Source organism: Cryptomeria japonica, chromosome 11, assembly GCF_030272615.1.
Source record: "Cryptomeria japonica chromosome 11, Sugi_1.0, whole genome shotgun sequence".
Taxonomy (NCBI): Eukaryota; Viridiplantae; Streptophyta; class Pinopsida; order Cupressales; family Cupressaceae; genus Cryptomeria; species Cryptomeria japonica.
In genome coordinates this window covers 585,950,070-586,022,158 of record NC_081415.1, presented here as the reverse complement: position 1 = coordinate 586,022,158, position 72,089 = coordinate 585,950,070, and positions in this window count along the sequence as shown.

Below are 72,089 nucleotides of genomic sequence, written 5' to 3'. Positions count from 1 at the left end.
AATAAGGGGCCTACACGTACAGGAAGGCCAATAGCCTAGAGCACACTGGTCATCACAAATTGAGTCGCATTGAATACATAAAACATCAAACAACAATCCAGAATGAAAATTATACTGCAAGGATAGCATCTCCAATGCCTGAGTACAGTTCCGATTAATCTCAATACCAGAGGCCTAAAACCTCTTCCACAAACCCAATTCAATCACCAATGATCGACCAAATCCTCTACCTGAATTATTATTACATTTTTTGCTTGCATACAATACCCATATCCCTTTCCTATATAATCTACAATCAGATCTCACATTATATTTATACCAACCCAGGACCTAAACAATTAGGTCAGCCACCTAAAAGATAATACAATAAATTTATAACTTAAACACATAATCAAATGATCAACCAAGTCATCTTAGACCGAAACAATGTAAACCAATCCTTAATCCCATCGATAATGCATCAGGAACATCCTCCAACATGTTACATAAATTGGTCCATAACCTAGATAATACCAGGACCCAATTTAGGTCCACACATGCTAAAGCAATGATCCCAATCAACCAAGTCTCAAACATGATCACCATCAGCATCCTAAATCTCTACCAGAAGTCACACCAACACAACTTATGCATATCATCAAGAATTTTCAACAAAGCTCTTTTGGTTAAACCCTCACCAGAACAAAAAACCAAGCTTACTAGCATACAAGATAGCATTCGATCACCAAATCAAAACCAACTAACTGAACATGAACCAAAGTAGCATGAATAAGCCAATTCCATAACCCAAACATACTAAAGCATACCTGATCATCATGATCTAATCCAAATAGAAACAAAAACACCTACTGGGATCAACCAGATACTAGTAAAATGCCAAAGTAGCTAGCACATTCGGTGTTGCTAGTGTTGCCATCAATGACAAACATCAATGCAACACATAATGAATTCCTCCAAATTGCCAACAATCTCCCCCTTTGGCATTGATGGCAACACTAGATGTGAAAAACATCCAAGTGCCAAGAAATGCTAAACAAATCTCCCCCAATGGAAGATAGCCAACAATCTCCCACAAAATGATATGAAATTAAGATCCAGAAATGTCTCTATACTAAATAACCATCCATAGACCTGAACCAAACTCTCCCAATGGGATACAACCAATCTGAAATATTGTTCCTCCAATAATCTCCCCCTTAGACTGATACCTCTGTTAAGCTCTGTATTAAACATAAGTATCTCTCCCTTAATGTATATAACTCCTTATGTTTTTCACATGAATATCTCTCCCCCTTTGACATCAATGCCGAAAATATGACAAAAATATCAAAGCAAAAACAAAAACCACTGAATAACAAGGCTAACTACTCCCCCTGAGCAGAAGCATCCCCACATCAATCTAGAAAGAATGATATCTCTAATAATACATATCAAACTGATACCAAATAACATCACTCAGAGCTCTATCGGAAGGGCAAAACACCTCAAACTATCTCTCAAATGCTTAAATGATTCCTTAAATCAATCTAACTTCATTTGCTTCCACCAACTCCTTCAAAAAATTATACTTGATAGAAATATCAGATGACAATAGCAGCAAAGTTATTACAGTGAATAACTACTAGTACATTACAATCCAGCTTTACATCTTTCAACATATGCTTCAACCATATAACCTGTGTACAATTAGTAGTAGCAACAACATACTCAGCTTCAACTGTAGATAAAGAAGTACATGACTACTTCTATTGACCCATAAAATAAGATTCTTTCAAAGAAAGAAAGCTCCAATGGATGAGCCTATCCAGTTACCTGTATCTCTAGCCCCATCCGCATCTGAACATGCTCAAAGTGTAAAGTCATCATAACACAAAAACCAAACCAGATAATCCTTGAAAACATTTGAAAATCCTGGCTACCGGAGAAAGGATTCAACATAATCAATTCCTTCCTTCTGAGAATATCCATTGCAAACCAATCAAGTGAAGCTCCAATTACATCCAAGTCCATGTGTTGTCCATTTCTAACTGATCTAATTCCTCTTCCATAGATTTTATCCAACATTCATCTATACATGCTTCAATAACTGATGTCGGTACAATTAAAGGAATTAAGCATACCTCATCAACTGCCAACCTTCTTCTTGTCCAATTATCTGATCTTCTAAATGATTCATCCTTTCATACATAGGAGTCTTCTGACTCTCTATTCCTCTTTCATGTCCTTTAGTTACTAGTGAATTTTTTGATACTACCGGAGTAACTGGTTCAACATTCTGTTCCGGTAAAGGTGTTACTGGTTCAGTTAAAACCATTTCCATTGTCGATTCTTGCTCATAAATTCTGATTAGACTTCTATTCCGCTCATCCACCTTGACATTAGCACTCTCCACAATTTTATGCAATCTTTTGTTATAACTTCTATATACTTTTCTTTCATTAGAATAACCAAGAAATATTCCTCCATCATTTAGGATCAAATTTGCCAATGAAATCATCTCTCTTGATATAGCATTTACTACCAAAGATTATGAAATAATTAACTGTAGATGTATGACCTATTGGGATTCATTAAATTTGAGTCAAGTTTAGAGGCCCATTTCAAAAAATTCTCTGCATTTCCAAATGATCATAAAATGAGTCAGTTTGAATGGCCTAGTTAGAGAGAGGGTAAAATGGAGCTAGTTGATTTTCAAGGGGTAAGGCTTTGGAAACTTGTTGCACACATTTCATTTGTCCTATGTAGTGTGTTGCAACTTTCAGAATTCAGTTTGGAACAATTTATCAGGTACCCATTTCGAGGGGTGAGCTGAAAGTGCATTTTAGGCACAAATGCAGATTTTATTGAGTAGCCTACTTTGAGTGCTTATATCTTTTTCCTTGTTGATTTTCATGAATAATTTCAAAATGGATTGAATTGTATGCATAAATGTGAGTCAAAATGCAAAATTTCAAGTCCTTATGAATCCATTTGCTCGGTTTTCAAAGCTCAATCCGTTTGTAGTTGGCGTTGTTTGACAAGTCCCTGTTTCAGCTCCTAGTCGGAGCCCTATTTTGCATTAGTGTAAAAGTTTCCTTAGTAAGTGTCATGACAAAATGTTTGTTCTGGGATATTTTTGGTATAAATGATGAGCTATGTTTAAAATTTCAAGCCTCTGCCAATCCATTTGATCGATTTTCAAAAGGGTTTCTTGAGCCATCTTTTTCAGGGATCCGTAATTTCATTGTCGTATCAGTTCAAGGTACCTATGCCTCAGATTTGAGGGTCTACGGAGGTCGTTTGATATTTTAAAGAAAGGCATCATGAGTTGCCTAAGCATTGACTTCATCAAATCTGTGGTGCCGACAAAGCCAGTTGGTCATTTTTGACCATTAATATCTATTCGCTCAAGATTCATCTCAAAAAACTGTTTGGTAGAGTTCATGCTTGTATATCAGAGTACACACCTGTCAAATGGCGAGGTCTAGAAAGGTGTTTTGACCAGTTTGAAAATTACGTCTTCGCGATTAAATGCGAAAAATGTGGCGCAAGTGCCTGAAAATTGTAAAACTTAGTTTGGTGATCCAAAAATAGTGTCGATCGATTCCATAGGTATGTTTAAGGTTCCTGAAGCATTTCTAAGGTTAGTTGAATGAAAACAATTTTTTTTTTAGTCAGACCCACTTTGGGGCCTGACCTGGCTCATGCCCATACATTGATTTTATTGGCGACTTTGTTGACTGGGAGAATTTCAGAACATTTAAATGAGTGATATTTAATTGATGAAATCTATAGTTCTTTTGCATGGTATTGGCATGCATATCAATCATAAAGGCTATCAAAGGCATTCGTATTATCTTATCAAGAATAATGCACATCTTCATGGCTACAACACTGTGGAGATGGAGCATACACAATTGTTGTCACACCCTCATTAATGGATCCATTTGTTGGAGTTCAATGAGAATCCTCCCTCCATGTGTGAGCAGATCCAAGCAAAGCAAATGGAATTGAAAATCAAGAAATTACAAGAACAAGAAAAAGAGCTAATTGATTCAGCAAATGCAAATGGGCATTTGAAATGCCAATTTTAAATTGTCCCCTGGCAGATGGCATGGAGTTTGAGAGGAGACAAAGGAGGGAATTAATAAATTTCAGAAAATGAAACTCAAGCAAAGGCCATTGGCAGGTGAATGCCATACCAAATCCAACGCAACATGTAAAAGAAAGAAAAAGTTTAATATAAATGCAAAGGTGCAAAGCCTAGTCTCCATGCCCAACCAACATCCTCCTTTGCCCAGCAACTTTTACTAGTCCTCCGTCCATAGCATGAGATGGGAAAAGGCATATATAAAACTCTGAACAAGATGCAATTTGCTGTAGCATCCTCTTTGTGTGGCTAATAGAAGGATTTAAAAACTTTCAAGTGATGCAATCAGTAGGTCACATGGGGGGTTTTCAGATTGCAACAAGTTCATTGGTAGGCGTAAAGTGTGAATGGTGGGTGAGCTGAAGAAATAGTGGAGCTCCAATGCAAATAGAGCACTCCCTGCGTGGATGAGGAGAGCCTCAAGAAGCAGCTTCTACAATAGCATTAGCAGCCACGTTGAAGATGAAGCCCCTCTACATGGTATGAGTTAAGAGGGAAGTGTGAAGGGCATAAAAAACTCTCAAGCAATTGTAACAATGGCATGTTCAAGATAAAATCATCCTATGTGGTAGTGTATGATGGTAATAAATCATCAAAACTTCAACAAAATCCTCTTTGCAAATACAATCTGGCAGCCATCCTCCTGCGTGTTTTATGAGAATCATTGAAAATTTCAAACAAATCCATTGGTGCCATTAAAACTGAGAAAAACTTGTAGCCCCAGGCAAAAGGTAATATCCCACATTTGTTGGGGAATGAATATTTTTGGTATTTATAACTAAGGCCACACTCATTCATAGTGTCAAAGCTTTGGGCTTTTGATGCAAGGTGCTGATGGGTGCCCAAGGCAGTCCACACATGCACTGGCACTCTTCCTGAGGTGACCAAGGAGCCTAACAAGTGGTGATAGGCAGACCCCACATAGGCACGGATCTCGAGGTAGGTGAATTTTGCAGAGATGGAGCAGATTAACCAGTGAGCAAGTTGCAGGAGATCCAACGGTTGTCGTGACTTCACGAAGGGAAGATGATCGAGAGTTACCTATCACGAAATGGCGAAAGGTGACATGGCGGGTCCATTGGCAGTCCAGTGGTAGGTCTGGGTGGTGATGACAGAGCAGTGACATGGCACTTGAGGTGGCAGATTTCGATGAAAATGCCTGTTCGATGAGTCCTGTAGAATGCTCATCGAAGAAGAAATTCCATTGAAAGACTGAGACCTGATAGACCCATGGCAGACATGTGGCAGACCCAATAGTGACATGGTGCTTAGGTGGCGGTCCGCGATGGGCCCGATAGTTTTGTTGAAAATGCCTATTCGATGAGACCTATAGATCACTCGTCGAAGAAGAAATTCCACCGAAAGACTGAGACCTGATAGATAGGTGGCGGACACGTGGCAGACTCGACAGACAGGTGGCGACTAGTAGACCCTACAAGCGAATCACAAGTTGCCATGTGGAAGGGCGTCAGTTGAAAAATTAGGCCAAAAAAGAGGGAAAAATCAAAGTTAAATTGTATAGTGCAGACTATTGAGGAAAATTCAAAAATTTAAATGATGGAGGCACCAAAATGATTAATTCGCCCAGAGGTCTATTTTTACTCAAAATGGCAAGTATTATATATTGTCGAAAAGCTCTCGAGATAAGGCATCCAATTAGGTAGTTAATGTTAACAAATTTTGGATATTTTGAGAGTAGTTTCCATGGGAAAGAGAGAAGAATTGAAATTCAGTTGGAAAAAGAGACACTTGGCTTGTTCTGATGAGACCTAATGTTTTTCCCTCTCCTTCTTATTCCAATTTTCTTCTCATTGTAAGGGTTCCAGAATTTTGGAGGAAGGGCTCTAGTTTTCATAGCTTCCATTTCTGAATTACTTGACCCAAATGTGTAAAATTATATGGATCTTTTCAGGGTATAGAGGTTGCAGTGCAATGTTGTAGATGTGGTTTCTTAGTTGTAGGTCTTACTTGTGTCAGGCATGAGTAAATTTCCCACAATATTGTCTCTCTGCATAGATTTCATTGTTATGAATTGAATCCTCAAGGAGGCTATAATTTGTCATGTCAAGGAGATCATATGATTGTTTGTAGGCATTCTTCAATGAAGAGTTTAAATTCTATAATCAGTCATAAACAATGGAATGTGTCCAAGATCTGATAAATTTTGTGAATGGAATTAAGTAATGCATTAGTATAAGGTGTTAATGCAGGAAAATTGTTTAAGGAAAACCAATTTGTAACTATGGATGCACATTTGCAGTTCTGTGTGTGACTTTGTTGCCCAATGAACAAGGCACTGGTCTTGCAGATTTGGGGATAGTTTCAGATTAATTCAAATTAAAGACAAATTTATTTCCCTTTATGTTTAGGGGTTTGTGTTCTATCCTTCCCAAGCTCTGTTTGACCCATTATTTGTACAAGATCTAGCCAATCTGTATATGTTATCTAATTTGTTGAGTTTGTGGAATGGTTTATCTGCTTCATTGATGTTGTCATGGTGAGTAAATGAGTTTGATTCAGTGCATCAAAAGGGTGTCCCCCCCTAGGTAATGCAGAACCTGAAGTGCAGGAGGATCATTTAGGATCCTATGTTATGTTGTCCAAGCCTTGAAGTGTGTCATTGATTGAGATTTGCTTTCTTATAGATTGACTTGTAGGTGATCTTGGGTTAATCACTTTTGGTGAACAACAAAAATGGCGACTCTGTTGGGGAAGCTGAATAGAAATTACCTAATTTCATCCAGTTAGTTGGTCCATTGTGTATGCACAGAGTTTGAAAGTGATTTTGTGGTGAAGAAAATGTTTCTTGTTCAGGATCTTTAGAATGATATGTTTGTCATGTCATATTTTATAAAAGAGTAACAGTGAATTTATGTTGCTGAGTTGTGAGCAAGTCCTTGCAGCTGTATGCAAATTTTCCCCCAATTCCTTATTGGGTGGTGACTCTGTGGTTCATACCAGTGTTTAAAGTCCTTGGAATTAGTATGGTATAAGGTTTTTATGGTTCAATGTATAGTGCAGAGACATGAGTTATCATTGCTAATGCAAATTTCTAGATAAATTCTTCATCATAAGAGTTTGATATAGAGTGCAGTAGAAAGATACACATAGATTTGGTGTTGATTTCCCAAATCCATATGTGTTAAATAGCCTGGAAGAGTGTTGGTTGCAGCGAGATTGAAGGAGACAGTAGAGAAATTAGATTTGTGTTAAATGGTATTCTGCTGTTCAAAATGTCCTCTATGCAAGAGGTGGTGACTCTGAGGTAAAAGACAATGCTGAAATGTGAAGTTGATCTTCAGATCTACAAGTCTTACAGCTACAAACACCCAGGTATTTTCAGAAGTTTCAATGCAAGATGTTTGTTCTGAAAATTTGAATGAGTAAAATAGTTTTCCCATTAAGTGAACAACACTAGTAAAGAGGGAAAAAAGAGAAATCACAAATTAATTTGCATATCCATTGTACTGAAATGTCTCGTGTATATGTTCTTCTATAGTATGCAAATTTGGAAAGCTTTGTGTCAAGCAATGTTATGAATAGATTTGAAATAAGGATATGTGCCTGAAGTGTTTCATTATTTTATCCAAGGTTGTATAATCATTTAGGGGAGTAAAAAGAAATATGTAGTGAAGTTTTTCAGTCGGGTGTATTTCCACATATGACCATGCCTAGTGAAGTGTCACAACCATGTAATAGGAAAGGTTTTAGTATGAAGTACTACGCTGCTCTAAATTTTAGAGATATTCCGGGTTACCCAAATCCCATACCCACAAAAATTAGAAAATATTTGCCCATATTCATTGGGAAGAAATCAGAATAAGCATGTCAACATGTGAAAAGATTTTCAGATTTGATAGGAGAGTTTGAAATTTGCCAAGAGGATGTGTGCATGAAGTTATTCATCTAGTCATTGAAAGAGGATGCAAGGGATTGGTTCTCTTTTTTTTTGGCAGATTGTATTTCCTCATGGGAAGAATTGATTTCAGATTTATCAGACCAATTTGATGAAAAGATGAGTGATTATGATTTGCTGAAAGAATTCACTTATATACAAATCAGGGAAGATGAATTGGTACCAACATTTAATATCAGATTTTCACAAGCTTTGTCTAAAATTTCCAGAAAATATATAAGTTTGATGATAAAGTATGTCTGGATATTTATATGAGTTCTTTTGACAAGAAGATAGGTTTTTTATTGAGAAACAAAGAACCCGAAACTTTGTATGAAGCTTTTAACATAGCTAGGGACATTGAAAATAATTTGAAATTTGGGATATCCAAGAGAGTTGTGTTCGCTGCTATTTCTTATCAAAATACCTTCAATGGTGAAATACCATGTGAAGCTGAACAAAATATTCCTTGTCAAAATATGTCAAGCCCTGTTGTTCCTAGTAGTTTTGCTGATATATGTGATTCAAAGCTAAATGAGAGTCAGGAATATCTATTGTCAACGCTGGTTGCCTCTCACAGTAATGATGGAATGATCAGTGGGAATTGTTGTGATAATGCTAATATAGAGATAGACATATAAGGGATATGTACCATTTGATTTGTATGCCGGTTATGTTGATTATGTAGCTGCAAATTATCAAGTGAATCATGCATCTCTCAAGGGTAATAATAATGAAATTAATGAGGATAATGACCATCGGTCTTTACATGCTCCTGATGTGTTTAATGTTGCAATACCAAATACTGAAGGATCACCAAATGTTGCTGATTGTGCCAGTGAAAATGTGCAATATGATGCAAATCAGATTTTTTTTAAGTCTTATAAATTTGAAAATGGAATTGCGGATGATACTGATAGTGTTTTCAATGCAAGTATACCCAGTGATGAATGTGTTTCAGAATGGAGTTGTGCTGCTAATTATGAGGATATTGAGTTCAATTTTCAGCACCTTGAAGGTATACAAATGGATAATGAAGAGCAATTTCAGAATGAGAGTGATCTTGGCACAAGTTATTTACTTTCTTTTGATCAACAAGTGAATGCTAGTCATGCAACTGATGATGGTTATGAGAATTCTTATTATTCATCTTGTGAAGATGATATAAGAGGAGACCAAGTTATATACTTCAGTCATGAATCTGAAAATGAAAGCATGTTTGAAGATAAAAATATATGTGACAGTGCAGATAATGTTTTATTTTCAGATTTAAATGAATCCATATTTGAATGCTTTCAGAATTTGAAGTATCATGAAGAGGATGTGAATGTTGATAGTATGCTTGAACCGGATATGGAGTTCTTTGCCTTTGATACAAATGTTCATGGTGCTGATCTCATTGATGAAAATGCTGAATTTTCCCCTTGTGTTGAACAAGTTTGTAATGCTGATGAAGTTCCGAACAACAGTGGCATGTGTTGAAAATTTTTACTTCATTATGAAGATGAGAGGCATGGGTTAAGTGATGACTACTTCAGACCACAAATGGAAGTTTTCTAGATGGATGTAAGTTTGAATGAAAAAGATTTAGCTGAGGATTTGCTTCAGCCAGAGGTATGCATTCTTTTCCATGATTGGGATATTGAGGATGCGTGTGTATTGAGTTGGATAAACAAGGATAGTATAGAGTGTGATTAGCGTAGTGAAGTATCACATCTGGATCGTGATATTTATGTTCCTTGTTTGCATCAATTGGATAGTAATGCCCCTCATTCTATGAATTTAAATGGTAATAAGGCATGTGCTGATGAGAATTACAATGTTGAGAATGAATGTTTTATTTTTGAAGTTCAGCATAATAACGCCTTTGCAAATGATAGATTTAATTGGGATAGTGAAATGTATTGCAGCTTGTGGGAAGGCCTCTATTGTGTTTTGTCTCATGATTTTACTTTTGAAATAGTGTGTGATTACAAAGTTCAAATTCAGGCAAAAGGTGTGCACACCAGCTATTACAAGAATGAGATGAACGAGGTTGATTATAAGGATTATGCTCAGTTGTTGTTGAAAGGTTCCTTTGTTTGGATCATGATATCAAGTGATGAGAATCAGATTTTTGACAGAGGTAAATGCTAAGATTGTTTGGATAGTTTATAATCAGTCATAAGTATGTTTGTATATTTTGTATAGTTGCTTTGCTTCTATTGTGTGGTTTTCAATAAAGTGCCCTGTTGTTCGGGTAGAATAAGGAAGCCCTGATTTTTGAGAATAGAAGAGGAGTGATTCGTTTTTGGGTGGTCTGCTTAACCACAGATATCTAGATTCTTGTGTTGATCTTGCAATCAACCATCCCCAGTCAGAGCCACTGTTGGGACTCATTAAATTTGAGTCAAGTTTAGAGGCCCATTTCAAAAAATTCTCTGCATTTCCAAATGATCATAAAATGAGTCAGTTTGAATGGACTAGTTAGAGAGAGGGTAAAATGGAGCCAGTTGATTTTCAAGGGGTAAGGCTTTGGAAACTTGTTGCACACCTTTCATTTAGCCTATGCAATGTGTTGCAACTTTGAGAATTCAGTTTGGATCAATTTATTAGGTACCCATTTCGAGGGGTAAGCTGAAAGTGCATTTTAGGCACAAATGTAGATTTTATTGAGTAGCCTACTTTGAGTGCTTATATCTTTTTCCCTTTTGATCGTCATGAAGAATTTCAAAATGTATTGAATTGTATGCATAAATGTGAGTCAGAATGCAAAATTTCAAGTCCTTATGAATCCATTTGCTCAGTTTTCAAAGCTCAATCCGTTTGCAGTTGGTGTTGTTTGACAAGTCCCTGTTTCAACTCCTAGTCGGAGCCCCGTTTTGCGTAAGTGTAAAAGTTTCCTTAGTAAGTGTCATGATAGAATGTTTTTCCTGGGCTATTTTTGGTATAAATGATGAGCTATGTTTCAAATTTCAAGCCTCTGCCAATCCGTTTGATCGATTTTCAAAAGGGTTTCTTGAGCCATCTTTTTCAGAGATCCGTACTTTCATTGTCGTATCAGTTAAAATTGCTATTTTCATGAGCGCGTCATTCACACCCAGTCAGTCTTTTGGTCAAACCGAGTGTTCTAAGATTTAATATATACTTCAAGGTACCTATGTCTCAGATTTGAGGGTCTATGGAGGTTGTTTGATATTTTTAAGAAAGGCATCATGAGTTGCCTGAGCATTGACTTCATCAGATCCGCAGTGCCGACAAAGCCAGTTGGTCATTTTTGACCATTAATATCTCTTCGCTCGGGATTCATCTCAAGAAACTATTTGGTAGAGTTCATGCTTGTATATCAGCGTACACACCTGTCAGATGGCGAGGTCCAGAAAGGTGTTTTGACTGGTTTGAAAATTACATCTTCGCGATTAAATGCGGAAATGTGGCGCAAGTGCCTGAAAGTTGTAAAACTCAGTTTGATGATTAAAAAATAGTGTCGATAGATTCTGAAGGTATGTTTAAGGTTGCTGAAGCATTTCTATGGTTAGTTGAATGAAAATGAATTTTTTTTTAGTCGGACCCACTTTAGGGCCCGATGTGGCTCATGCCCATACATTGATTTTATTGGTGACTTTGTTGATTGGGAGAATTTTAGAACATTTAAATGAGTGATATTTAATTGATGGAATCTATAGTTCTTTTGCATGGTATTGACATGCATATCAATCATAAAGGCTATCAAAGGCATTCGTATTATTTTATCAAGAATAATGCACACCTTCATGGCTACAACACTGTGGAGATGGAGCATACACAATTGTTGTCACACCCTCATTAATGGATCCATTTGTTGGAGTTCAATGAGAATCCTCCCTCCATGTGTGAGCAGCTCCAAGCAAAGCAAATGGAATTGAAAATCAAGAAATTACAAGAACGGGAAAAAGAGCTAATTGATTCAGCAAATGCAAATGGGCATGTGAAATGCCAATTTTAAATCCTCCTCTAGCAAATGGCATGGAGTTTGAGAGGAGACAAAGGAGGGCATTAATAAATTTCAGCAAATGAAACTCAAGCAAAGGCCATTGGTAAGTGAATGCCATACCAAATCCAACGCAACATGTACAAGAAAGAAAAAGTTAAATATAAATGCAAAGGTGTAGAGCCTAGTCTCCATGCCCAACCAACATCCTCCTTTGCCCAACAACATTTTCTAGTCCTCTCTACATAGCATGAGATGGGAAAAGGCATATATAAAACTCCGAACAAGATGCAATTTGCAGCAACATGCTCTCTACGTGGCTGATAGAAGGATTTAAAAACTTTCAAGTGATGCAATCAGTAGGTCACGTGGGGGGTTTTCAGACTGCAGCAAGTTCATTGGGAGGCATAAAGTGTGAATGGTGGGTGAGCTCAAGAAATGGTGGAGCTCCAATTCAAACAGAGCACTCCCTGTGTGGATGAGGAGAGCCTCAAGAAGTAGCTTCTACAATAGCATTAGCAGCCATGTTGAAGATGAAGCCCCTCTGCGTGACATGAGTTAAGAGGGCAGTGGGAAAGGCATAAAAAACTCTCAAGCAATTGCAATAATGGTAGGTTCAAGATAAAATCCTCCTGTGTGGCAGTGTATGATGGTAATAAATCATCAAAACTTCAACAAAATCCTCTATGCATATACAATCTAGCAGCCATCCTCCTACGTGTTTTATGAGAATCATGGAAAATTTCAAACAAATGCATTGGCGCCATTAAAACTCAGAAAAATTTGCAGCCCCAAGCAAAAGGTAATATCCCACATTTGCTAGGGAATGAATATTTTTGGTATTTATAACTAAGGCCATACTCATTCGTAGTGTCAAATCTTTGGGCTTTTGATGCAAGGTGCTGATGGGTGCCCAAGGTGGACCCCACATGAGGGTGCGCTTCCTAAGGCGACCAAGGAGGCTGACAAGTGGCGACAGGCGAACCCCACATAGACACGGATCTCGAGGCAAGCGAATTTTGTAGAGAAGGAGTAGATTAACTAGCAAGCAAGTTGCAAGAGATCCAACGACTGTCGTGACTTCGCAAAGGGAAGATGATCAAGAGTTACCTATCGCAAAATGGTGAAAGGTGACGTGGCGGGTCCGGTGGCAGTCCAATTTTCTTCTCATTGTAAGGGTTCCAGAATTTTGGAGGAAGGGCTCTAGTTTTCATAGCTTCCATTTCTGAATTACTTGACCCAAATGTGTAAAATTATATGGATCTTTTCAGGGTATAGAGGTTGCAGTGCAGTGTTGTAGATGTGGTTTCTTAGTTGCAGGTCTTACTTGTGTCAAGCATGAGTAAATTTCCCACAATATTGTCTCTGTGCATATATTTCATCGTTATGAATTGAATCCTCAAGGAGGCTATAATTTGTCATCTCAAGGAGATCGTATGATTGTTTGTAGGCATTCTTCAGTGAAGAGTTTAAATTATATAATTAGTCATAAACAATGTAATGTGTCCCAGATCTGATAAATTTTGTGAATGGAATTAAGTAATGCATTAGTATAAGGTGTTAATGCAGGAACATTGTTTAAGGAAAACTAATTTGTAACTATGGATACACATTTGCGATTCTGTGTGTGACTTTGTTGCCCAATGAACAAGGCACTAGTCTTGTAGATTTGGGGATAGTTTCAGATTAATTCAAATTAAAGACAAACCTATTTCCCTTTATGTTTAGGGGTTTGTGTTCTATCCTTCCCAAGCTTTGTTTGACCCATTATTTGTACAAGATCTAGCCAATCTGTATATGTTATCTAATTTGTTGAGTTTGTGGAATCATTTATCTGCTTCATTGATGCTGTCATGGTGAGTAAACAAGTTTGATTCAGTGCATCAAAAGGGTGTCCCCCCCTAGGTCTAGCAGAACCTGAAGTGCAGGAGGATTATTTGGGATCCTATGTTATGTTGTCCAAGTCCTAAAGTGTGTCATTGATTGAGATTGACTTTCTCATAGATTGACTTGTAGGTGATCTTGGGTTAATCACTTTTGGTGAACAACATGACCAAACCATAACTTATAAGGTGACTTACCCATGAACCAAACTAGATCCAAGATCCTACAAATCATTGTCGGTTAACCTCCAAATTGACTTCCAAAGATCTGAAATAGGCTTTCAGACCATTACCAGGGGTAATGCAAGATATGTCATCAATTTGCCTCCCCCTAAGGCGAATGCCTTAGATACTAGATGAGTTTCCTGCTGGTGTAGGAACAATCTGCTCTGCCAGTTGAGTAACCGGGTTATATCCTTCAGCCAAATGAACATCTGGGGCAATTGTTTCTATCGGTTGAGCCTCAGACTTCATAACCCACTTCTTCTCATGCTCCTTCTGAGTGTCATCAACCTTTTTCTTTCCCTTCTCATTAGCTTTATCACTTCCTTCTGGTGGCTCCTTGCTTCTACAGAATTTAGCAATATGACCCATTTTGTTGCATGCTTAACATGTAACATTGTTTTTTTGAATTGCCTTACTCTAATCTTGACCATTCCTTGACCTACATTGATTAGCCATATGTCCAAACTTTTCACATGCATGATAGTTCATATTCATTCTACAACCTTCTGTCCTATGACCATACTTCTTACAATTTGCACACTTACCAGGATCTGCATTATTATTTTGATTTGCTCTATTTCTACAATGCCTAGCCATATGACGAAATATATTGCAAACAAAGCATCTACCATTAAATTTATATGCATTGGGCTTCCTTACCAGTGACTTTTGATTCCGGTTGACCTTATGATCTTCATTTTCAGTACCGGAGCTCTCTCCATGCTCAAATCCAAGACCTCTAGTGTCTCCAGTGTCCCTCTAATCCTTCAATAATTCATCATGCTTAGCAGAACTAACCTTGAACTTATCTTTGTATTCACTTGCAATAGTCAAAATATCTCTTAGGATTGTTACCATTCTTTCCAATTCTTGCTCATTGTTATGTGACTTGACCAATTCAGTTCTCAACATAACATTCTCATGAACCAGCCTAATGCATTCCTCAGGTCTGTCTTTTAAAGATATAGAAAGATTTTCTTCCTTCTTCTTCTGGTCTTCAATCTCCTTTGACATCCTCATAGTTAGGGCTTGCATTTCATTCCTTATGATCAAATTCTCCTGACTCAACTTTTGACATTGTTTCTTAAGGGCATCCTTCTCTTCATCATCCTGATTTTGTAAAAGTTCCTTCCTCCTAGATTGTGCAATTGACAACCTCTCTTGCAAGGTAAAAATTAATTCCTTCATAGATATCAACTCATCTTGCATCTTAATGTTCCTCAATCTTTCAACATCCTAGTCTTCAAGAGCTACTTGAAGTTCCATCCTTAAAATTATCTCCATAGATTCCGAACATAGGATCTTCCTCAAGTTGTTAGACTTCCTCAGAGGCACCAGGCTCTGATACCAATTGTTGGAAACCAAGAACACTAAGAGGGGGTGGGGGTGAATTAGTGTTCTACCGGAATGGATAAATCTAACCTTATTAACACAACAACTTATCAACCAGTAAACATAAAAGCATATAACAATTGCAGACACCTAAAATTGTCTTGTCTAATTAAATAAATATCTTTATTTATTTAATCACTTTAGCCTAATTCTTCTATTAATTAATAAATCTTTATTTATTTAATTAATTCATTTATCCTCTTCTAGCCTTATTTCTATTTTAAATAAATACATTTATTTATTTAAATTATCCTTTTTCTTAAATTAAATAAATATCTTATTTATTAAATTGATCCCACTTCCTCTATTAATTAATTAAATATTTATTTATTTAATTAATTCATTAACCTTTTCTACCTATGACACATGTCATTCATCTCTTAATTCCTACACTACCTATCCTCTCATTATTTTCTTATTTCCTCTACCTACCCTCTAACCATAGCCGACCATTTATCTTTTACACCTCTCAATCTTATCCCTCCATTTCTTATAGTGTCTTCTATATAAGGAGATGCTTCCTTCATTATCAACCCTGATCAGCTGACTACCCGACTAATCTACGCTTTCGAACTTGCACATGCAATCAAGCCTACTTGCAACCACATTTCCATTCTTTGTTGAGCTCTTGTGAACACATAAAATCTGAGAGCAAATATATCAAGCAAGATCAATGGAGATAGGAAGAATGGAGATCCAAACCCTATTGGACATGTGATGGTATAATCTTTGTGATTTCATTTGATTTGCATTGTCTTAGGTAATCTTCATATGTTATGGTTGATCTTTATTGTTGTTAGGCTAGGGTTTTGTAGTTTAATTCATTTAGCCTTTCAATATTGTTTTTATCCACTTTCACCATATACATTTTGGCACGCCCGATGGGACTCTTGTCCCTTTTGCATTTAACATCTTTTGTTGCAAATTTTGTAATTTTGAAGTTGCAGATCCAACATTTCCAGCAATATTTCGACATTTCCACATCTACGAATTTTGAGATCGCGTTTTTTATTTTATGTCATGTCTGTGAACCTCTTAATCACGTCTATGTTTCAGATAGTATTTTCATTTTCCAGATTGCAGGTTTTCATTATAGGCACGTCTATGGGCAATTTAACCAAGTCTGTGAGATATAATTGCGTTTGTGATCATTTTAATCACGTCTGTATCTTGTAGATTTTCTATTTTGCATTTTTTGCAGAAATGCATCTGTGAGGGGTTAAAGTGCGTATGTGTTGCGGAATCATGTTTGTGTAGGGTAAAATCGCATTTGTCTTCAACTTTTTTGCATTTTGGTATTTTATCCGGCTTTAGGGTTTCATTTCATTATTCGGATGTCAGATCTGGTTTATATTGAGCTAACATTTTCAGATCTACTTAACAAAAGTGGTGTAGCTTGTCTTGAAAGAAAAATCATTTTGTTGAAGGCCCCTATTTCACAAAGTCTTTTGGATCTAAAATTTACCTAACTTGTGTTCTTGCAGGAAGGGGTGATCATTTGAAACAGTCCAAACTACTAACAAATCTTTGTTGTAGGACCTTGGCAAGGGTTTCTTTTATCTTCATTTATGTGCCTTGTTTTCATAGACTAGCAAACACTTCAATTGGTGCACTAAAATTAAACCATTGTCTTTTGTGTCTTGGGCAATAGGCTCTTTTTGTTTCATCTTTAGAGGGTCTGTCTCCCTGTGTGGTCATTAAGACTACTAGTGAGGAGAGAACGACCCAAGTGGTAGCGAGGAAAAGCCATCCTCTTCCAAACCACTATAAACAACTGTATCCATGGTGAAAACCATGGGTAACGTGTGTTGATTAGTTCATACCGACACTATGTCTCCCCATAAACCTGTTTGATCAAATTTATTTGATCATTTGTAGGGCGTAACCCCTACCAGTTGGGAGCCTTCTGTATTTACAGAGCTGAAAGTGATGCATGTATGGCCACATGAGCGAATGTCCTTACTAGCACCTTTTTGTTTTAGAAAGCCAAAATCCTTCTAGTTGTTGGGGTAAGAGGTTGGACCTCTGGAGCGGCCCACACACATACGGTTCTTAGTAGAGATACAAAGTTCACCTTAGGGAGTTTTCATGGGGATTGATGCTTGGCTACCCTGAGAAGTGAGTGCCGAGGGTGGAGCTAGTGGGGTCAAGCATCTAAGTATCTGCTCTGAATAGCGTAGCCTCATGTGGGATCAACAACTATTGTCCTAGCCAACCATAAGAATTGTGCTTGTCTTCTTTTGAACAATCAAACATTCAAGATCAAACATCAAAATATTGTGTGTTCTGTGTCTTCAAGTGTATGCAAAACATTTTTTACATCAAACAACACACTTTTCTTTGAGTCATTTTTGAGTCTAAACACTTGCAAACATTGAGTCCTCATCAACATTGTGTCATCTTGTCATGAAAAAAATAAAAATTCTGATTGGGTCACAACTAACAACTTCACAAATTGGAAAAATTTATAGTCCAACAAACAAGAGCAATCAGTTTCAGAATTCTTGAGCTTCCTAAGCTATCTCTTCAGGTTTTCATCTAGAATTCAACCTGTCTTTGGGTCTCACAAAGTCCATCATTGATTTACACCTTGCATTACATTCACATTTGTCTAAACTTAAATCAAAAGGTCACTTGCTTCTCCTCATCATACTTTGTCAACACATTACATACAACAACATTTTGCTAAGTGGTCCCTCATCAAGGTCTATCACCTTTGGGTCTCATTTGGTCTTACTTAGAGTCAAGGTCAACTTACCTCATCAAGAGAAACTATCATCTCTTTGGAAGTCACACCTACTCTACTACATACATACTTGGTCTTACAGTTTGGACATTGCAAGTATACCTTGGATTCATTTACATTCCATCCAACTATTGGTCTTCCATACTCTTTCCATTTTCATCTAGTCTCAAACATCCTGGTCAAGACCTAGTTCATGGTTGAAACCCATTCCCAAAAATCTAGGAGAGAAGCTAAAGAGGCTCAAGATTCCACAAACATGAGTTCCTATGAGTATGATAATGATATCTTTTTCAATTCTAATCAGACCATATTACCGGACATGGATGCCTATAGAAACATTAGGCATTCCAAATTTTGAGCACATGGACACTACAAACAACAATGATACACACAATGACAATATGGACAACATTTTAGTACATTTAGTCGAAGTGGAAGACTCCATCATGGATACCCATTTTAATAGATTGGTTGAGGAAATAATGAGGAGAGATAGACAATGGTTATTACAAGTGATGGCACAAAGTGGAGCCAAGATCCCTCATGATTTTGGCATGTCTCAAATAATGTAAAATCGACCTTTACAACAACCTCACCTCAACATGGATCAAAGGAGGCCTAATAGTGGAGGCAATAGAGGAACACATCTTGTTCCTGAATCACCATCATCTTTGTTTCAAAAACCAGAGGTCCCATAGACACATGGTCAAGCATATGATACTCACCTTCGCAGACCATTATGGAAGTCTTATGCAGAAAAATATACTCAATCACATACCAATGCTAAGGACCAACCACCAAAGCAATTGGATATCCAAAGGCATGATCAAAATTTGGACACAAGGAAACCTCACGTCAAGTTTGGGGGCAACACATTAGAACAAACTCATGACATGCCTGTAGAGTATGGTATACATGGACAAAGCAGATATCCCATTCCTCACCATGACTCTATTCCAAGTGGTCCATATACGCAACATCATTATAGACCTCCTCCATATGAACATGTGTATGATTAATATCATCCATATATGCAACATTCTCCTCTTCCACCCAGTGGTTTAGGCATGGGGTATGGTCCAAGAAGTTGATCTCCACCTAAGAATAATTTGGAACAACAAATCAAGGACTTACAAAAGAAAATGGAGGACATAAATGCACCGAAGCCAACTTAAACAATGAGAGACATATGTCCCCATCCATTTAAAAAAATCATTCCAATTCCTCCATTTCCTACACACTTTGTGACATCTAAGTTTGATAAGTATAGAGGAAAACGGGATCCTAAGGCACATATAAGACAATTTTTCACAGCTTGCATTGAGGTAGCAGCATAAGAGACATATTTGATGAGATTATTCCCACAAAGCTTAGGTGATCAAGCTATGGCATGGTTCTCCCAACTTCCACCTGGAATTAAGTCATGGGGTGACTTAGCAGAGGCATTTATCCAACATTTCTGATAGTGTCTCCCCATAAACCTGTTTGATCAAATTTATTTGATCATTTGTAGGGCGTAACCCCTACCAGTTGGGAGCCTTATGTATTTACAGAGCTGAAAGTGCTGCATGTATGGCCACACGAGTGAATGTCCTTACTAGCACCTTTTTGTTTTAGAAAGCCAAACTCCTTCTAGTTGTTGGGGTAGGAGGTCGGACCTCTGGAGCAGCCCACACACATACGGTTCTTAGTAGAGATACAAAGTTCGCCTCTGGGAGTTTTCGTGGGGATTGATGCTTGGCTACCCTGAGAAGTGAGTGCCGAGGGTGGAGCTAGTGGGGTCAAGCATCTAAGTATCTGCTCTGAATAGTGTAGCCTCATGTGGGATCAACAACTATTGTCCTAGCCAACCATAAGAATTGTGCTTGTCTTCTTTTGAACAATCAAACATTCAAGATCAAACATCAAAATATTGTGTGTTTTGTGTCTTCAAGTGTATGCAAAACATTTTTTACATCAAACAACACACTTTTCTTTGAGTCATTTTTGAGTCTAAACACTTGCAAACATTGAGTCCTCATCAACATTGTGTCATCTTGTCACAAAAAAAATAAAAAATTCTGATTGGGTCACAACTAACAACTTCACAAATTGGAAAAAATTATAGTCCAACAAACAAGAGCAATCAGTTTCAGAATTCTTGAGCTTCCTAAGCTATCTCTTCAGGTTTTCATCTAGAATTCAACCTGTCTTTGGGTCTCACAAAGTCCATCATTGATTTACACCTTGCATTACATTCACATTTGTCTAAACTTGAATCAACAGGTCACTTGCTTCTCCTCATCATACTTTGTCAACACATTACATACAACAACATTTTGCTAAGTGGTCCCTCATCAAGGTCTATCACCTTTGGGTCTCATTTGGTCTTACTTAGAGTCAAGGTCAACTTACCTCATCAAGAGAAACTATCATCTCTTTGGAAGTCACACCTACTCTACTACATACATACTTGGTCTTACAGTTTGGACATTGCAAGTATACCTTGGATTCATTTACATTCCATCCAACTATTGGTCTTCCATACTCTTTCCATTTTCATCTAGTCTCAAACATCCTGGTCAAGACCTAGTTCATGGTTGAAACCCATTCCTAAAAATATAGGAGAAAAGCTAAAGAGGGTCAAGATTCCACAAACATGAGTTCCTATGAGTATGATAATGATATCTTTTTCAATTCTAATCATACCACATTACCGGACATGGATGCCTATAGAAACATTCCAAATTTTGAGCACATGGACACTACAAACAACAATGATACACACAATGACAATATGGACAACATTTTAGTACATTCAGTAGAAGTGGAAGACTCCATCGTGGATCCCCATTTTAATAGATTGGTTGAGGAAATAATGAGGAGAGATAGACAATGGTTATTACAAGTGATGGCACAAAGTGGAGCCAAGATCCCTCATGATTTTGGCATGTCTCAAATAATGTAAAATCGACCTTTACAACAACCTCACCTCAACATGGATCAAAGGAGGCCCAATAGTGGAGGCAATAGAGGACCACATCTTGTTCCTGAATCACCATCATCTTTGTTTCAAAAACCAGAGGTCCCATACACATATGGTCAAGCATATGATACTCACCTTCGCAGACCATTATGGAAGTCTTATGCAGAAAAATATACTCAATCACATACCAATGCTAAGGACCAACCACCAAAGCAATTGGATATCCAAAGGCATGATCAAAATTTGGACACAAAGAAACCCCGCGTCAAATTTGGGGGCAACACATTAGAACAAACTCATGACATGCCTGTAGAGTATGGTATACATGGACAAAGCAGATATCCCATTCCTCACCATGACTCTATTCCAAGTGGTCCATATACACAACATCATTATAGACCTCCTCCATATGAACATGTGTATGATTAATATCATCCATATATGCAACATTCTCCTCTTCCACCCAGTGGTTCAGGCATGGGGTATGGTCCAAGAAGTTGATCTCCACCTAAGAATAATTTGGAACAACAAATCAAGGACTTACAAAAGAAAATGGAGGACATAAATGCACCGAAGCCAACTTACACAATGAGAGACATATGTCCCCATCCATTTGACAAAATCATTCCAATTCCTCCATTTCCTACACACTTTGTGACACCTAAGTTTGATAAGTATAGAGGAAAAGGGGATCCTAAGGCACATATAAGACAATTTTTCACAGCTTGCATTGAGGTAGCAGCATAAGAGACATATTTGATGAGATTATTCCCACAAAGCTTAGGTGATCAAGCTATGGCATGGTTCTCCCAACTTCCACCTGGAATTAAGTCATGGGGTGACTTAGCAGATGCATTTATCCAACATTTCTCATACAACATAGAGACAGACATATCAATCACTACCTTGTGCAACACCAAACAAAAGGATGGAGAATATTTTTCATCATTTTTACAAAGATGGAGAAATCTAGCTAGCAGATGCTCTTGTGAAATTCCACAAAAACAAATGGTAGAGATGTTCACCTAGAATGTTAACAAATACATTGGTTATGACTTAAGAAAAGCTTGTTTGTCCACCTTCAAGGACGTCATTGAAAAGGGCTTAGCAACAGAAAAAGTCCTAATTGAGCAAGGCATTATCAAAATATTCAAAGAAAACAAAGAGGACTATAAATGAAAATACAAGCCAAGATTTTGGAATAAAAACAAGAACATGGTCAATGATGGTGTTGTGGATGCCAATATAGTATGACCCAAAATCATTTTTCTGGATCAAGCTCTATAAATAATCAAGTGAATACTCAAACAACTTCCAAGTCACGAAGGAAGTACACCCCATTGGGAGAACCACTAGAATCAGTTTTCAAGAAGCTAGTGGCAAACAAAATAATAAAAATTCCAGATTTGCCTTCATATGAGCCAAAGGTCAAACCAAATTGGTGGAATGATGATGAGTACTGTGAATTTCATAAGAGAAAGGGCCATAAAACAAGAAATTCCTATTGGTTGAAGAACATCATACAAGATCTTATTGATAGAGGTGACATTGAGATTGAAGGAGACTCATCCAGTCAAGAACATGAAATGTTTAAACAACCATTCCCAAAACATGACAAAGGAAAAGCTAAGCCATAGATGAGAAGACCAACTATACAAGAGTATCTTATAACTATGATTCGACTATCAATCACATTTTGATGGACAATTATGTCTCTACCATTATCATCAAGGACAAAATGCCTGAGAATTCTACCCAAAGGCCCAAGATTGTCCTAAAAGGCATTGGATCTTCTTCTGAACCTACCTCTGAATGTAATGTTACAACTCATTGAGGTAAATTCACTTTGCAAGGTGTTCCAGCTAAAAGCACCGCTTCCTCATCAACCAAGCCTGAGTATGACCTTGTAGAATAGTTAGGGAAGACACCCACGCTCATCTCCATCCTTGAGCTCTTACGCATATCCCCGCACATAAAGCTATTATTGACAAAATCTTGAGAGACACTACTATCCCCACTGATCTGAATGTGGACCAGTTTCAAGCCATGGTGGGATACCTTTCCATTCCACACTCCCTTACATTCACAGAAGCCGATGACACCTCCGTAAGTCAGCCACATAATGCAACTTTACACATTGAAGCCTTCATACAAAAACATCGAATAAAATGAGTCCTAGTAGATGGAGGAGAAGGTCTAAACATTTGTACATTGAGCACTATTAAACAATTGGGATATTCAGACAAAGCTTTGAATTGTACAAACAAAATTACCATCAAGGCATATGATGATGAAGAACATTTATCCAAAGGCACAATCACCTTACCTCTCAGAGTTGGGCCAGTTACAAAGGATGTGGTTTGTCAAGTCCTAGACCTGGATCTCACATACAATATATTGCTAGGACATCCATGGATTCATGAGATGAGCACAATACCATCTACATATCATCGAGGTATCAAGTTTCCATATAATGAAGTTGAAATAACAATTAATGGTGATCCTAATCCATTTATATACTGCAATAACTTCAAACCTAGATCAAAAATAACAATACCAGTCAATCGGGAAGTTGTTCCATCTTTAACATATGTGAATCCAGAGTCATTGAAAGCTTCTACATCAAAACAAACAGAGCTCAAACAAAAATTCAAGGTTAAAGACATGGGATGTGGTGAGTATATATTTCATGTTGATCAACTCCCACTATCTCCTAAGACATTTAGTCAACAGGAACAATCTATAAGCAGTATGCAAGACCAAGGAATTGGGTGTGAACCACCTAGTGTTGTGGCTACTAAGTCTAAATGCAAATCTCCTCTAGTGGTGCAAGAATCTTTTGATATCAATAGTACTAAGAGTAGTTCCAGCAAAGAATCTATTGAGCATATCGCCAGCCCTCTTGATAACTCACATAGCTCTACCATATCATCCACTCATTCCATTTCCACTCCACTTCCAGACTTGGATCAACAAGATTCACAAAAGCCCTTACTTATTGGGGATCAAAAATCAAGCTTTGAAAAGGAAAATCTAAAAGTCAAAAATAAAGAAAAGTCCTTTAGTTCAAATAAAAATCAAAAGCTATTGGACTCTGCAAAAATCAAAGTCAAGGATAAAAATCCTATGAAGCAAAAAGAACACGAGTTGATCTCCCCTAATACCAAAATAACTGGGGGCAAAAGTTCTACAATTTCAAGTCAAAAGGCCTACTTGTTGATCCTAAGTCTCCATCATGCTATCCTACTTTCACTTGTTTTCACAATCATAAGCCTTCATAACTCATCCACTTGTTCCACACATCCTTTCCCTTCTGGAAATACATCATGGACCTTTAATGGAGCTTCCTTGAAGGACTTTGTTATCAAGGGTGCCCAAACTTCTTCAGGTGACACGCATATGGGCAAACATAGTCCACACAGTAGTAATTCTATCTCAGTTCCTTTATCAAGGAAGACAGTCACTTGAGCTACACATCATTTAGTCAAGGAACAATGCAACTACAATCATAAGGTAAAGCCTTGTACATTTGAGGTGGGTGACTTATTTCTCAAGGAAAATCCTAAAAATCAGCAAGACAAAGAGAAGGGAAAGTTTGAACCAAATTGGTTTGGTCCTTACATCATTACAACAACCTATGGATTTGGTGCATATCATCTCTCAACCATAGAGGGCAAAACTTTTAAGGTCCTATCAACAGCATGCACCTTCGCAAGTTTTACACATAGCTCTTTAGAGTATCCTAATTCAAAAATACAAAAAAAAATAAAAAATAAAAAAATACAAAAAAAAAATCATAAAAATAAAAAATCGTTACTTGGTGAGAACCTAGCAAACAAGCACCTTGTGACACAAAAAAAAAAAAAATCAAAAAAAGTAAAGAGAAATAAATTCATCCAACAGTGAAAACCACTTCAGTGGCGCCTTGGGCAAGTACCATGGTGAAAAATGGGTCACCAGCGCCATGTGTAGAGACATTGCTCCTCCCTCCTTTAGGATTCAATCTCATCCTTTCACTTTGCACACACTCACAACCTATCCATCCATAATAAACTTACCCATTCCCATCATGGCTTGTTATTTATCTACCCAAGATTGGTTAGCCATTCATAATAAACCTCCCTTTTCACCCCTTTCCATTCATAATAAATCATCTCTTATCTGTGGCTAAGGAAAATCCTACGTCTCATGACAGCTGTGGAACTAAGAGCATTGCCTATTTTGAGTACAGTTTCTTCCAGTTTTCTTCAGTCTATCCGCACGCAATTTGAAATAAAGCAACATTTGCATCACAATCCGTAATAAAGTTTCGTATTCTCCACAATAAAGTATTAGTTTCATGGTTTCAGTTAGTTTCAGATGAGACAACAACAACAATGGGCTTCAGCAAATCAAATATTTCAATGGACTTAGGCAACATTATGGTTCAATGCTATTTATCCTTTTGTGAAAGTAAACATTGTGACCACAATCAAATAGACTTATACAAGTGACAAGAGACACTAAACTTGAGGACTGCAGTGGATGTTGGTGTCGAGTCTTGGTTTTCTTTTGATTTTGATTTTTTTGGTGACATGTCTTTTAGATTTTCCGGGATGTCTCTGACAAGAGATTTTATCTCTAGGATGTTGTTGACTAGAAAGGCAAGGATGGGGTATCATCACCTATTTTTCTTTTGTGTTTTGTGGATTGTCTCTTAGTAATGCTATGACTTGTCCAAGGATATGAGGACACTGTGAGTCTAGTATGAACTGGGGTATTCCTTGTTTGCAATTGTCTAATCTCCATGCAAATGGGTACAATGACTTTCTAGGTTAAACATATGCCTTGATTGTCATAACCTACTTGCCATAATAAAGCTCAATGATGACAATGCACAAGAAGCTCTTTCACTTCCATATCTTCTATCTTCCATCCCCCTTTCTTGATTGACTTCCATCATCCTTCTTGAGTCCGTATAGCCTCCTATCACATGACTGAGTATAATGACACACAAATTTTTTTTGCATTTCATGTAGGTGCACCTGCATTACCACATGTTAGCATTTCATACATACATATAGATATCACAATTGCATCACATCCTGCACACAACACATGTTACCACATTTTACATTTTCATCATGTAAATAGTTATTTGCATTATCATATTCATCTACATTTCATACATTCACATTTGCATTGGCATAACATATTAAAAACATAAAAGAACAAAAATATTGCATTTCATTATGTACATATTTGCATCCATATCATAACCATCACATAGAAACATACATCATGAAACATCTCATCACATAGGTACACATGCATATAGCTACTGCAAAGATGAATTATCTCATATATATCTCAAAAATCATAAATGTCATGATACAATGATGTCAAAATTATATGGCTAAAATCACCCAAAGGTGTCTACAACATCATACAAAAATGGTACCAAATTGATACATAGGGATCCCTATAAGGCTATGATGAACTCCCTCCCTCAGAGTCGGCTAGTCTTGACAGAGTCTGAGCCCTGGAAGGACTTGCCCCAGGATCATCTCTCTTGACCCTCTATCTGGTGGTGGTGGAAGACCCATGACCCCACCGCTAGATGCCTATCTCCTATCTCTCCCTCCAGTGGTCGTCGTAGTCCACGATGGTCTCTGAAAGCTCCTAGCCCACTGCTCTAGTGGCACCGCTCCATAGTATAGGTCTCTCCAGTAGCCTATCTCCTCCCTTGCCCATAGAACATAGGCGTATCAAGCCCCTGTGTCCTCTGCTTCTTGTCTCCCTACCCTCAGTGTTGTCTCAGCCACTATATAGTTTTGAATAGCCTAATCCCTCTCCCACTCAGTATCCCTTAGCTATCTCCTAAGTCTAGATGCATCCCTCTCTAGATCCTAGATCTCATCTGCCTATACTTGGAAGATCTCTCTCAAGGATAGTAACTCATCCTCCTCCTCCCCCATCCCACAACCAATCCTCATGTCGCCCTATCTGGACAAAGGAACCCTCTAATCACTCCTGCAAATACTGTTGGTAGTGCTAATCCTGTTCGTGTCATGGTATCCCAAGACACGTGTCCAGCCCTCATCTCCAATCTAGGATCCTGGAACACTCATCTGAGTGCATCCATGTCTCCATCTCGATCGTAGGGTACTAACTCCCCATCGATCATTATCCTTAATATCCTGTATACATCCTCTAAGGTGACTATCATCTCACCCATCGAAAAATGAAAACTACATGTCTCTGAGTGCCATCTCTCAGCCAGCACAGTCAACAACCCCATGTTCACCCAAAACTCAGGCACATAAAAAATATGTCACAGGCCCATAGCCTGAACCGCTGCTCTGCTCACAAACTTTGAGGCGACGGGAATCTCTCTCATGACTCCAGCATAGGTAGGTACTCCTGCAGTCAAACAAATCAACTGTGTCAATCCTAGTGGCATTCCTTGTTCATCATAAAGTGCTACTTTTTATTCTAGTGGTACTCCCTATTCATCACAAAGTGTTTCTTTCTATCCTAGTAGCATTCCTTGTTCATCACAAACTACTGATTTGATCCTATCTTTAGGGTCTCTGCTTGAGTGTATCCTCTTGAGTAGTTTCCTGATTGGCAACGCATGTTCTATCATAAAACTGTCAATCCTAGCCCTATCTGCTATCCTAGTCTTCCTTAGAGGACCTTCTTGAGTGTATCCTCTCAGTAGCTTATCCAATTGATAGCATATGTTCATCATAGAACTGTTGATTCAACCTTGAAGACCTAAATGCGCATTCATGACACAAACACGCTTGCATACTACCCAGATGCGCCTAGCACCAATGTAAACATGCCTTAATGTTTTTCCTCCCACTTGACATTTTTCTCAACATTCTTAAAGCACATTTATTACTCTACCTAGCATACATTTATGACAAAAATTAATGCGACAAAGTACAAGGAGTTTTTGTGGTACTTACCAACTCTCCTGCATCTACTGGCCTCTAAAATTGGCGAATGCGATTGAATCTATGCACCAATGCCATCGCTGTTGAATGCTGCTACTTTATTCTCTCTCTGCACTCTAATCTCTTGGATCTATGGATGAGAATGAGGATTTTTTCCCCTCGTAGTCTATCTTATAGACCTCCCTATTCTTAGTCTCCCGAGTCAGTCTTCTTTATCCTATGACTCTGTCACTCTATCTTGTCAATCCATTCTAGCCTTCCTTTATTATCGAGAGATTGTCTGTGATCTTTTCAGACATTTTCATCCAATCTCTCGAGGGGGCATATCATTCCCATCTTGGGGCAACTTTGTATCAGTTCATACTATCTTCTTTGAAACAACATGACAAGCTGCATTGTCTCAAAGAGGGGCAAAATGTAGACACCTAAAATTATCTTGTCTAATTAAATAAATATCTTTATTTATTTAATTAATTCATTTATCCTCTTCTAGCCTTATTTCTCATTTAAATAGATACATTTATTTATTTAAATTATCCTTTTTCATAAATTAATAAATATCTTATTTATTTAATTGATCCCACTTCCTCTATTAATTAATTAAATCTTTATTTATTTAATTAATTCATTAACCTTTTCTACCTATGACACATGTCATTCATCTCTTAATTCCTACACTACCTACCCTCTCATCATTTTCTTATTTCCTCTACCTACCCTCTAATCATAGCCAACCATTTATCTTTTACACCTCTCAATCTTATCCCTCCATTTCTTATAGTGCCTTCTATATAAGGAGATGCTTCCTTCATTATCAACCCTGATCAGCTGACTACCCGACTACTCTATGCTTTTGAACTTGCATATGAGATCAAGCCTACTTGCAACCACATTTCCAATCTTTGTTGAGCTCTTGTGAACACATAAAATCTTAGAGCAAATATATCAAGCAAGATCAATGGAGATAGGAAGAATGGAGATCCACACCCTATTGGACATGTGATGGTATAATCTTTGTGATTTCATTTGATTTGCATTGTCTTAGGTAATCTTCATATGTTATGGTGGATCTTTGTTGTTGTTAGGCTAGGGTTTTGTGGTTGAATTCATTTAGCCTTTCAATATTGTTTTTATCCACTTTCACCATATACAACAATAAGCAACAAAGTAATCACAAAGATGAAAACCATAACACCATAGATTTATACGAGGAAAACCTCAAGGAGTAAAAACCACGGTGGGATTGGAGACCCACAATATCTATCCACTGATCAGATGAATAAATATTACAATAAGGGGCTTGCACATGCAAGAAGGCCAATAGCCTAGAGCACACTGCTCATCACAAAAGGAGTCTCACTAAATACATAAAACATCAAACAACAATCTGGAATAAAGATTGAATTGCAAGGATAACATCTCCAATGTTTGAGTATAGTTCTGGTTAAGCTCAATACCAGAGGCCTAAAACCTCTTCCACAAACCCAACTTGATCACCAATGATCGACAAAATCCTCTGCTTGAATGATTATTACATTATTCGCTTGCATACAATACCCATATCCCTTTCCTATATAATCTACAATAGATCTTACATTATATTTACACCAACCTAGGACCTAAGCAATTAGGTCGGCGACCTAAAAGATAATACAATAAATTTATAACTTAAACCCATAATCAAATGATTAACCAAGTCAGCTTAGGCCAAAAACAATGTAAACCAATCCTTAAATCCCGTCGACAACACATTAGGAACATCCTTCAACACGTTACATAAACCGATCCATAACCTAGATAATATCAGGACCCAATTTAGGTCCACACACGCTAAAGAAATGATCCCAATCAACCAACTCTCAAAAATGATCACCATCAGCATCCTAAATCTCTACCAGAATTTGCACCAACACCACTTATGCATATCATCAAGGATTTTCAACTAATCTCTGCCTGTGAAACCCTTGCCAGAACAACAAACCAAGCTTAGTAGCATACAGGATAGCATCCGATCACCAAATCAAAACCAACTAACTGAACATGAACCAGAGTAGAATGAATAAGCCAATTCCATAACCCAGACATACTGGAGCATACTGGATCGTCATGATCCAATCCAACCAGAAACCAAACAACCTACCGAGATCAACCAGATACTGGTAAACTGCCAAAGAAGCCAACATAGTTGGTGTTGCCAGTGTTGCCATCAATGCACCACATAATCAATTCCTCCAAATTTCCAATAGACAGAAGAAAATATAAGAGAGTGTTTAGAGGAACTTTCTTTAAGTTTGGAGGACAAGGGCATCGTGCTTTTGAATGTAAGAAGACAGAGAACACTGGAAGAACAAAATCAGTAGAAGAAAGTCCCACTAGATCAAATAACAAACTGGAAGATGGATAATTTTTAATAATGAGGAGAGCCTTATTTCATACCATTGAAGATGAAGAGCCCTTGCAGAGGAGAAATTTTTTCAAGACTAGATGTAAGGTATCCAGTAAGTGTTGTAAAGTAGTCATTGATAGTGGTAATTCGTATAATCTTGTTTTAGAAAAAATGATGAATAAATTGAAGTTGGAAATATTGAAACACCCTAAGCCTTACCAAATAGCTTGGATTCAGGATGATCATAAGTTGTTAGTGAGTGAGAAATGCTTGGAAAAATAAAAAATTGGAAATTATTGTGATGAAGTTTTTTGTGATATTATGCCTATGAATATTTGTCACCTTTTGTTGGGAAGACCTTGGCAGTTCGATAGACAGGAAATACATGATGGGAGAAATAATATATACACTATTGTAGAAAATGGAATGAAACAAACTTTGTTACCCTTGGAGGAGCCCCTGAAGTGCGAAGTTTGTATGAATGCTAGAATCTATTTGGTGGATGGAAGGAAATTCTTGGATGGAATGAGACATGAGAATGTGTGTTTTGCCTTAGTTCACAAGAAGATTGAGAACCCAAAGCATGAAGAACAACCAGTGGAGATAAAAGAGTTGTTGACATAATACAAAGACATCATTTCAGATAATGTGCCTGATGGATTACCACTTTTAAGGAGTATCAGTCATTGTATGGACCTGATTCCCAGAGCTAGTTTGCCTAACAAAGCTACACATTGGTTGACATCGACAGAGAATGAAGAGCTGAATAGACAAGTTCAGGAATTGTTGAAGAAAGGTTTGATAAGAGAAAGTATGAGTCCTTGTGTAATACCAATAGTATTAGCACCTAAGAAGATTGGGGAATGGAGGATGTGTTTTGATTCCAGAGAAATAAATAAGATCATAGTGAGATACCGATTTCATTTACCTAGGATGGATGACATAATGGATTGCTTGAGTTGAGCCAAATATTACACAAAGATAGACTTGAAGAGTGGATATCATTAGATTAGAATTAGAGAAGGAGATGAGTGGAAGACAACATTCAAGACAAATGAAGGACTATATGAATGGTTGGTGATACCTTTTGGGTTGACTAAAGCACCAAGTACTCTCATGAGATTGATGAATGGGGTATTGAAGAAATTCTTGGGCAAGTTTTTTATTGTATATTTGGATGACATTTTGATTTTCAGTAAGACAAAAGAGGATCATTTGTTGCATTTGAGACAAGTTTTGCAGAGGTTGAGAGAAGAAAAGTTGCTAATAAATCTTAAGAAGTGTAGTTTAATGAAGAGTTAGTCTATTTGGGATTTGTGATATCTACGGATGGATTGAAGATGGACCCTAAGAAGGTAAGAGAAATTGTTGAATGGCCTACACCAAAAAGCATTGGAAAGGTTAGATCATTTCATGGATTGGCTAGTTTATACCGGAAGTTTATCAAAAAATTTAGTTCAGTTTGTAGCCCTATGACTGAGACAATGAGGGGAGATAGGAAGGAATTCAAGTGGACAACTGGAGAAAACAAGAGTTTTGAATTACTGAAGCAGAAAGTGTCTGAGTAGCCTATGTTATCTTTACCGAATTTCAACAAAGTATTTCAAGTGGACTGTGATGCAAGTGGGAATGTAATTCAAGCCATGTTAAGTCAGGAAGGGAGAGTAGTAGATTATTTCAATGAGAAGTTGAATGATGCAAGAAGGAGATACTTAGTGTATGATCAAGACTTTTATGCCACAATTCAAGCCTTGAAGAAGTAGAGACATTACCTGTTGCCTAAGGAGTTTGTGTTGTATACTGATCATCAAGCCTTACAGTATTTGAATAGTCAGAGTAAGTTGAATCAAAGACATATGAGATGGGTAGAATTTTTGTAGAGTTACACCTTTGTGTTGAAGCATAGGAGTGGGAAGTCAAACAAAGTTGTTGTTGCATTGAGTAGGAGGAGGAATTTTCTGATAGAGTTGAGAGTGACAATATTGGGCTTTGAAGAGTTAAAGACCTTGTATGATGATGACCTTGATTTTGCAAAGCCTTGGAAAGAATGTAGAGAACTGGTTATGGTAAATAGAAGTAAATGGCTGGATTATTTCATTCAGGATGGGATTTTAAATTCAAAGGAACTCAGTTGTGTATACCTAATAGTTCTATTAGGGAGAATCTGATAAAGGAGAAGCACAGTGGAGGATTAGTCGGACACTTTGGAGTTGACAAATGGTAGCATTGGTGAGTGAGCATTACTTTTGGCCTCAGATTCATAAGGATGTTAGGAAATTTGTGCAAAGTTGTAGAGTTTGTCAAGTGGCAAAAGGTAGTAGTCAGAATGTGGGATTGTATAAACCTTTGACAGTACTGGAGAGAACTTGGGAGGATATAAGCATGGATTTCATACTTGGATTGCCTAAGAAACAAAGAGGGAATAATTCTATATTTGTGGTGGTGGATAGATTCTCAAAGATGGCTCATTTCATACCTTGTAAGAAGATATCAAATGCAGTGCATATAGCTAACCTATTTTTCAAGGAAATAGTGAGATTGCATCGATTACCTTAGAGCATAGTTTCAGATAGAGACACTAAGTTTGCTGGTTATTTTTGGAGAACACTATGGAAGAAGATGAAGACAGATTTGGAGTTCAGTTCTACTTTTCACCCACAAACTGATGGACAAATAGAGGTAGTAAACATGAGCTTGTGAAATTTGTTGAGATGCTTAGTTGGAGAGAAGATCAAAAGTTGGGATTTTATTCTTGCACAAGTAGAGTTTGCCTACAATAATTCAGTGAACAAGAGTACTCGAAGAACACCTTTTGAAATTGTTACCAGAGCATACCCTAGAAGTATATCAGAATTGAGGGATATCACTAATGAAGACAAGTGGAGTACAGAAGTAGAAGAATTTGTAGATCGTATGAAGGGCTTACATATTCAGGTTAAGAAGCATTTGGAGGATATGAACAACAAGTATAAGGAGAAAGAAGATGAGAAGAGAAGACATAAAGAATTTTAAGTTGGCGATGAAGTGATGGTGTATCTAAGAAAAGAACGATCTCTAGTTGGAACCTATAACAAGTTGCAGATGAGGAAGTTTGGACCTTGTAAGATCTTGAGGAAGTTCAGTTTCGGAAATGCATATGAATTAGAGCTACCAGATCAGTGATTTTTTTAGTGGCTAATATTTGCCAATTGGCTATTTTTTGAAATTTGGGAATCAAAATTTGGCTAATAGTTTCAAGTTTCAAGGTGATCTAAATCACCACATTTTTACAAAATTTTATTTTAGTCTTATTTAAATAGCCAAAGAATTTATTTTATTAAATTTTTAAACTCAAAGATTCGCCACAATATTTGATACATGATTGGATCAAATTCGCCAAAATTAAATAATTTATAGTAGAAATATAAATTAATTCACCAATAATTATCATAATTATTAGTTACTTTAGGGTTATATAAGTAATCTTTGGTTACCATCATAGATTTAAAATATAATCTAATGACCATCATTGTATTCCATGAGGCAAATTGTACCTATTAGTTGTAATGTGCATGGCTGTTGAAATTTCTTTTCAATTATTGAGCTCAATGGGAATCAATGGTCTAAAAATAACTTTGGGCCCCATGAATATTACTATTTTTTAATACATTTTATCTCACAAAATAAAAAAGTGGGCTATTAAATTATTTAAAATTAATGGTAGTAACTAAATGAAGTAGAGTCTACCCCTTAAACTTGTTAATGATTTCCACCTTCAAGCCTCTACTTTTCTATAAGATTTTATTTAAAATAATGAAAGTATTTGCAATAGCAATTAATGCATACTTACCATTTTCCAATATTCGCCAAGATTTTATATCAAAAAATTTTGATGTAAAAACGTTTGCCAATAAAATTAATATTTTTCTTTAAAAAATGAACGATTCCCCAATAAAAATTATTATTATTTTCCAAAAACATAAAATTTTCACCAAGATTTTATATCTTTTTTAAAGGGGAGGTTTCTTAAAGTTATCACTGTACCATATAGTTTGAGTATTTCACCTATATTCAACATTGCAGATCTACATCAGTCTCATGAATTAAAATTAGGTGAAGATAGTATTGTAGACTTGGAGAAACAGTTGCCCCAGAAGGAACCAAATCAGATTTAAGACATTTTGGATAGTAGGATTGGGCATAGTACCTGAAGCGGTTAGTACAAGGAGTATCTTGTGAAGTGGAAGGACAGACCAGTTAAATATTCATGTTAGATTTCTAAAATAGAGGTGAACTGCCTTGGTTTCCCTCTGACCCTAGCAAAGTGAGAGAATCACTTTTTCAACAACCCCAGATGTCTGATGCAGGAGCATTCTTGAATCTTGAAAATCTTGCATCTACCAAAATCATTTCTTTTCATTTTGTTTTCTATTTTGTAGTTTCAACATTTCTTTCTACATTTTCTTGCATTTGTCCACTAGATCACGTGGAGCTGGCTTTTGCTTGTAAACATGATTATCTTCCTTTTCCCAAAATAGTGGGATGTTTGGATCTTTTTTTGGCAAGTTATCCCTTCCGGATTCCGAGACAGTTTTTTGGCTTAGAACCTCAGAACCACTTGGACCTATTTGCTATTGGTGAATATTGCACATCCTTTCCATAGCTTGCTGAGCTTCAGTTCATTGACTCCAATGTTCCTTGGTGTGTGGCCAACCTTCCCTCTAATCCACATTTCATCCTTTGGATTTTCTAGAGGATTCTCTTTGGTGGAGGCCAACCTAGTGGTCTTTCATGTTTCATCATGTTCATCATTGTTTGATCCCTCTTGGGCTGACCGGATCTCCTTGAATCATATAAATCATTTTAATTGAGCATTAGAAATCATTTGATAAAACATAGAAGATATATCTTAGGATTTAGAGGAAAAGAGCTGACTAATTCTGTAATTGAGCATGTATGTAGCAGGCTAGTGAGTTGAATCTTGTAACCGGATGTTACCGGTGATTTGTAATCAGTTTTTCATGATCTAATTCATTCAATTCTGCATTGCCTCCATCATCTCCTCTTGTTTTTTTGTTTGGTTTACTTTTGCTACCCAGTCCAGATTGTTGAGGTCCCTCCTAACCAGTGATTGCACCACTATTCATGATCAGATATGAAATTAAGGTAAATTTGGTTAAGTTTGGTGAAAACTAATTCACCCCCCTCCCCTCTCAATTTTCCTGCATTGTTTTTGCCCTGCTGCCAAAAATTGGTATAGGAGCTAGATCCTCTAGAAGGAGCTTGACCACTTGAGGAGATTCAGTATGGCAGTTGCTATTTTCAAGAAGGAGAGTCTAAGGTTTGATGGAACTAACTACTCTATATGGAAGCACCGGATGGAAGTTCACCTGAACTATCCTGGAGAAGACTATTAGAAGATCACAAAGAATGCATACATTGTTCCTCTGAATAGTCCTATTATTGCAGCTGAGATCAAGGATGCTAAAATTAATATCATAGCTAAAGAAGTATTGTTGAGTGCCCTGACTGATGCAGAGATGACTAATGTGATGGGATTATAGATTGCACATGAGATTTGGGTGAATCTTGAAACCCTATATGAAGGAGATAAACATGTTAAAGTTGCTAAATTGTAGATCTTGAAAGGGAGGTATGAGTTGTAGAGAATGGGAAAAGATGAAAATATTACATCCTTTATGGCTAAAGTGAATGATATTTTTATGAACATCATATGTATTGGTGGAGTCCTTGAAGAAGATGAAATTATGGTTAAATTATTGAGATCTTTTCCCCCTTCTTATAAACACAAATTTGCTGCTATTGATGAGATTTGGACTGTGACAAATGTAACAAGAGATATGCTAGTTTGAAAGCTTGCTACTTTTGAGTTGAGCGAACTTGGTGAATCACATGGAAAAAATGAGACTATATTTAAAGCTTTTGTATCCAAGAAGCAAAAGTATGATTCAGGAGAAATTTCAACTAAGGTGTCTAGATATGAAAGAGAAATGAGAGAGATGGAAGAACAAGAAAGAGAGATAGAAGAAATTGAAGTACTTATTGCTAGAAGATTGCTTAAGGGAGCTGGTAAGTATGAAGGGAAGTTACCTTTGAATTTTTTTTCTTGCAATAAGATTGGTCATTTTGCTTCTAGATGTTCTGAAAGAGCAGAAAAAAGTGTCAAGGTTTGATAAACCTTACAAGCCTAATCAGTAGTAGAGATATCAGAAGAAGTGTTATTATGCTTCTAATGAAGGTGTAACAAATGAGGAGTCTAAGAAAGGGAATTCTGAAGATGAATTTGTGTTCATTGCTATCAAGGAAGATGATCTGATATCTACTAATCCTACAAGCTGTACTATTGAAGAAAAATCTTTGGCTGCTAAGATTGATGAGAAAGATTAATGCATGATTGATAGTAGTTGTTTACATCATATGAGATGAGATAAAGATAAATTTGTGAATATGGAGAAGTATGATGGTAGTTTGGTAAGATTTGGAGACAATAAATCTTGTGTAATAAATGGTAGAGGTTCTATTTCTCTTGATGGTAAGCATAACACTGATGGTTTTGTATGTTGAAGGTTTGCAGCATAATATTTTTAGTGTTGGACATATGGTTGATAAGGGATATGATTTACAATTCCAGAATGGAAAATGTAAGATCTTGAATAGCTCCAGTATAGAGATTGCATCAGATACTAAGACTAAAGGTAATATATTTGATCTAGATGTTGGTGAGAAAAGTTGTTTGATTGCTCAGATTGATGAGAGTTGTTTGTGGAATAGGAGAATGTGTCATGCTAACTTTGACTAGATGATTAAGATTTGTTCTACTCAAGCTGTTAGAGATCTGCCTACGATAGTGAAGCCTACTAATCCGGTATGTAAAGAATGTCAATTGGGAAAACAAACAAGAATTTCATTCAAGAGAAAATTGTATACATCTAATGGATTGTTAGATCTTGTGCATACTAATTTATGTGTGATGAATACTAAGAGGGGGGGTGAATTAGTATGCCTAATAACCTAACCAAACTCTTAAACAACTTTCCAATAGATCGCTGCAGTAGTTTAAACAATAAACTAGTTAAAATATAAATAAGCCAAATAGAAAATAAAGCATTCACCCATAAAAGCACAATCACCATAACACAAGATATTTTGACGTGGAAACCCAAATGGGAAAAACCACAATGAGTAAAACTCACAAGTCAACTATCTGTAGAATAGTAACCAGGCTGGTTAAGGTCAGACCGATTAAGGTCTTACAATTTTCTTCACCAGAATAGATCTTGTTAGGAATCTAGATCTCTTTTAGGAGATAAGTCTTGTTAAAGACTACCCTATTAAAGGATTTCATATCCATGACCGTGAACCACCTTGTTAGAGGATTTACAATAGGCTTGGTTGGGCCTACCCGATTAAGTGTTTCAGACTTGTCGAAGATATTAGTAATCAACAAGTTAATGACCTAGATAGTAGCACAGAATGCTTGATTAGATCCCTGATAACTCCTTGTTAATGCATTCAAGCATTACTTCAGTATTCTATGCTTTGTACTCTCAATCTCAGTCACGGGATACCTTTCCTCTCAAAGACTCACACATATCAATTTTTGTTCTCCTTATAAAACCCTAGACATGATGTCCTTAAATAGGAACTTGATTTCATGTCAGTCTAATAGGATTAGATTACAATTTCCTAGGTACATTGCATCTAGACACATATGGTAACATGCCACAGAAACACCACTAAAGTGTCGGTAGATGATAACTCATCACACATTACATGTATACCAGTTATTTACATATACCAATCAGTGGTTAATAGGTGAAGACTGGAAAACTTGATCATAGTCGATGTGATCAAAAGATTAACTGCTCCTTGGGGTCTCTATTCCGCTTGAGGTCTTCATACCACTTGACCGATAAGCTTCTTCTTTAAAATGCTGATAGTCCTCAATCAAATAAAGACTATACATATAATACCGGTTAGAACAACTATTGGTTGAGAATAATACATTCATCAAATAAGTGTGTGTCCATCAATGACAATCACAACTAAACATCATCAAAATACCAACAATGTGGACCGTCTAGAGAGAGAAGATTGTTGGGAGACAAATAGTTTATGTTGCTAATTGATGACTATTCTAGGATGATGTGGGTCACTTTTTTAAGGGTGAAATCTGAAGCACTAGAGAAGTTTAAAATATTCAAAGCTAGAGTGGAGACATAGATGGGATTGAAGCTGAAGTGCCTAAGGTCTGATAGAGGTGGAGAGTTCACCTTCGGTGAGTTTAATTCCTTTTGTGAAGAGCATGGAATCCAAAGATAGTTATCAGCTCCTAGAATGCCTTATTAGAATGGAGTTGTTGAAAGGAAGAACATAACAGTTTTGGATGCTACTAGAACTATGATGATTGAAGGGAATATTTTGCATATCTACTGGAGAGAAGCTATTAGCATTGTTGTATACACATTCAACCAGGTGCATATAAAAGGTGATTTTGATAAGACCCCTTATGAGCTATGATTTGATCATGTTCCTACTGTTAGGTATTTCAGAATCTTTGGAAGTAAATGTTATATCAAAAGAGATGAGGATATAGGAAAATTTGATGCAAGATGCGATGAAGGAATCTTTTTGGGATATTCTACTAAGAGGAAAGCCTACCAGTGTTACAACAAGAGATTGAGAAAGATACTAGAAAGTGCAAATGTGAAGGTAGATGAGAATCATGGGAAGAAAATCCAAGAATGGGGATATGAGTTTGATGATTGGGAAGTTACTATAAAGCAATTGAAGACTGAGAGCATGAAGCAGAGTGATTCGATAGAGGTAGAGATAGTGAATGTTGATGTTGCTACCAGTGAAGAAGTTCAAGAGCTTGAAAAATCAGAATAATCAAAAGACCCCGATGTTAGGATTCCCACAGATACTGAGAGGGGGGGTGAATCAGTATCTAACTGGTGAATTGAATTTCTTAACTTAAAACAAGTAGAACATATTATAACAATATACCGGTATGCAAGAAATAATGCAATAAACATAATTAAAAGCATCCACATGAAAAGAAAACCATGACACAAGGATTTAATGAGGAAACCCAGTGTGGGAAAAACCTCGGTGGGATTTGTGACCCACAATATTCACTTACTGGCCAATAAGAGAATATTACTTACAAGAGGGGCCTGCACATGCAGGAAGGCCAACTGCCTAGAGCTCACTGCTCAATGAGAAGTCTCACTAACTTACAATATGGATTATACAAATCCAATATCTTGTACTGCTTTACAATAACATCTATAATGCCAAATCCAGTACCGGTTTCTGCTCTGTTCTTTACATAAAACCTTTACCCTATATTTTGCATAATAGGTCTGCCTAATATCTTTTTCTTGTCGCTTCCAAAATGTCTACAATGATCTCTCTTATATATAAGAGTCATTTTACAACGTGCCAAGTCAGCTTACAAAGTTTTTACAATAATAAAAAAAATATAATATATCAAAAATCATGTCGGCCTTTATGCCGGTATGCTTCCTTTCTCTGTGGTGCTGGTGGTCTGAGTGCCGATGTAGAGTGTGATCTGTTGATGCCAGTGAACTATCTTGTCAGTGTAATGCCTTGCTGGTGCCATAGGATTGTAGGGTTGCCATCAATGACAAAACCTTCAATCACCTACAATGTCTCATTGGAGTGTGCATATGCCAACAATCTCCCCCTTTGGCATTGATGGCAACACTCATGAGAAAATTCAAAAGTGTATCCAAAACTTTAATCCAAAAATGTTTCCAAAAATATGTTACCATAAATGTAAGAACCCCCCCTAAGTAGATAAGTCTTTTTCCAGTTATTTTCTCATACTACTTCTCCCCCTTTGCCATCAATGACAAAGGTTGTCAAGGTGTCAATAGAGTTGTAGCCTCAACCTTGTAATTGGGTAGTTACAATTTGAAGTAGAACTGCCAAAATCAAGTTAATGCTCTCCATAAATTTCTTACTATCTCTTATTGTTGTCTCTATTATTTTAACTATACTAGTGAGGTGCTGCATATGCTTTGCCAGTGTTTTTTGTCCCTGTACTAGTGCCTCTAATAGTTCCTTCCACAATGATGCTAGATAGTCCAATCTTGGACTTAGTTTTAGTCTCAAATTCTTTGCCTTATCCACTATTCTCTCCTTTTCTCTTTCTAACTTAAGTAACTCTTCCTCAAAATTTGTTATCCTTTGCTCAAAAACTGATAATGTATTAGGCGAGTTAACAAAATTATCAGAAAGTTTATTGATTTCATCCTGTACCTTTCTCATCTTCTTATCTATGTATACTGTCAAAAAGTTTGTCTTGTAGGTGTCTTTGTATAGAGTTTTGTATTCTTTCAATAATTTGCATAGTTCCGGTAGGAGTGTGTCAAATTCCATAGTACACTTCTTTATCTGATCTTCAAAGAATTTTTGCTTTTCAATTTCTACGTTATCCTTCAAAGTCTCTGTTGGCATATGCACACTCCAATGAGACATTGTATGTGATTGAAGGTTTTGTCATTGATGTCAACCTTGCAATCCTATGGCACCGGCAAAAGCATTATATCGGCATCAGTAGATCACAGTCTACATCGGCATAGAAGAAAGGAAGTATACCGGCACAAAAGCCGACAGGATTTTGTTATATTTTATTTTGTTTATTATTGTAAAAATGTGTCAGTCAACTTGGAAAATTGTAAAATGACTCTTATATATAAAAGAGATCATTATAGACATTTGGGATGTGATATAGAAGGAAGATAAGAAAAATATTAGGCAGACCTATTGCATGAAATATAGGTCAAGGGGTATATGTAAAGAACAAAGCAGGAACTGGTACTAAATCAGGCATTGAAGATGCTATTGTAAAGCAATACAAGTTATTGGATTTGTATAATCCTTATTGTAAGTTAGTGAGACTTCCCATTGAGCAGTGAGCTCTAGGCAGTTGGCCTTCCTACATGTGTAGGCCCCTATTGTAAGTAATATTCTCTTATTGGCCAGTGAGTGAATATTGTGGGTCACAAATCCCACCGAGGTTTTTCCCACACTCGGTTTCCTCATTAAAATCTTGTGTTATGGTGTGCTTTTCATGTGGATGTTCTTGATTCTGTTTATTACATTATTTCTTACATACCAGTACACTGTTTTATTATGTTCTGCATGTTTTAAGTTAAGAAATTCCATTAACCGGTCAGATACTGATTCACCCCCCCTCTCAGTATCTGTGGGATCCCTAATAGTCTCTTCCTTTATTTGCTCAATAGTCACTATGTTCTTAGTGATGTATTTACACAAGGTATCAAGTTGTCCTAAAGAATCTTTATTGTCTATGTTACAGTTAGGAGCAATTACCTTCAAAATTGGGATTGTGTCATCTATAGCTTTATAAGCTTGTGAGCTACAATCTGTTATCCTTTTGATTGAATCTAAGAGTACTTCAGTTACATTTGTTGAATTGTGGCCTATTGAGGAGGAACCAACATTCTGAATTCCATCGGTGGAGGAAGTAACCAAGCTTGTTGTGACCTCTAGTAGGTATGTTTGTGTTTACATTTCCTTAAGCAATGGTTTGTATACTTCTCCTGTTGCTGGTTGTACTGTTTCCTCATGACTCTGTTCCTGTACCTATTCCTGTTCTGGAGCCTTTTGCTCTTCTTGTTTCTTTGTCTATTCTCCTATGTTATCATTTGTCAGTTTATCTTGTGTTTGATCAGTTTGCTCAGTTATCGGTGGCTCACTAGCCATGTCTGTCTTACCAATTGTATCTTTATCTACCACAATGTTGAGCTTTTGTGTGTCAACATCTACTATGTATAAGACTTCAGGATTAGGATTGACATCCTCTACATCCATACTTTCAACTGTCGGTTGATCTTCTATAGTTGTTGTTACCGGTGATGTAATCAAAGGAGGTGGGGGTAAGTTCTCTTTTACTTTGATACTCGGAGGTCCACCAACCTTTCCTTTTCCTTTGTCTCTCTCCTTTTGATATACCTTTATTGGTTTGGGGTTTCTGTATTCTTCCTATTTTTCTTTCTCAACAAGAGATATGTCCCATGCATTTTCTATTTCTTCAGTTACCTCATTAACTCTTCCAACCATTAAAGCAATATGTCGGTGTGCAGTAGATAATACTGACCGGTTGGCTTCAACAATTAAGTCATCTATCTCCTTAGGTGAGTTTACTGGATAAACAACTAGTAACTTTTCAATTTTGATTTTCTTATCAAGCTCTATAAAAACTTGTCTTCTTGCTTCCAATCTTTTGAATAGTTCATCTGGTACTTCATCTACAACTTCCATCAAAAATTTCTTATACATGTCCATGTGCAAAATAACACTATTTTCCACTTGTTCTTTTTCATCTGTTGTCAAAGTGTCATAGACCTTTCCTATGTTTTTGAGTTTCCCTTCCTCTGTAATTTCATTTAGCAATATGTCAAGAGGAGCCAAGTTTTGTTTTGTTCTCTTCTTCTTGGGTGTCAGTTTCTTCTTTGGTGTAGTCTTTTTAACTGGAGATCTTACTACTTGTTGTTTCTGTCTAGTTCTCCTAGGTGAAGGTGTGGTTGCCGGTGAAGGATCTCTTTTCCTTACAACTCTTTTGAAAGCTGCAAGCATGTCACTCTCCAAAGAAGTGCCTACCAGTGATAGGTGAGTCTCAGGCTATAGAGTTCCTAACTCATCCTCAGTGATACCGGTTTGCTTTAATACATCTTCTTTAATAGCCTTTGCCTATCTAGAACCTCTTCTCACAACTGCCTCAACCTTTTTCACTCTCTTCTTAGATTGAATTTGTTTTTCTATGGTCTCAGCACTACCAAATACTTCTTCCTTTGGTTTGTTTGGTGCTTCCAGAAGTGCTTTAGCATAAGTCTCAATTATATGATCATTTGTCTCATAACCCATCTCTATTACCTAGATTGTTCTTGGGATGACTGCTTCCATCCAGATCTCATCCTTTTTTATTAAAAAACATATATCATCCTTGTACTTGTCAACAATCTTCTGTGATAATCTGATTCTCTTCTTTATTTTGGCCTTAAGTGCTTGTAAGTATTCATGGATATTCTTTTCCTTGTCTTCACCCATGTTGTTGAATAGTTTTGTTAACTGTTTTCCTACCGGTATATCAAATCCAAGTACTTTATAGCCTATACCGGGAACCTGTTTGGTTATGTGTAGCATCAAGCATACAAGTAGATTACCAAATATAAAAGTTCCTTTCTTATCTTTCTTTATCTTGCCTAAGTTGTCAATTAACTCATCTTTTAACCATTCAGATATGTCAATTTTCACATTGTCTGTAACCATATCATAAGCACTCTTAATGCATAAACTTGAAACTGAGTTGAGTCTATTTGCATGAGTAGCTTTATACCCTAAAATCATGCTAACAAATCTCACATTTATATTTGTTACATCACTTACCCTCAAGGACCTTCTATCGGATGTTGCACCAGTTAGTTTAGTTACTAGGTCATTGGAGACCTTTTTAGTCTTGTCTGATCTTTTATCGATGGATGGTAACCCTGTGAGAGCTTTCACAGCTTCCTTGGTAATTTTGTGAATTGCATCTAACCAGAAAAATTCACCATGTACCCTGCTTAAGACTATCCTAATCACATCCTTGGGAAATTCAGGAATGCAGAGGATTTCAGTAAATCCTAGGGTTTCAATGATTTTATGTTCTGGTTTCACATTTCCAAAATTATCACATATGATAGATTTATACATTGTTTTGATCTCTTCATCTCCCAATTCCTCCATGTTACAGTGAATATAAATTCTGGGGTCTTCAGCATAAACAACTCCTTTTGGTATTTGAGAGAAAGCACCTATATTGTCATCTTTCTTTGCTACCTTGAGAACTAGTTGAAATATGGGCCTAGGGCATTTTATAACCTCGACTACAGTAGGGTTTGCTATATATTCAAGTGTAGAGGTGGATGCCATGATGATAAATACCTTTTTCTATCTTTGGATGGATTGATTGCTTGAAGTGCTTCGCCTCTTTGCTTGAAATTCCTTAGCTCTGCAAATTTTGCGCTCTACGAATGTTTGAAATCATGGTGAAATGAAATGGAGCCCAAACCACAAATTTATAGTGTTTATTTGCCATCTACCACATTTAATGCATGTCGGTTAAGTATTCACTTAACATTGTCTGCCCGTAATGAAGTAATTTCCAACTTCTTATCTCTAACCGAGGGAATAATAGCACGTGTCATTAGATTACCAAACCCTCAAGGAAACTTTCTTCAATTTGATGAAGAACTTCCTGCCAGTGGAGCACTAGTCTATCCTACTGGTGAAGCATCACTCTGTCCTGCCAGTGAAGCATTGATTGGTTCTATTGGTGGAGGAGTATTCCCAACATTTAGATTAGCTTTTCTAATCCATTATTTTGAGAATTCTTGCTTAACCTCTTCAACTTTTTCTTTACCTTTTAAGTTAGAACTTTTGTTGTCTGTTGGTGATCCTTTACTTCTACAGAATTTTGCAACATGCCCAATCTTGTTACATGCATAACAAGTCACATTATTCTTCTAAATAGCTTTCTCATAACCTATGTCAGTTTGTGTTCTGCATTGATTAGATAAATGTCCAAATCTTCCACAGACATAACATGTCACATTCATTCTGCAATTTTTAGAGTTGTGACCAACTTTGTTGCATTTTGAACATTGACCGGTTGGTGTGTTGATATTCTAATAATTCCTAGATCTACATTCATTTTCTCTATGACCATACTTATTACAGTTAAAGCATTTTCCATTTTATTTATAAGCATTAAGTTTCCTTATCAGTTTGCTATGATCCTGTGTGTTTGCAATACCAAAGCTTTCACCAACTTCAAAGCCAATTCCAGAAGTGTCACCTTTAGGTTTTTGATTCTTTAGCAAGTTATCAAGTTCCTCTGAGCTTTTCTTGAATTTTTCTTTATGTTGATTTGCAGTTTCTAGTTCTCTTTCTAGGCCTTCTTTCTGCCTCATCAGTTCATTGGAGTCATTCTGAGTGTGCATCAGATCTGTCTTCAATAAATTATTTTCATAGCTAAGTCTTGTGTTCTCATTTACTACATCACTTAGTCTTCTGGTCAATTCTTCTTCATTCTTCTTCCTATCTTCGATTTCCTTACAAAATCTCATAGTCATATCCTGCATCTCATTCTTTGTTGTCATGTTCTCCAGTTTTAGCTTGCTTATCATATCATTAAGTGATTCCTTTTCATCATTCTCATTTTGCATCTTTTCACAATGTTCTCTTCTCTTATTTCTTGCAATAGGAAGATTCTCTTGAAGTGCTTGAATGATATCTTGAGCTGCTTTTAGATCATCTTCTAGTTTGATATTTTTTAATTTTTCTGTTTCATTGTTTGAGAGAGCTCCTTCAAGTTGCTTCATCAGATTTTCCATCTCTACCGGTGTCAAGATATTCCTTAAGCTGTTAGGCTTTTGAAAATAGAGGACCAGGCTTTGATACCAATTGTTAGGATTCCCACATATACTGAGAGGGGGGGGGGGTGAATCAGTATCTAACTGATGAATTGAATTTCTTAACTTAAAACATGTAGAACATATTATAATAGTATACCGGTATGCAATAAATAATGCAATAAACATAATTAAAAGCATCCACATGAAAAGCACACCATGACACAAGGATTTAATGAAGAAACCCGGTGTGGGAAAAACCTCGGTGGCATTTGTAACCCACAATATTCACTTACTGGCCAATAAGAGAATATTACTTACAAGAGGGGCCTGCACATGCAGGAAGGCCAACTGCCTAGAGCTCACTGCTCAATGAGAAGTCTCACTGACTTACAATGTGGATTATACAAATCCAATATCTTGTACTGCTTTACAATAGCATCTATAATGCCAGATCTAGTACCGGTTTCTGCTCTATTCTTTACATAAAACCTTTACCCTATATTTCACATAATAGGTCTGCCTAATATCTTTTTCTTGTCACTTCCAAAATGTCTACAATGATCTCTCTTATATATAAGAGTCATTTTACAACTTGCCAAGTCATCTTACAAAGTTTTTACAATAATAAAAAAAATATAATATATCAAAAATCATGTCGGCCTTTATGCCGGTATGCTTCCTTTCTCTGTGGTGCTGGTGGTCTGAGTGCCAGTGTAGAGTGTGATCTGTTGATGCCAGTGAACTATCTTGTCAGTGTAATGCCTTGCCGGTGCCATAGGATTGTAGGGTTGCCATCAATGACAAAACCTTCAATCACCTACAATCTAATTGGAGTGTGCATATGCCAACACCTGAGGTATGTAAGACTAAATCATTTAAAGAATCAGATTATTGATAACAAAAATAAAGATGTGATGACTAGGAGAAGAATTGCTACTGAAGAGACATGTTTGATTTCTAATATTGAGCCTAAATATGTTGTTGAAGCTTGTAAAGATGAGAATAGGGTAAAATAAATGGAAGAAGAGCTAGATCAGATCGAGAAGAACAAAACATGGGAACTTGTTCCAAGACCTAAGGACAAGAATATAATTGGTACTAAATGGGTATTCCAGAATAAGCTGAATGAAGCTAGGAAGTTGTCAGAAACAAAGCAAGACTGGTATGTGAGGGATATAAGGTATTGATTTTGAGGATGTTGGCAACAACAATTAAGGAAAACTAAGAGGGGGGTAAATCAATTTTCACTGGATCTAAAACTTAACCACAATTATAGATTTGATAAACTACAACAACAACAAAGATAAGCAAATTGATAGCACAACACACAACACCACTTATAAAATCTTTATCTATCAACATCTAAAACTCAAGAATACTCAAACAACAACATTTGTCACAAAGAAAGATAACTTATGGAGCATAAATTCATGAACCATCCAAAATGAAGATACACAAGACCATCCCAAACAATCTCCCAATATCTCAGCTCAAGATATGATCACACTGGAATATACCAGAGGAAATACTGAACTCTGCAAAGCATTGATCAGAAAAACAAATTGCAAACTGGATCATATGATATGATCAATTAGGCTTTCTGGATTACTGAAACCAATACAAAAAGATGTAATAACACTATAAATTCTCCATACACCAAACCATGATACCATTAAACCAATTTGCAAATACCGGAGCAAGAATATGTTGACATCAATGACAACAACGTATCCTAGCAACAACAATGTCCAACAATCTCCCCCTTTGGCATTGATGGTAACTTATGGATGTGAAAAATAATCAATGCAAAGAAATAAAACATCTCCAATAGACTTCCCCTAAGATCAAATAGATAAAATAGTTTTTCCCATGCTTCTCTCCCCCTTTGACAACAATGCCAAAGATTCTCAAAATAGAAAAACCAAACGCTCCTCCATAGATAAGAAAATCATGATTCTCTCCCCCTTTAAAACACATATCCAATCCAATAGACTACTCCACCAGAGGAGCAACACCAACTCATCAATCCAGATAAAGAGATAAGATTGTGAAGTCCATTGGATTGATGCAACTCAATGCATCTAGTTCTCATCAAGAGGGGTAGATACCCCTAACTTGTCTCTCAAATAGACAAATGTATTTGCAGGTAAAGGCTTAGTGAAAATATCAGCAATCCATTCCTTTGTAGACACATACTCTAGCTTCACTTCCTCTTCATTTACCTTTTCTCTCAAGAAATGATATTTGATTGACACATGTTTAGTCTTTGAGTGTGGCACCAGATTCTTTGACATATTAATAGTACTATAATTATCACAATATATGACAATAGGTTCATCGTAGATAACTCTGATATCCTTCAATATTTGCTTCATCAAAACTACCTAAGTGTAGTTACTAGAAGCAACAATTTACTCACCTTCAGTAGTAGATAAGGATACTGAATCCTGTTTCTTACTAGCCCATGAAAATAATTTATTACCTAAAAAGAATACACCACTGGAGGTACTCTTTTGGTCATCAACATCACTAGCCCAATCAACATCCATGTAAGCACATAAAGTGAAATCCTCATTCCTCAGATACCACAAACCATAATCTACAGTTCCCTTCAAGTATCTGAATATCCTCTTTACAGTAGTGACATGACTCTCTTTCGGATTAGCTTGATATCTAGTAGCCATGCACACAACATGCATAATGTCAAGTCTAATCTTAGTAACATATAGCAGTCCACCAACCATAGATATATATAAAGACTGATTAGCTTTCAGAGATTCATCATTTTTAGACAATTTGCAGCCAGTTACCATAGGAGTTCCAACTAGTTTAGAGTCATATAACCCAATCTTCTTTAGCAATTCCTTCACATATTTATTTTGAGATATAAAAATATATTTTCTAGTATGTGAAATCTGCAAACCTAATAAAAATTTCATCTCTCCTATCATAGACATCTCAAATTCTTTCTGCATATCACCGACAAAATTCATGCTCAAGTTATCATCTGCTCCAAAGATAATATCATCAACAAAGACTTCAACAATAAAGATGTTATCACTCTCAATCTTGAAATATAAATTATTATCAATAGTATCTTTATTGAATCCTAATTTCAGCAAATACTTATCCAATCTAGCATACCAGGTTCTAGGGGCTTGTTTCAATCCATAAAGGGATTTCTTTAGTTTGCATACCATGTCCCCATCATTTGATAATGAGAATCCATCAAGTTTCTCAATGTAGACTTCTTCGTCAAGATCACCATTTAGAAAAGTTGACTTGACATCCATCTGATATACCTCGAAATATTTATAGGCAATATATGCAAGTCATAGACTAATAGCTTCAAGTTTGGCTATCAGAGAAATTTTTTCCTCATAATCAATCCCTTCTTTATGTGAATATCCTTTTCATACCAATCTTACTTTATTTCTGAAAACTTCACCGACTTCATTCAATTTGTTCCTGAATACCCATTTAGTACCAATCACATTCTTATCTTTAGGTCTAGGAACAAGTTCTCATGTGTTATTCTTTTCAATCTGATTCAATTCTTTTTCCATAACTCTTATCCAATTGTCATCTTTACAAGCTTCAACAACATCTATAGGTTCTTGCACCAGTCCACTGGCAAAAACAATATCCAGATTAATAGTCTCTACCAGATCATTCTACTTCAATTCTTTAGTCTGAATAGGCGTTAGAACAACATGTAGACCATCATCATATCCACATTCTTTGATCTCCTTTTTCGTAGTTCTCATCAACTATCACATTTGTAGTTTCTACTATCTTTCTCAGTCTCTTATTGTAGCACCAGTAGGATTTGCACTTTGTTTAATATCACAAGAAAATTCCTTCATCAGTTCTTGCATCAAACCTTCCTATATCCTCATCTCTCTTGATATAACACTTGCTACCAAAATTTTTGAAATATCTCATAGTAGGAACATGACCAAACCATAGCTCATAAGGAGTCTTACCGGTATTACCTTTTATATGAACTCACTTGAATGTGTAAACCGTAGTGCTAACAACTTCTCTCCAATAGATTTTTGGATCATTCCCTTCAATCAACATAGTCCTAGCAGCATCCAAAATAGTCTTGTTCTTCCTTTCAATAACTCCATTATGTTGTGGGGTTCTAAGATCAGATAATTGTCTTCTAATCCCATGCTTCCCATAGAATGAATCAAACTCACTGGAACAAAATTCTCCTCCTCTGCTAGATCTCTAAAATTTCACCTTTAGTCCTGTTTCAATCTCAATGTTAGCTTTGAATATCTTAAATTTTTCTAGTGCTTCTGATTTTTCCTTCAAAAAGACAACCAACATCATCCTAGAATAATCATTAATTAGCAACATAAAATATTTGTCACCCTACACACTTCTAATATTCATAGGTCCTTATAGGTCAATATGCACAAGATGTAGCAATCCATCAGATGTATACTGCTTGCTCTTGAAAGAAATTCTTGTTTTTTTACCAAATTTACATTCTTTACATACCAGATTAGCAGGCTTAACAATTTTAGGTAGATCTCTAACAACTTGTGTAGAACTGATCTTAATCATTGAATCAAAATTAACATGACACATTCTCCTATGCCACAACCAACTTTCATCAATATGAGCAATCAAGCAACTTTTCTCACTAGCATTCAAGTGAAAGGCATTACCTTTAGTCTTAATTCCAGATGCAATCTCTATACCGAAGGCATTTAGGATCTTGCATTTACCATTCTTGAATTGTAAACCAAAACCTTTGTCAACCATTTGTCCAATACTTGAAATATTATGCTTGAAACTGTTGGCATATGCACACTCAAATGAGACATTATATGTGATTGAAGGTTTTGTCATTGATGGCAACCTTGCAATCCTATGGCACCGACAAAGACATTATACCGGCATCAGTAGATCACACTCTACATCGACACTTAGGACACCGACACCGATATAGAAGAAAGGAAGTATACTGACACAGAGGCCGATAGGATTTTTGTTATATAATATTTTGTTTATTATTGTAAGCCGACTTGGAAAATTGTAAAATGACTCCTATATATAAAAGAGATCATTGTAGACATTTTGTAATGAGGGAAGAATGTGAAGCAGAAGCATTAAGGAAAATATTAGGCAGACCTAAATGTGCAAAATATAGGTCAAGGGTATATGTAAAGAACAAAGCAGGAACTGGTATTGAATCAGGCATTGAAGATGCTATTGTAAAGCAATATAAGATATTGGATTTGTATAATCCTTATTGTAAGTCAGTGAGACTTCCCATTGAGCAATGAGCTCTAGGAAGTTGGCCTTCCTACATGTGCGGGCCCCTATTGTAAGTAATATTCTCTTATTGGCCAGTGAGTGAATATTGTGGGTCACAAATCCCACTGAGGTTTTTCCCACATTGGGTTTCCTCATTAACATCTTGTGTTATGGTGTACTTTTCATGTGGATGTACTTGATTCTGTTTATTGCATTATTTCTTGCATACTGGTACACTGTTATATTATGTTATACATGTTTTAAGTTAAGAAATTCTAATCACCGGTCAGATACTAATTCACCCCCCCCTCTTAGTATTTGTGGGACCCCTAATAGAAACCTTCAACATACAAAACATCATCAGTGTTATGCTTACCATCAAAAGAAATAGAACCTCTACCACGGATCACACAAGCTTTATCATCTCCAAATCTTACTATTGCACCATCATATCTTTTCATACTTGCAAATTTGATTTTATCAGCGATCATATGATGTGAAAAGCCGCTATCAATCACCCATTCATGTTTCTCTTCAACTTTAGCTGCTAAAGATTTCTCCTCAATAGTGCAGCTTGTGGAATCAATAGGTACTGGTCCATCTTCTTTGATAGCAATTAACACGACTTCATCTCCTTTTGATTCTTTGTTTGTAACACCTTCATCAACAACATAATAACACTTTTTCTGATGCTTATACTTTTGGTTAGTCTTGTAAGCCTTATCATACTTCTCATGCTTGTTGTATCTATCATTCCTATCATGCTTATCAAATTTAACATGTCTATCATATTTAGCCATTCTCTTCGGGAATCTGGAAACAAAATTTCCTATCTTATTGCAAGAGAACATTTCAGAGGCAATGTTCTATCATACTTACCAGCTCCCTTAGATAATCTCTGGGCAATCAATGCTTCAAGCTCATCCAATTCTCTTTCTTTCTCTTCCATATCGCTTCCCTCTCTTTTATATTTGGATATTATGCATTCAACAGGATCATACTTCTGCTTTCCAGACATTGATTCTCTAAATGTTATCTCAAATTTTTCATTTGATTCATGAAATTTTCTCAATTAAAATGCAACAATATTTCCAACCAACATATCTCTTGTCATAGTAGTCACACTTTAGATCTCATCAACAACAATTACTTTATGTTTGTAAGCAGGATGCAATGATCTCAACACCTTAGCAATAGTTTCATCTTCTTCTAGGGTTTTGTTGACAAATTTTGGTGCCAACCTTAGCAAAGCATAGGATAAGGATTTCAAATGGCTAAGGGTTGCTCCCTTATCTTGTAGTACATTGGAAGCTGTCATGTAGTCACGTGGGATAAAAAACATCAAAGGCGAGGATGTTTTCCCCTTATCTTGCGGGGTTAAAAAGACATCACAACATCTTGCGGGATACGAGTTTGATACAAAGAATGTGTTTCCTCGTTACCCTGTGGGGTAAAATGGAGACTCCAAAGATCACGCGGGATAAGAAACAACAAAGCCAAGAGGATTTTTTCTTATCCCATAAGGTTTAGAAGGTAGCAGCGGTGACCCACGGGATAAGAAATAACAAAGAAAAAGGCTTTTCTCTTATCTCGCGAGGTAAAACAAAGGCATCAAAGGTTATGCAGGCTAAGTGAACAAAGTGAAAATAAAGAAGGCTTTATCCCATGGAGAGAAACAAAGGTTCAACAAGGAACACAAGATAAGAAAGTGTTATGGAAAAGCTCAAGAAAGCTTATCCCACGAGGATAACACATGATGAGAAAAGGGTCACGAGATAAGAAGAAGAACGATAGACATTTTCCCTTATCCAGTAGGGTTAAAAGTGGAGACAGATGATGCCACGGGGTAAAAGAACAAAAAGGAAATGAAGGACTTCCTTATCTTGTGGGATAAGGAAATAAAGGTAGAAGCCAGGGTTCTTATCTCGCAGGGTAAAATTGAGCTCATAAGAAACAAAGCAAAAACAAAGAAACCCTTATCCCACATAAGACAATAGAGAGTGCAAAAGGGTCATGGGATAAGCAAGAAAAGTAGAAGCCAGGGTTCTTATCCCATGTGATATGCGGGGTTGTTTAGTGATCAAACACAGTAAGGAAAACGTGGACCTAGGGTGCCATGTCAGACATCAACAGTTGTCAGATCTTAATAAAGGTTTGATCCAACAACCATGTTTTAATATTCTATTGGGCCTCCTAGATGCCTATTTAGAGAGATCTCGTGCGTCCCTCTTCACATGAATCTCTTAGATCAGTGGTGGAATTTTGATTTTGTAGTGGTCGTTGAGTTTTGAATGCTCTGTGAAGGGTGGTTGTTGACCCAATGGTTGAGGACATTCTTTGCTCAGTCGATGCCCAATTTTGGACCTAATCTCACTCCAACCATTGCATTTCGACAGCATAACTCCAGAAATGAAACTTGTAGCCATTTCTAGACCCCACCCATGCTTCTTCAAGGCATTTTGAAGACTTTTGGCTCTGTAGGTACCCCCAAACGCATTCAGATGTAGGGTTTTCCCTAATTTGTGGGGATTTTTTATTTATTCAGTGGCAGAGAATGCTCTCAGAGTTGTTTCACCATGCCATCAGATCTGTCAATCTGATCTTTTTCTCTCTCCTTTGATATTTTTGTAACCTAACCTGGGTGGGGTTAGGGTTTTCTCAAATGAATCATCTGAGTTATGCTTGATCTATAAAAGAAAAATTATAACATATTGTAAAAATCTTCTTCTCCTCTTTTCTCTTATGGTAATCTATGATTTTTGCAATTGTAAAAAATCACCTTGTCTCTACATTAATAGAACTTGCTTGCCATATCTAGTTTCAGTTTATGCAAATTTGTGTATCTCTTTTACATGTTTGTGTGAATGCATCTTTTCTTTCTTTCTAAGAATCTGTGATAGTGTTGACTCCTCTTAGAGTGGCATCTGGGAATATTGTTCATTCCTCTACCATCTTTAAGAATTCCAACCTTGATTAAATCCTAGAAAGCTAGACTTAGATAGGAATTAGTGTATCTTTTGGGTAGTTTTATTGATGTTCTATGTAGTTACAAGTGGGGGTAGATCAACTTTCAATCTACGTGCAAGCCTTTTTTCCCTTCTTTCATGCAACCCTTCTCTCCCTCCCTTTTCCCCTATCAGATCGTAGATTAGTTTTACTAGTGTTGGGTTGGTCTAAAACCTGCACTCGGATTAAAGAGGAAGTTGACCTTCTCCAGAGATTCAGCCTCACATTTAGCAAGTTCCCACACTTGAGAGGTTGACTCAATATTTCACAAGGTTGATGATCAAGGTTTCTTGGGTCATCAAGGGTGCAAACGTTTTTGACAATAGTTTTTGGCACATCCGATGGGACACACTTTCAACATATTTGCTAAGGATTCAGTGCTTCTCTTAGCAATCCAGCCTTTGGAGGTAGTTAGTCAAGCACTTGACGACTCCGAGGCCAAAATCCAGAATCTTGGTGAGGATTAGCTATCACGTACATGCAAATATTACAAACGAGAGCATCTTCTAGAGGTAACTTCCAATACTCTAAACTTTCATATTCAAATTCTAGAAGAACTAGAGGTAGGCTTTCATTATCACCTACAAGGGGAAATCAAGGAGAATCACCTACATCCCTAAGGTCTCAATCTACCCCTCCTATTATTAGACCTTCTCAATATAGAGGTCCTACCATCCATATTAATAGACCTTTATTTGCAATGGCAGTGACAAGAGAACATACCTTTATCACCTTTAGTGGTAAAAATCCCTTTGTCCTAACTCAAAAGAATGACATTCCAATAGCAACCTTGAAGGCTATAACATTTTTTACTAGAGAAACATCTACCTCCCCTGAAGAACACATCCAGGATGTTTCAAGTATCTACACAATATTTGATGTCACTGAAGACAACGTAGTAGTATGGCTTATTGCTTCATTTTTCAAAGGAAAAACCCTTTAGTGGTACAAAGGACTAGCTCCTAAGTCCGTTCACAATTGGGATGAGTTAGGGGAGAGGTTGTACAAACATTTTGAGGACAAAAGTGACCACCTGTCACTTATGGAGCAACTAACTAAAATAAAAATAGCACCCCATGAGTTCATGGGTGATTTTAATTATAGATTCCAAAAGACATGGGATAGGATCCCACCATTGGTAAAGCCTCTTGAACACATAGTACCACTGAGAGAGGGGTGAATCAGTGGTTCCTAAACTTTTTGACTTTGAAAGCAACTTCGGGATACTAGTTAACCACTTAAGCACTAAACAATCAAACTGGTAAAGCTAGAAGGAAAGACAAAGAGATCAATCACACAAATGCAACTCACAATACCATATGTAGCAGGAAAACCCAATGTGGGAAAAACCTCAGTGAGAAAAGCTGCTGGAGACTAATGCTCCAATCCAGCCTCACACTACTAGTTATGAGATTACTCTCTCTGATTCTTGGCCTCTGATATATCTCTCTCTCACAGTCTCACAACACATTGTGTCACACTTGGATGCTACCTGCTTTTCCACACCTTGCCGGTTTAGCTTAACTGTAAAAATATAATTATACTAACACTCAATCACTACCGGTTGAAATCTCTCAATAGTATGCTTTCTCACTTACTCCGTAGCTTCCTTAGAATATGTTCTAAGGCTAACAATTCTTCTTTTCACTTAATATCTCTATTCTCTTCTTCTTCTCTACAACATCAACTTGCTCTGTCTCAAGCTGCTCTCCTTATACCATGGTTTCCTACCAAAAAGCAATTCAAATGTAGAGTAGTTAGGGTTTTCTTTTCTCGACACAATCTTCATGAGATTCGATCCAGTCTGTCTTGGATCGATCACTTGTACTCCAGGGATGCATCTATACACACTTTCCATTCCCCAATGCATACTTTCTGAAGATAGCAATCTCGTACAAGACTTCTTGACTTGAAATCTATCGACTCATAAAATGCTTCAACTATTTCTATAATACCCACCGTAGTGACTTTTCTTGGCATGGACATTATTTGTTATATTTGGTGATATTGGACTATATATTTCCTTTTTAGAGTAGATGATGAGACATATTTAGTTATATTTGCACCTTTATGGTTCAATATGTTATCTAATGCATTAGTGAGTTAGGGGTTTCATTGGTTTATGTACATGATTTCATTATGATAATCTTTTCATATGGCTGCTATATTATATGTTTATTATCTTGAGCTAACAATGCTAACCCAATCATGCTTGGAATAGATTATTATATGAGATATTTGTAGGATGAGGGGAGGTAGTCGTAGTTACTCTATGGAGACCAACATGATGCCACACTCTCCCTCCTTGTTTGTCATTTGTATATGGATATATATTTCTATCGTTTCGGTGATGTAGGATTGCAGGTACTAGGCATCGACTCCAACTGGCTACACAGGTCTGAGCGTGCCTCTAAATCCTTGAATGTTGTTGTTGCGGAGATAACACCAAGGTTCCCACAAGTAAACCTATTGGATGTAGGTCTCCCGTTTAGGAAGATCACCCTATCTTGAGGGTTGGGAATGTCATGTTTATGATGGGTATTGGTTTGAGTATTTTGATTGGTTCTGAATTATGTTGTTCATAATGATTTTTATATAATAATTGGTTATTTCTTTGATAGGATACCTACACATTAAATGAATTAAGTGGCTTATGTTATGTTGCATTAAAAAGATGAAACAAAAGTAATATAGATGTATTATGTTATATATATATATATATTCACATATATGGGTGCACACATATATGCCTAGATATATATTGTAAAGCAGAAAATCGAACCCTAGGTGTTCCCCCCACTCCAAGGAGAGAGAAAGGAGGTCACTAGGGTTGATGGTTTTCACTTAGGAGAGACTTTACATTCAAAAGAGGGGTTGAAACCCACAAGATCCAATCCCACACAATGCAATACTGAATTCTAAATGAGTTTCAAGGGTTGAGACATCAAGGATACCCTCTTTTGTAAAGAATGTAGATAGAAGGATTGAACTAGGAGTACATGTAAAGTAGGAAAGATTCGCGTAGAAATGGAGATAGGGACACGGGATGAAGCTGCGGACCTGAAATTAGCTGTAAAATGTCGAGGTGATGCTGTCCTGCAAATTTGAGCGAAAGTTGACGGGATGATGGCGCCCGGAGTGCACACGGTCCTCCGAAAAATCCGCAAAATGAAGGGGGATCTGTTCATCTCTGCACAAGGATTCCAGATCTCTAATTACAGCTGTGTGCCTACAACCTACACATAGAAAAGAGAGGACGATTGGGGGGTTAGGGATTAGGGGTTTGCCTTCAGGTGAAACCCCGGTTTTGGAATTAACCAAGAAATGAGAATGCTGTAAATGTAAATGTTTGTAATGTAAACAAGTACTGATACCTTGTTGTAAGAATGTTTGTATTCTTACATGCGAAGGTGTAATGATGTTGTATGTTGTATGTTGTAGGTGATCTCCTCTTCAATGGTTGAATCCTTGCCTTGAATGCAACACCTAGCCTTGAATGGAGACCTAGAATGCTCAATTGCTTGAAGGAATGCTTGAATGCTTGAATGTTTGAATGTTTGAATATCGCTTCCGCCTCTTGCACTACCACCCTTTTTTGGGAGGAGAAATGTAGTTTATATACTTGTCAATTAGGGTTAGGAGACTGATTTTTCTGACCTTAGGCCGACATAGGAACATTATTTTCTGAATTGCAAACTTAAAGACCCGATGCCCAACAAGAGACCGAGATCAAAATAGGGCTAGGGACCAGGGTGCTAGGCGCCATGGTCCCACCTCCCGGGACAGCAGGGTGCAAGGAGGATTAGGCCAAGGTGCAGAAATATGCAGTTTTTGATGTCGCAAATAGGTTTCGGGGTCTCCATTCATGTTCAACATTGTGTCGCCATCGTGAAGACCCAAATGCAGTCGAAATTGCAAGTGTCACAATTTTAGGACGCTACATTTAGCCCCCACTTTAGCGGGAGTATAAGCGTACGCCCATACTTCCGGTAAAGTACAAGGAAACAACATTGAAAGACTTTCACCATGTCAAGGAGGCAAGATACACCAAGCCCCCAGTGGACTAAGGATCTTATGACTTCGATTGACAAAGTAAAAGGGAAGATCACGAGGGAGAACCTTGACTGTCAGTAGTAAGGTTCCCTCACTATGAGTCATGCAAGAATAATAATAAAAATTTTCAAGGCAAAGCTAAGTTCGCCAAGAAATTTTCAAGTATCTTGAAGAGATATGAATGGGGTGTATGCCCCCCTACATTAAAGCGATCGCACATGCCTCATCGGGGGTGATTGCTTTAAGGTAGTGATACATATAGGAAATGAGAAGGGAAAGGAGCACATTATCACAAGGATTTAGCCCCCAAGTGTGAGATAAGCCCAAGGATAATAGACACAAAACACAAAGCACAAGGTGACTTCGCTTTCCTTGGGGTCAGTATGTTGTATGATAATTCATGTATATCATATGTATGTATGCATAATTGTTCTTCATTCCCCAATCAAGGAAGGTCACCTAGAAGAAGGGAACACATGTGTCTTTTGAGTCAACATGAGAGAGACCAAAAGAGATCTCAATGCTTTGCATCATCCTCAAGTAGACAACACAAAGGACAACAAATAGAAGAATGGGAATAACACATAGAAGAAGTAACAAAAGAGATCAAGAGAGGAGGAGAGAGTCTACTATGCTAATGAAACTAGTCTAGTACGTCATCCACCCCCCCGATCTTGCTGATCAATATTTCGGGAAGGCAGGAAACACGCTAGAGTAGGAACATCCAACACAGCAGATGGAGCTATCACAAGATCCAAACAAGGGCTATGTTCATGTTCCAAGCCACGTTGTTCTTGTCTAGGAGCTAGGATAAGTGCTTTAGAAAATTCGTTAGATAAATGGTTATCGACATCAACATATTCATATTCACTATCAGAATGAAAAGGAGTAACATTTTCATCATGAATAACATTTTCATCTATATCATCATCAAGATTTATAAAAATAGGATCTTTAACTCGCACAGGATCAAAACCATCATGCATCTTATGTTTAGGAGATTTTGGCTCAATTTCTGGTTGAGGAGAAAATGGAATAATACTAGCTGAAGGTGTTTTTAGGGATTGCAAAGTTTGAGAAGCAGCTGCACAAGCTCTAAGACGATGCTTTCGTTGGCGTTCACGTGTAGAATGATTTCATCTAGTCTTAGTAAGAAGTTGAGAAGATTGAGGAGGAGAAATGTTCTCATCCTTATCACTTGGGTGTTTAGGTTGTGGTCTCTTAGGTTGGATAATAGGAGAAGAGGAAGGTCTCTTCTCTCTATAAGAGGAAGGAGGAGGAACTGCTCCATATAAAGGAGGAATATCTGGTTTAGGAAGGAGACCAAGTCCATCATGATGAGGAGGCATAGGTCTACCTTTAGGAAGTTTATTAGACATAGACATAGTCACATCCACAAGGATGGGTTGGGAATCTTCTTGAGGAACAACATTAGTTTTATCTTTCAAAGGAAGAACTTCCTTCTCAAGAATGATAGGAATATCAAGGTTGGGTGTTCTAGGTTCTTTTAGAGATAGGATCATATCTTTTTTCCACTTTTGATAAGATTTGAAAAGATGATCGCTTCGCTGTGGAAGAGATTGGAATTGTTTAGGCCAAAAATAATCAATAGGAACGCTAGAAGTTCTTTCAGCTGGTTTAAAGAGACTATGATTGACAGTAACAACTTCACCATTATGGGGAAATTTCAAACACTTGTGAATAGGAGAAGCAATTGCTTTAATGGAAGATAGCCAAGGATAGCCTAGCTTCACACGAAATTGTTCGGATGATGGAATAATAGCAAAGCTTACATCAAGGGATTTGTTATGGACCTCAATAGGTAAGGTAATAGAACCAATTGCAGGAGAAGAAAATGCATCAAATAGTTTCACAACCACATTTGTTTTGTCATAGATCACTTGATTCAATTGCAAAGAAAAAAGAAATTCTTCAGTAATGACATTAACCATGCAAGAGGGATCAATAAGCACTCCACGACAAGGTGTATTCTTGACTTTTGCAACTATATATAGAGGACCATCAGGTGCCCTAATAGTTTCACTAGAATCAAATGTGATGGAACGTTCTCTAGGGATTTTCTGCTGCTCTACAAAGTTAATCACATTCGGAGTCATAGACACGAGACTATCAGGTGAGAAAGAGGAATCATTAGTCTCAATCACATTAGAGGTATGAGAAGGTAATGGATCAGTAAAAATCTTAAGATTTTGGTTAGGAGGAGCTACAGATGTGTTGCCTTTATCATTCACACTTGAAACAGAGATAGTATTATTATCAATCAAATCTTGAATTTTACCCTTTAAAGAAAAACATTTTTCAGTATCGTGCCCAGGTTGACGATGAAATTGACAAAAAGATTTGTTATCAAAATAGGGTGAATTAATCTTTGCAGGATCTATTTGCCTTATAGGAGGAAGAGTAAGCACATTTTGTTCCAATAACTTATTCATAACACTATGCAATGATTCATTCAAAGGAGTAAACTTTCTTTCTTTCTTAAAAAGCTTAGAAATAGGAGGCACACCTGATGCTGCATTCACATTGTTGTTGATGATGTTTTCATTGAACTTAATGAACTCTCTATTTAGTTTAAACTTCCCAAATGGTTGTTGACTACTATCACCCTTATCACTTGGAGCCATAGGATTTTCTTGTTCCATTTGACTCACAGTCAGTTGATAATTGTGAAGAGTTGCGCACAACTGTTGGAAAGAAGTAAACTCAGAAAACAGAAGTTTTTCTCTAATATCTTTTTGTAAATTAGAAATAAAGATTCTTTGAATATCATTGTCAGGTACTGGAAAAGAAATTTGAGCACACAAATGCTTATATCTACCAATGAAATCAGTCACTTTTTCTTTAACACCTTGTTTACAATGCATTAAATCAATCAAAGTAACTTTAGGACTTATATTGTTTTGAAATTGTTGAATAAAAGCATTTTCAAGTTGTTGGAAAGAAGTAATAGAATAGGAAGGCAACGAGAAATACCATTGTAGAGCCTTATCTCTTAATGTTCTAGTAAACAGTTTTGCAAGCAACCTTTGGTCATGAGCAAAATCACTACATATTGTTTGAAAGGTCTTAACATGTGTTAGAGGATCACCTTTACCATTATAAAGCTCCAACTACGGGATTTCAACATGCTTAGGGGGGATAGCTCGAACAATGTCAAGAGAAAGTGGGCTCGCAACATCAAATGTGGGCATACTAAACTTAGATTGATTCATAGAGGCAATTTGTTGTTGTAAAGAAGAGACAGTTTGTGCAAGATTGTTAATGGTTGCTTCAGTCGAAGAGTTCGTATTAGACATGTTAGATTGTGATGGAGGTATTATGTTATTGAAAGAAGGTATTGATTGAGAGTAAGGTGGTAGGACACTATGATAGTTAGTCATAGGGGATGATTGGAAGGAAGGAACACTACAAGGAGGAATGGAATGGTTAAATTAATTGCCCCCTTGCGTCATGTCCATTTGTGGAGATGTAATAGGAACACTCATTGAAGGAATGAATGAAGAAGTTAGATTGAGTGAAGGAAGAGGGTTGATTGAAGAAGAAGGATTGCCCCCATGACTGGTGATCATAGGTGGAATGTTTTTTATTGAAGTAGTCATTATGTTTGATGTAAAAGTAGGTATACTAGCAATAGAAGTTGTTAAAGGAATAGAATGATTGACGTGAGTAGGAGGTTGTGTATAACCTAAAGTTTCGGCACAACTCTTCATAGGCATCACATTCGAATCCACAATGTGTGCAATACTACGCAAAATATCAATTCCATTCTTATCACTTTGAACCATACGTTTTAGACCCTTAATCAATGAAAGAGCTTCACTATCGGGGTATTCTTGAGACATCCATTGCTGAAAATCATCAAATTGGTTATCTAGTTTCAAAAGTTGTTCTACAGAAACCTCATGGGGAGCTTCTTCATCATTGAGAGGATTAGAGGAATTACCCTTGTCCTCGTTAAAAGGGCCATTCAAATTAGGTTCCATCTCCTCGGTAATTAAACCTTGGAAAGACTTAATTCTAAGGCTTCGTCTAACAGGAATAGTGTAAGTAGGGCTTATTGTTGTAAAACTCATGCACTAAAGAGAGAGAGAAGATTTTGAATTTAGAGGTAGCAAATTTCAATAAAACCAGCCAATCTCCTAGATTTAAGCTATTAAATGTAATCAGGACAATCTCCCAAAATTTCGGAAAAAATGGCAGGGACCATGGCGAACGGAGTGCACACGGTCCTCACAACTTTTTTCAAAATTTTCAAGGATGAAAGTTATGATGATTTTAAAGCTAATCTGAAAAAATTGAGTGATTTTGCGATCTGTAGATAGGCCAAATTAAAGTTGCAATCTCAAAATTGAACCCTACCAAGATTGTTGAAAAATGCAAAATTTGAATTTTGAAAAAAAGAGGGAAACTGAAATTTTGAGTTTTATGATTTTATAGGGAATACTAAAAGCAATGCAGGTTTTCAAATTTAAAAATTGACTCAATTTCACGTGAAATTCAATTTTGAAAGTGGAAATCAAGGTTGTTGCAATTAAACATTTAATTTCAAAAGTCACAAACTGCAAAAATTTGAATAAAGCACTGAAATTTCGAATGAATGCCAACACACTTTTCAGATTTAGGACAGTAAGAAACACAATTTTAACACAAATTTCAACTTCAACAATTTTTGAATGATTATAAGCCTTAATCCAAGCAATCACTAGACCACCTTTGACTTTAATTTTGAAAGTGTTAGAATTGATGAAATCAGCCAAGATTCTGGATTTTAGCAAAAAAATACAGTAAGATCTAGGTCCCAAAATTTCAGAAAAAATGTCGGGGAAAATGGCGCTCGGGGTGCACACGGTCCTCGCAACTTTTTTCCAAATTTTCAGGGATTAGAGATATTGTGATTTTGTTGCGGAATCCAAAGTTACAGCCGATTTGGAGGTGTTCTGATCAGTAAAATCATCAGTCAAAGGTTGAATCAAGAGGGTTTTAAAAATTAGGGTTTTGACACTTAAGCACTTAATTTTCAAAATTAAAGTACAAATATGATTTGACAATTTGCAATAGGAGGGTAGATCTGAAACAAGCATTAACAATTAAACATTTCGCAAGCTCAATTACTAAAAAGAAAATTTAGGGTTTTTATGCCATTAACCTCTAAAATTTGCAAAAGATCAAACATGGAAATGTAATTAAGGAAGCAAAATTTTTCAGATCTAACCATGAATAATCAGAATTAGGATGTTCACGTTGGGTTCACCAAAATGTAAAGTGGAAAATCAAACCCTAGGTGCTCCCCCCACTCCAATGACAGAGAAAGGAGGTCACTAGGGTTGACAGTTTTCACTTAGGAGAGACTTTACATTCAAAAGAGGGGTTGAAACCCACAAGATCCAATCCCACACAATGCAAGACTGAATTCTAAATGAGTTTCAAGGGTTGAGACATCAAGGATACCCTCTTTTGTAAAGAATGTAGATAGAAGGATTGAACTAGGAGTACATGTAAAGTAGGAAAGATTCTCTTATAAATGGAGATAGGGACACGGGATGAAGCTGCGGACCTAAAATTAGTAGTAAAATGTCGAGGCGATGCTGTCCTGCAAATTTGAGCGAAAGTTGACAGGACGATGGCGCTCGGAGTGCACATGGTCCTCCGAAAAATCCGCAAAATGAAGGGGGATCTGTTCGTCTCTGCACAAGGATTCCAGATCTCCAATTACAGCTGCGTGCCTGCAACCTACACACAAAAAAGAGAGGATGATTGGGGGGTTAGGGATTAGGGGTTTGCCTTTAGGTCAAACCCCGATTTTGGAATTAACCAAGAAATGAGAATGCTGTAAATGTAAATGTTTGTAATGTAAACAAGTACTAATACCTTGTTGTAAGAATGTTTGTATTCTTACATGCGAAGGTGTAATGATGTTGTATGTTGTATGTTGTAGGTGATCTCCTCTTCAATGGTTGAATCCTTGCCTTGAATGCAACACCTAGCCTTGAATGGAGACCTAGAATGCTCAATTGCTTGAAGGAATGCTTGAATGCTTGAATGTTTGAATGTTTGAATATCGCTTCCGCCTCTTGCACTACCACCCTTTTCTAGGAGGAGAAATGTAGTTTATATACTTGTCAATTAGGGTTAGGAGACTGATTTTTCCAACCTTAGGCCCACATAGGAACATTATTTTCTGAATTGCAAACTTAAAGACTCGATGCCCAACAAGAGACTGGGCCCAAAATAGGGCCAGGGACTAGGGCGCTGGGCGCCATGGTCCCACCTCCTAGGACAGCAAGGTGCAAGGAGGATCAGGCCAAGGTGCAGAAATATGCAGTTTTTGATGTCACAAATAGGTTTCGGGGTCTCCATTCAAGTTCAACGTTGCGTCGCCATCGTGAAGACCCAAATGCAGTCGAAATTGCAAGTGTCGCAATTTTAGGATGCTATATATATATATATATAATGTGTGTGTATGTGTAATATAAGATTTGTTTTATTAATTCTATATATAAAAAAAAAGTGATAAAATAAAAAGATCAAGGTTTAAAATAATGTTATCTTAGTCAATGAGATTTGAACCTATAACTTCTCCTGTATGAGTCTTGATAGTTACCATTGAGCTATATGTGCTATTTGAGATTTTTATTTAGCTATCTAGTATTTTGTATACTTATTTCCATGGGGTATCTATTAAATTTAAAATAAACTATTATAGTTAGTGTTAATAAATAATACCAAACGTAGAGGTTGGAATGGTTGCTTTTTGTAAAACAACCTCTCCATCTATACAAGTTGGTATTATTCATTGAAGTTTGTATTTTGGAGGAAGGGGTTGGTATTTTCCAAGAAGATAAATCAGAAGAAATTTGAAGGTTTAGGAGCAGGAAGAGAGATTTGCATAGGAAGGGGTTGGATTTTTTCTTGTTCTTTCTCAAAAGATTTTCTCCACAGGACCTAAGGTAGGCCTTATTCTGGGAAGAATCCATGTGGCTTGCTTATGTTGTGATTTTTGTGTTGTATGTCATGCTTGCATAATTTAAATGAATATTAGATGAAAATTTAAATTTAAAAATCAGAATATTATTCTGGAAACACTTTCTTTTGCTTCTTTCCTTGTTTGTGTAAGGGATATGCTTTGGTTGGGAAATTCAATTTGGAGAAAATAAGTGTCATGTTGGGGAGTAATGACTCTTGTAGTTATTTTTATTTTTTATTTTTTATATTAAAATTATTTATGATCTGTAGTGATTCAAATCTAAAAATACATCTATAATTAAATGCCATATCTCAACCAACAACTATTCTTCAAGTGTCAAGTATCAACCCAACAAACAAGATTTCCATTCTTATGATTGTCCTAGTTTTGATAGTTATGATTCTGTTACTCATAACTTTCATTATCGATTATATTTTTCAAATATCTTTGGTGAAAACGTAAAAATCTAGGTGTACTAAAACATATCCAAAATTTATAGACATCCCATGGTTGATTTGAAAGTTAAGTTCCTCGTATCAAGACTAATATTCTGTCAATAAAAACTCAAAAAAAAATCATTGTTTGTGTCACTAGGGCATCAAATATCTTCCTCAAACTAAAACCAAATGATTCTAAAATAAATGGATATGAAAGATAACTCCAAATATTATAATAATCCAAAATATTTCATCTTTAAATGGTTTAAAATGAATTTATGAACAAACTATTTTACACAACTCTATCAAAGAGGGTTTTAAATAGTTTTAAGAAAATTTATTTAAACTTTTATTATAATCTTTGGTTGAGGCTAAAAATTATTTCAAATTAAATATAAATCATTATACTATTTTCTCATATATATTTCAGTCTTTACTCAAACCATTTATCAATATAAATATCTATTAAACAACAAGGAAACATGGTTCAATTTTTTGGGTTGCTTTTCCTTCCTAGGGGTTTGGGTTCTTTCTATAGTAGGTGTAGACACCTAAAAATGGTCAACGCTTGCGGAGTCATACTTTAACATTTGCGCATTGCCTTATTTTAGGGTTTTTGCGTCGCATTAACATTTCTCCTATGATTCGCACTTGGTCTTTATCATTTGCGAGCATCGAGTTGTTCTTCTGCATTCCTCATTTTTATTGCTCTTGAATTTGGTCTTGTCAACAACAATCTTCAGTCATGATTTCGGTCAATCTTATCCTATCATATCTATGTGCGTATTCATTTGTCATCATTTTGGACATCGTCAATCTTAATTAGGGTTTTGTCCTCTTATTAATCTTGTCATCATGCGATCGATTTATCATCGATCCTTGTCCTTCGATCAAATTGTCATCAATCTTGTCGTCTTGCGATCAATTTGTCATCGATTGTTGTCATTTTCAATCTTGTCATTTTGCGATCGATTTGTCATCAATCGATGTCCTCTTTTCAATCATCATCTTTCATCATCATGTCAATTTGGATCAATTAGTCATTGTTCCTCGTCAATTGGTGCATTTATCAATCAAATCATTTATCACATTGGTCATTTATCAATTCAAAATCATGATCGAATCAACATCAAATCAATTTTATATCAAGATCTAATTGTCGTCCTTGCATTTCTAATTCATCTTTTAGGGTTTCATGATTTTATTCATTTAACCTTGTTTGTCATTTCTCCCTCTAGGTTAAATAATTTATTTCTTTATCCTAGGTCTTCGTGTCATGATTAAATGTTTAATTTAATTGGCTAACTAATTATTCCTCCTTTTGTGAATTAATTAATAAATGACAAATTATTAATTAATTTACCTAATTTGTATCAATTTCCTAATTTCCTCATTTTTCTAATTTCCTAATTCCTATTTTCCAATTTTCTAATTTTCCTAATTTCTAATTCAATTTCCTCCTATTTCTCTCCTAATTTCATGGGAATGACATTTCAATTTGTCATAATTTGTCATAATTGACAATCAATGAATTTTTGACATAGAAATTTGTCATAATCTTGTCATAAATTATCAATGAATCAATTTTGCATAGAAAGTGCAAATTTGTCATAAATTTGTCATAATTGACATTCTTGATTTGCAATTTCCATTTAAATATCTTCATGCTAATTTGATCATCTCTCCAATTTGTCTATAAATTGGATGATTTTCTTCAATCCCAACTGATCACATTATCGAACGAATCACTTTTTTGAATCCCCTGATCCCTACTTGGTCAAATCAATCACGCTACGAGTATTCTTGCACTACAATCTTGTCTACTTGCTTTCACATCATGCATATGCACTAGTAGGTGAGAGCCACAAACAAATCTATTTGAAGGAGAAAGAAGGACAATGGAGCCACATGAAGGAGACATTCAATTCTGCATTTGGTTTGCTTAGTTTTCAATCTTGAATGTCTTGTTTTCATGTCTTTATTGAGTGTTTTTAGGATTGATCATTGCATTTGAGCTTTCGTGATTGAGCTAGATTACTAATACTATTTGCTTTGATGATTTCCACATTTCCTAGCTACATTAATTGGTGAACCCAACATGAACTAACTACTTAACCATGCTTTTGAGTGCTTTTGAGTTGATTTGTAGGTTAAAAACCCAAGAAACGGGGTAGTGCAGCATTTTCTGGGAACTTCTGTGCTTGTGTCAAGCATTCTGCGCCTGTGTTATGCATTCTACGCTTGTGTCAAGGACAATTTGTGCCTGTGTCAAGCATTCTATGCGTATGTCAGACATTCTGCGCCTGTGTAGGGCCAGAAACAGAGGTAAAAGACAGTGTTTTTCACTTGCAAATTGTTTTCTTTTGCATTCTGTTTCTGCTTTTTTTGGTTTATTGGTACTGATTCTCTGTGCAGAACCTTGGCATACGCATGAAAAAGAAACCAAATGAAACTACTAACACATTTTATGTAGGTTTTATAGTCAAAGACTAAACATATCAAACTTTTGACCTGGGTTTTGCAGGTTGCCTTGGATTACAACTAAACTTTGTGTTTGCAATTAATATTTAGGCACCTAGTGATTTCTAAATAGGATGGAATGAATGTATGTTTGCTTTTATTGTTGAGTTTGATATTGGAGTAGGAGAGTATGCTCTCATCCTTCTTAGGGTGATCAGAAATCTAGATCTTCGATACCATGCTCATGTTTTTGATTGTGTGTCACCTTTAGAGGGCCTGCCTTCCCGACCATTTGCTTTTGCAAGCAAGTGACAATCGTGAGAAGGGAATGACCCAAAGTGAGTATGGATAGAATACCTTGGAATTCTAACTCACTATAAACAAATACCTAATGGGTGAAATCTTTGAAGGAAGGGTTACGTGGGAATTGCAGTTACTTGGGAAGTGATGACACTTGAACTCTTTCTCATATCAAAATCTAAGTAGGGCCTCATGGTCTAAATCGTGCTTGTGCGACTATACTTGTTTGGTATCTTGATGGGCTTAATGTCTCAATCACGCTTGCGTGACATCAAGGAGTAACGCTTAACAAAAATCCTTACTAAACACCTTGTATTTAGAGGCCAAAAATCCTTCTAGTTGCTTGAGAAGGACAAGTTCAGATACTTGGAAGAGATACTAAGTTCGCCATGGGGAGATTTCCATGGGGACTGATGCTTGGCTACCTTGAGAAGTGAGTGCCGTGGAGGGGAGCCCGTGGGGTCAAGCATCTATGTATTCTCCTTGAATCTCATAATGAGTCTACCTCTCAAGTACCTAATGTCCTTGCCTACCATAAGAAATGTGTTAATGAGCATGATTGTCTTGAGTCTAAGTTGAAATATCTTGTCTTCTTTGTTTGTCAAAATTTGAATTGCATCTCATTTCAAAAACAAGGCAAATTGATTCAAAACAAGGTTAAACACAAGAACATTTCATCCAACAAAGTTCAAAACACCTTCAAACATGGTTGTCAAACATTTTTCAAAATCTTGTCTCAACATTCATGTCACTTAGATTTAGGTTCATCCTAGGTTTGCATTTTGCAAAGTCATTGTCAATTACCAAGATTAAGTTTCACCTAGGTCATACTCCTTTGCATATCAATAAGGGTCATCCATTTGCATGTGTCCTCTTACATTAAAGTAATACCATTGTCATACATTTGCATTTGCATACCCTAGGTCTCTTCATTAAGTTTAGGTCATTATCATATCATATTAGGGTCATTTGCATAGTAATTGTCCCTTTGTATATAGTGTCAAAACTAGGTTTTGTCATACTTGAGTAATCCAAATCTTTGATTAACCCCAAGTTATTGTTAGGAACTCTAGACCTTGTCAAAATTTTGTCTTTTTGTAATTAATGTCATTTGGTCAAACCTAGCTTAGTATCCAAGCATATAGGGGAGACATTGTCATTTTGTCCTTTGGTCACTTGGTCCTTTTGTCCTTTGAGGTTTAGACATCGTTTCAATTTCCTAAGGGTCTCATTTTTAGAATTGCATTCATGAGTTTTTCAAAATCTTGAAAAACAACAAAAACATAGGTTGCATTCTTGCCATAGATTACATTTTCATTTATTTAGTTGCATATCATATATCATCCTTGAAAAATTCCAAAAAAATTCCATTTGCATAGTGACATGTCTATTGAAACAAGGTTCCGAGCACCAATGATGCAACAAAGTTTGACGTATCAACCGACAATGCAATCAAATTTTAATCCAAGGCAATCACAATTCTATCCAACCCAACAACAAAGCAACATTGATCAAACTTTTTATGATGAAACAAGTCTCCAAATACAAAAACTAGAGGAGAAGCTAGCTCAAGAAAATGAGATTTTGGAACAAAGAGTGAAAAACATTGAGAAGAATAGATCACAAATGTCCAAAATGTTTCAAAAATTTCCAGGCCGAAATCCAAAGATTGAGCCAATTGATTTAAGATCTCTTCTTGAACGATCAGACATACCCACTCTCCTCTCACAAATAGAGATGATGAAACAATTTCAAGAAAAGAGACAACATCAATTTCAACATTATGTGCCTCCACAACAAGAACAAGGTGTTTACTATCAATCTGATTTTCAACCAATTGTTCAACATATACAACCAATACAACCAATGGTCCAATTTCAACAATATGTCCAACCAACTATACAATGTCCACAAATGGTTCAACCAATGGTGGAATATCAATGTCAACAACCACAACCAAACATTCAAAAACAAAGGTTGCAGCACACACCAACCCAAGTTTCAAACATGTCAGAACAATTGAACCAAGTCCAATATCAAAACATGACATTAGATCAGAACCAACTCCTTGCCAAACAAGTTCAAATTCCAGATGCAACTATGTCAAAACCTCGAAAGAAAGGTGGCTTTATTGCAAGGCTCTTAAGGAACCTACCAAGTGAGTTCTTTGAAGAAGATCAAGATAATACAATTATGTCTAGCAATGCCTCATCCCCCCGCAAACAAATTGACTCTCCAGTGGCATCTATCCCTACACCTTTAGAAGTTTCACAAGAACCTTCTATATTGTTGTCATCAAACAATACACCCAAGGATGCAATTATCCAAGAGCTATCCATAATTGATTGCCAAGATAATCCAATTCATGATGCACATCCTTCTCATGTTTCAGAAATACAAGACCCAATGCCACCATGCACTTTATTGCCATTACCTGTTTTAGAGGACCCCATTTGAAGTCCCTCTTCGTCATGTTCAAGCATTGATTCCTTGCCAGAATCCAGCACAAATGTTCAAATTTTTTCCCCTTCATGCCAAAACATTGATTCCTTGTCAGAATCCCCCGTGCATATCCAAAGTCCAACCTCATGTCAAGAGGATAATTTAGAGCATAAAGAAACGTGTGTTAAAATAGATCAAGATCAAGATCCCAAAACCTTATCATCCCATCCAATTGTTGACCAGGATCTCATCTTCCCAGATACTCATGATGATTCCCCTATTCTTGTCCATCCTATCCAAAGTCCTATTGACACTCCATTCCTCGAGCAAGATCAAGATATCCCAGTCCATCCAATCCCAAATGATCCCTTTCCATTTCATGAAAAAAATGTCCTTTCAAATCCCATTGACATTCCACTTCCTAAGAAAGATCAAGGTATCCCTTCCATCCTTTCCGATGATCCCAATAAAAGTCAAGAGCAAAGCACCTTTAAAGAGGATTCCAATGATCTTCCTCCTTGTCAAGATCAAATTATTCCTTTAAATCCTCCACAAGATCCACTTGTTCCTCCATCTCCACATCCTAATGCTCCATATACACTCCAAGATCACATTTCTTTTGATGATCCCATTATTTCTCCCATTCCATCTCTTGAAGAGCCTGTCATTGAACCATGTCCACTACACAATCCTAGTCCCCCTCATGATCCTAATTCCCCTCATGATTCTAACATGTCAGTGCAAGATGTTCATGAACCCCTGACATTAACAATGGGTTCTTCCACTTTGGTGCAATCCGATCCACTTCAAGATCTCATTATTTCTCTCATATCATATCCACCTCATAATGGACTCGCATCTTCTTCCCAAAGAAAAGAGTATCCTACAAGTCAAGATATTCATAAAGGAAAAGGAGTAGACCTTCATGAGAAAGAATCCCTTCTTGTTCAAGAAAATATTAAGGGTCATGTCTACACAACTCACTCTCAAGATGTTGGTATCCCTCCATCAAAATCAAAACATACACCTTCCCCATCATCTCTTCCATCCATCTTAGGTCCTTATATTACTTCGTCCTCTATGCAAGGTCAACAAAGGCACACATCCTTGAGTCAATTTCACCAATTCAAAAGAACTCCATTTCATTCCTATCCATCCATGCATTC